Source organism: Papaver somniferum, chromosome 4, assembly GCF_003573695.1.
Source record: "Papaver somniferum cultivar HN1 chromosome 4, ASM357369v1, whole genome shotgun sequence".
NCBI classification, from domain to species: Eukaryota; Viridiplantae; Streptophyta; class Magnoliopsida; order Ranunculales; family Papaveraceae; genus Papaver; species Papaver somniferum.
The window spans coordinates 137327984-137400072 of record NC_039361.1 but is presented as its reverse complement, the minus strand read 5'-3'; the positions used below and the strand labels follow the sequence as shown (position 1 = coordinate 137400072).

At 37.7% G+C, this 72089-nt stretch overlaps 2 protein-coding genes and 1 long non-coding RNA gene across 3 annotated transcripts; 2 read left to right on the top strand and 1 right to left on the bottom strand.

Annotated features, from left to right (window-relative positions):
* Nucleotides 1-28975: 28975 nt before the first annotated feature.
* On the top strand, nucleotides 28976-33058 carry LOC113362784. The gene is made up of 14 exons (XM_026605279.1): nucleotides 28976-29193; nucleotides 29332-29434; nucleotides 30066-30182; nucleotides 30291-30388; nucleotides 30504-30587; nucleotides 30671-30801; nucleotides 30912-30984; nucleotides 31080-31125; nucleotides 31287-31396; nucleotides 31498-31605; nucleotides 31699-31758; nucleotides 32128-32189; nucleotides 32323-32635; nucleotides 32770-33058. Exons 1-14 carry the CDS (start codon nucleotides 29113-29115, stop codon nucleotides 32992-32994), a joined length of 1611 nt encoding a protein of 536 aa, XP_026461064.1. The 5' UTR covers nucleotides 28976-29112; the 3' UTR covers nucleotides 32995-33058.
* Nucleotides 33059-33066: 8 nt separating this feature from the next.
* On the bottom strand, nucleotides 33067-35443 carry LOC113362785. Its single transcript, XM_026605280.1, has 2 exons — nucleotides 34377-35443; nucleotides 33067-34256 (listed from the first exon to the last, which is right to left on the bottom strand). Exons 1-2 carry the CDS (start codon nucleotides 35286-35288, stop codon nucleotides 33261-33263), a joined length of 1908 nt encoding a protein of 635 aa, XP_026461065.1. The 5' UTR covers nucleotides 35289-35443; the 3' UTR covers nucleotides 33067-33260.
* A 21556-nt stretch (nucleotides 35444-56999) lies between these two features.
* Nucleotides 57000-59431, top strand: LOC113362783. The gene is made up of 2 exons (XR_003365830.1): nucleotides 57000-58408; nucleotides 59099-59431. It is a non-coding gene; the product is annotated as an uncharacterized LOC113362783 (long non-coding RNA).
* Nucleotides 59432-72089: the final 12658 nt, after the last annotated feature.

Here is a 72089-nt window from a genome sequence, read left to right as displayed (position 1 = left end):
TCACCACGTTGTCATCCTTATGCATAAACAAAAGAATAACAACAAACCTCAACCTTTACCAGAGAAAGGTTGAAAACCGGTTTTAACAATTGCAAGCAAAAGTTGAAAACCGTCGAAACACATATGCTTTTATGTTAAACCAAAACCGATTCAACATATTGTGACTTTTTCACATACTGTTTCTATTAGAACCCCTCATAATCCTTTGATAAAGCCTACCTACTAGGGATAGAACTTAATCCCGCTAAATCAAAAAGTCACCCAAACCATGAGGGTTCACAATATATGATATCGAGTATTAAGGTAGTAAAACCGAAATCAAACATCCCATAAACATACATAGCAATAAGATAAAAGCAATTAAGCAGAAGCTATGTAAACTGAAAACTATCACAAGAGAAATTACTAATCAAATATTTTTATTCATAAATAAGATAGTTTTATTTATAATATACTTTATTGAAAGAAATCAAATTACTGTCTATTTTTCTAGAAGAGATTTAATCTTCTTTTACTTGCTCATTAGTGTCTTCTTCAGACACAATTACTTGTTCTTCCTTTAGGAACTCATCCTTGATTGCCACAATTCATTCCAGAGTTTCTGGATCATTTCTGTATACAAACATCAATTGTCTCGGAATACTGTCTAATTGTCTTCCAAGACGTAGAATGTGAAACATGAGATCTCCATTACTGTAGATTTGATCATGAGAGATGCTTTATCCCTTTTGAGCTCCATATATTCGGTTAATGACTCCTTGAGAGATAGTTTTAATAATTTTCTCATCTCCAAAGTTGCTTCCCATTGTTTTTTCACACAACTTGGTGATGAGGCAAGGATATCCAAGATTTCTACGGAACCCTGTAACATTGAGAGATTCAATGATTTTGAATATTTGATTGATAATCATTCCACATATATCAATCTGTTTCTTGCCTTCAAGGAGATAAAAAACCATTTCAGCAAAATCTTTATTCCATTGAGAGGAATCTCTTGAGCAAGCATAGAGAGTTGGTATGGCCAGTTTACCGAAAATCCTTAAGTATAAGGGAACGTCTTTGGTTATCATTCTTCCCTTTTTTCCATTCAACATTCTTCCAGTAATGAGTTTTGAAATTTTATCGTGCTCAATTTCAGAACTCGTGATCATATGCCCTTTCACATTATAGTTGATGACTTCTGATATAATTTTTCTGTCAATATGAAGAACCGAACTTCCAACCAAGGTGCTAAAAGTAAGATTTTTATGATTTATATTGTGAATATTACCATAAAAGATTCTTACATCCTCAGGAGAGTATTTTTCAAAACCGAACATATTTCCCCAAATTCAATCTTGAACAAAGTTCACATAGCTGGTTTCTGAAACATCTGAATCGAAACGTTTTTCTTCAGTGAAGCTAGCTCCCTTCAGGGCTTGATATCTTCCAAAACATGTACCATCCACAAAATTTGTAAAGTCATGCTTTCCTTTGATCAAATGTGGATTCTTGATTTTCTCAACTTCTTCAGAAGATAAGAATTGATTTGAGACAAACTTGTCTTCATCAGAGATCTCTTCTCTTGTTTTCCTCTTTCACATACTTGCAATAATATGAGAATCCCTAGTTACGGTTTTGAGCAATCTTCCCCAATATGTTCGAATACATGGCAATAGTTATCTTTTATAGGAAGAATTGTCAACAAAAACAGGAAATAACTAGTTTTAGGAGATACTCCCAAAATCGGAAACCGTGGCTTGTGGGGAAACAATTCCGATTTTATATCTAGGTCTTTCTTTTGGAAAACAGGTTTTCTATGGACTGGATCTTTAGTTCGAGTTGATTCCAAGTTTTTGTCCAATAGTCTGTGTACTCTTTTATTACCAGAATGTGATAATATTATTTGAATTTTAATAGAGTATACAGAGAAAAATTTGAACAGAATATGATATTTGTTGGAAATATCATCAGAATCAAAAAACACATAATATTTCAAAAGATCACTTGCTTCATTAAAACACTTGTGAGGTGCATGAAGCAATCCATTGTTAATAAAATTATTAACCGAAAACTTATTCCTTGAAGAAATACATATTTTCCAAAACCGCATCTTAGAGAGCGAAGCATTGACAGAATCATATCTGAAAATGTATATGTATATACTTTGGTAGGCCGACCAAAATATATTTAAGATTCTAGAATTATCAGGAACACAACATCCATGGTTCATACGAATCGTAAGAGGAATCTTATGCATTTTCAAGATACAACCTGTTTCATAGGCCTTAGTATTATTGTTACTTAACAATATGATATACCATCCTATGTTCACTAAAGGAGTATGTACATCACTTACGACATACATAAGCATGATTCCTAACAGATTTAGGAATAGAAGTATTTCATACTTCATACGTGATCTCCACCACGATCTTGTAAAGTTATCAAATCCTGCAACTACGTTAAATGAATCAGACATAGATTCGAATCTTATAGGTTGGATCGCACCAAACACAGATTGTTATATCTTTTCGTGTTTGCCTGCTCTGATACCAATTGAAAAGGCGAGGGTACCCAAATATACCTCAAGCTAAAACTTTTCCTACCTATAAGTCCTTTCTCCGAAAATGATTGTCTATGGACTGAGTCGAGACAATACAACTAATCGGTTCACACTTCGTGTGATCGTCTATGGATACGAGATCGAGACAATACAACAATGAAGTATGTTTACTTGATATAAAGGTTCGGACTTAACTAAACACAATAGGATTGCTTATCAAGTAAATAGGAATTAACGTTTGTGTAATTTACTTTAATTATAATAAAACAATTATAATGCGGAAAATAAAAGTAAATGACACAGCAAGATTTTGTTAATGAGGAAACCGCAAATGCAGAAAAACCCCAGGACCTAGTCCATAATTGAATAATTTCAGGATTAACCCGCTACACAAAATTACACTTAACTTCGTATAGTTGAGACCAAGTAACTAATCCTATAGTTCACCTAGTTTTGTCTGTATTCCCACGCCTCCGACTTATGAATAAGTCACGTACTTGGAACAATACCTTTGGTTCGTATTCCAAACAGTAAAGGAACAAGAAATTTGTTTGGTATCAACTCTATTCAACCAAGTGATATGAGTCGGACAAAGGCTCTTCCGTTTATCTTAACATAAACTCATTCGTCGGGTCTAGGGGTGGGACTTGGGTTGGGTTAACCCACCCAAACCATGCCCAACCTGATCATTGGGCGAACATGGGCAACGTATTTCAAAACTTTGGGCAAGCTTGGGCATAAATTTTATAAACCCGAGTTAAATTTGGGCAAGCATGGGCACAAATGATTCTAACCCAAGCAACCCTCCCAACCCAAAGAACTATGATATAGCTATATAAAAACTATATTTATAATTGACATTATTATCTTCAAATATATTAATGAAAATATAAATTATATTTATCTCATTAATCATTCAATATGAAAAAAGTTTATATTATTGTAAATAATCTTCAGTTATTTAGAAATTTGAGATAAATGGAGCAATTGAATCTTATTATTACTAAAAAAAATTATTATCATATTAACAAACTCATATGTCCAAAAAAACTTGGGCCAACCCGAGGAACCCGAGGAACATAATTTGGGCGAACTTGGACAGTATCTCCATAGGTTCCATGGGTTCGATGGGCAATCTGGGCAAAGGATTAGATCAGCATCAACTTGGACAGTCGGACAAAGGCTCTTCCATTTATCTTAACATAAACTCCTTCGTCGGGTCTAGATCTATCTTATGTTCAATCACCCAAAGGTAATCGATTAAGATTAATCCAACAATACCTTTAATCCGAAGAACCGTGTTGATGCTGATCTAATCAATCCAATCTACCACAAGGATAAACCGGTTATTAATTGGATCCTCTTTTACCCAAACAAGTATTGTGCACACCAAAGATTATAAAACCCAAGTCAGATCTTCAATATCTTCTTTGTCTTCAAATCTTCTTAAATATTCAATAAAAACCTGCACACAATCACTTGAATCTCTAGTGATCAATCACGCACAGAACAGAGTCTGTTAACAATGGATTATCACAAGATCGTCTTTAGAACTAACAACAGTCTAAAGATCCCTGTCGAAACTCTGAACTAGTTTGAGTGAATTTTATATCAGAAGAGAAGATTCTCAAGAATAAACAAACTAGGTGCAATCAGATTTCAACCACCGTTAGTCAATCAAATCAATCGAAAACAAAGATAAACCGCAATTATCTAGTTTCCCACCATCGTGTCGCGCTAGAGCTTCTCAATCCCAAAGAAGACTTTAAAACGAGCGGTCGTAAGAGATTTCACCTAATTAGATTACTCTCCTTTCTGATAGGCGGCTACACCAGTAACAAAGACAAAAGAGGAAGTCTGTTGTTACGAAGGATTAATTTCCTAGAAAGGCAAACTTCGTGTATTTATAGACAAGGAAGTTTGGACACCAAGGAATTTCCAAAACCGAAAATATTCTCAAGATATTCATTAAAGCATAAATTCGGTTTCCATAATTCCTGGAAATGCTCTGTCCAAAAATAACAATCGAAATCTCTCGGAAAATCTAATCAGTAAATGCACATTACTAATTCTGTAATTTCCTTACCAAGTGAAATTAATAACCTTAATTAAAAAATTCTTAACTTACTTATGTTTCGATCCTGGGATTCTCTTCCGTTAGCCATTAAGGAATATCTTTGAACAATTATAGAAATAAACATTCACAACACGTGTTCAAAGTTTGTCGACATCTTTACTTTGTAAGTTCTCTTTCACACTTACACCCTTGAACCGATTTTCCACACTTCCAAACAAGTTTAGAATTGGTTCATCTGACTTTCAAGAACTATGTGATTGATCAAACCAACATTCACTCACAATCATGGGTTTACGGTTCTACCAAAACAAGTTTCGGTTCTACCTCCATGTGAGTACTACATGTAGTCACACTAGCTTCCCAAATATTCGGTTGACTGGGTACTAGGATCGGTTCCCCACATATATATGGTATCTAACTTATATGTGTTGCAAATGTCCATAGGATCGGTTCCCCTTTCTGCCATAAACCTTGCTGCACCCCAAACAAGGATCGGTTCCCCTTGATGTACTGCGCCCCTTACAAGGACCGGTTCCCTTTCCCTTACAAGGATCGGTTCCCTTTCCCTTACTAGGATCGGTTCCCTTTCCCCAAGGCAGACATAATCCGATCATACCACAGGTGATTACTTAAGATTGGTTTTACTAATAAAAGTTATATCAATACAAAAGTCAGGAATCTGTGAATAGTTCTACCAAGAACACAACAAGTTGTGAGCGGTTATACTCAATCACACATATTGGTTTTTCATAAGATATGCAATGAATAACAAAACCAATAACTCCTGCAATTTCCTTTTCGGTTCACAAACAAGTTTATGAACTTACTTCCTTAGAACATATGTAAACATTGTTCCCTAGGATGAAATTCTCACCTCATACACATACATAATCACAATAGAATTCAAATGATTATGGCGATGTCTTATCTACAAAGTTTAATGGTTAAGAAGTAAACCTCGTATTGTATTCCTTAATACTATGTCTATCTAGAGTTCATATATGCTTCGCAGTTATGTTTTCAATATGCACGACTTGAAAGATACGTTAGGGAATGAAACATTTCAAGTCAAATATCACTAACCTCAAGTGGAAGGATGATTATTGTCGTTGTAGCTCCTTGCTTCTTCACATCTTCAGGACTTCGCAATACTTGTAATGTTTCATATCTTAATGCTTTCAATCTAACCTATACGAAGTTTAACTCTAGTACATAATCAAGCGACTCTTAACATGAGTTTTGATTCACTAATATATGACAACCAAACTTGACATACCAACACTTGGTGGGTTCAACCGAGCAATGCTCTAATAGTATGGACAAACAAGCGACTCATGGAAATAAAATAATAATTAATAAAATAATCCAGAAGCGTGGAACCGGGCCCATTGGCCGGCCATCCGGTCATGCCGTGGCCGGTCCCCTCCATTATTTTATTTCACTAATATTTTATTCCATCATCTCAAATATATTCCCTCATCTCACAGGGTTTCCCTCACTTGAGCAAACTCCCTCGTTTGTGAGAAGCTCTTAGCTTTCCATACTTTCATCAAACAAAAAATAGCGAAAGGTGTCACGGAATCGGGCCACCTAGACGGCCGGTCATGCCCTAGCCGAGGCCGGTCCCACACCTCACAGTTTCTTATTTTCACATATTATTATTTCCATCATCTCATGGAACTCCATCGTTTGACAGAAAACCTTAGTTTTTCAGTATTTTCTCAAATATTGATCAAACCATGGAAAAGCCAAAAAGTCAAATGGTCACACGAATGACCATAAGCTTTTCACGTCAAAACTAAAATATTATTACTTTAATATTTTCAAATTATCTATGGCATGATCAAAGTTCTTCTTGCTCGAGCAAAATCAAGAGTTTCAGTCAAGATCAAACTCTTCTGAAAATCCAAAATATTGCTCGAACGATCGTCAGAAAATACCAAAACTCTCAGGATTGAGACATGACACCGTGGTGACACGGGCATGCCGTCTTGACTGACCATGGCCGGCCCTAAGGATTACAAGGATCCGGTCCCACACATATTCACAATTTTGATCTAATTTGCTAGCAATTTCTCATATTGGGTCCAAACTTTCTCCAACCAACTTGGGACTCGCTCAAATGACTAGCAACTGGTCCCACGACCACCAAGGGACGGTCCCATGCCCTCTTGGTCGGTCCCTCACCTCTCCAAAATTAGGTTTTATTACCTAACGCTCGCTCGAGCACTATTCTAATAAAGGATAACACTAGCATTTGATTATTCTTGCACCAGCCGGTCAGCAAAAGACTCGAACACTTGGACACTACATGGTCGTCCATCATCCCATGTGGACGGTCCCTCCTTTACTCAATATACCATTTTCAGTAATTCATCAATTGCCGAACAAATTGATCGAAAATTAGTGTTTCGAACAAACGCTTGCTGAATCACAATTCGGAGCAGTTCAAACGCTAATAATTTTATGATTGATCCAAAAATCAACATCTAAATTAATTATATAATATTCGGCCCTGCCAATATTTTAATTAATTATTATTTGGTCACACTACCAATAATCCATCGAATGAGCAATACTTGCTCAATTGCTTGAATATTGATCCAACTATCAATATTCAATAATTCACTGAACGAGCAATACTCGCTCAATTGCTCAAACATTGATCCATCTATCAATATTCAGTAACTCATCGAGTGAGCAGTGCTTGCTCAGACGCTCGATTCGTATACTAATATTCAATAATTTATCGATCAATTGCTGGAGCAATTTTGCTCAGACTATCAGCATTCATTCGAGAACTATGTTCTAGCAGATGCTCGATCCATGAGTCATAGAGCATTAGACTATCATACTCCACTAAACAAAACCTAGACCCATCGTCTAATTAAACCAAACGACTGACTAGTCAAATCCACGTTCGTGAGACAATCAATCACGTCACATGGAGGATATCTATTAAGGTTTTGGTATGGAGGCCTATAGCACGTGTGTTCATCCACGATGAGAAATGTGAGTAAGTCGTGCAAGCAGTTGAGGGAGTTATCAAAGTAGTGGGTGGACAATCAACCAAACCTCTCACAGACGAGGAACTGGTGAAACCACGATTTCCCACTTTCCCACTCGAGCAACCGTCACGCTTACTGGAGATCAATGTGTTTACACTTTCGGGCAATATAAATAAGTCTCTAAGTCCATGATTGAACAAGCACGAAAAACACCCAGAAAATCTACGAGATATATTGAACAGACAATCCATCGTCTAACCAAGAAATCATCGTGTGACCAACACTCTATCAATCACTCAAACTTATTCATCATTTGCAGAAACCAACAACACATTCACATATTATCATTGATCTCACACAATTCTCAACTTCCCTCCTACAGATCAACCCTCTTCCCTTTTTATGACCGAATTGACTCTGGAACGACCATTGACTTGGTTTAGGCCGGAGTCCTACAGACTGATCTCTCGAACTTAAAAGCACTCCCGTGTAGTGCATCTGTTTGAGGTTAGGCATTTTGCTCGGTTGGGGAGTCTTCAATTGCTCAATCATCTCTTCGTTCCCTAAAAAACCAGCAAACTGTTTTCCCCATCAACACCAAGATACATAACATAGTTACGATCGGTTCTACCATCTCACACATATTGGTCATCCAAAGATTTGCAATGAATAGCAGCACCAATAAGCCTAATGATTTCCCTTTCGATTCACAAAATAAGTTCATGAGTGTACTTCCTTTAAACAAATGTAAAACATTTTTTCCTAGGATGAAATCTTCACCATAACCCATTCACATAATCATAACAGTATATACAAGATTATGTCGATGTCATATCTACGAAGTTCAAAAGATAAGCGTTCTACTTCGTAGTCTAATTCCCTAATACTATTATCATGTCACATCACTAGAGTGTTATATAATATGTACAATATATACATCTTCGCAGTTATGTTTTAAATATAGCACGACTTGAAAGATAAGTTAGGAATGAAACAATTCAAGTCAATATTACTAACCTTAAGAGAAAGGATGATGCCGTCGTTGTAGTTCGCTACTTCTTCACATTCTTCAGGTCTTCAGAGTAATACTTGTATGTCTCGACATTCCTAGACTTTCTAGTCTAACCTAAAATAAGTTGACTCTAATATTTAATCAAGCGACTTTAGACGAGTTTTGACACACTAAAATATGACAACCAAACTTAACATAACAACGCTTGGTGAGTTCAATCGATCTATGCTCTAACAATCTCCCCCTTTTTCAATTTTAGTGATAAAACTCTTGTTAGAGCATTACTCGGTCGAACTCGCAATCGTTGTTATCTTAAGCTTGTTTGTCAAGTTTAGTTGATCAAAACTATAAGTCTTGATTTCTGGTCTACTTATAGATATGTCTCGGACTAGGATAGAATGTGTAGTTGAGATTTATACTTCACAGCGTTCATTGATTGAAGACGAAGATATATTGAGGAGAGATTGGAGGAACTTCATCAACAAAAGGTATATGAAGACTTAAACTTATATATCACTCATAAGTTTATTCTATTCTCTCTCCTAATGAGACTAAGTCGTATAACTATATAGACTTTTATATTATACACATTTGATATTTCGAGCTGAGTTTAACTCGGTTATCTATTTCTTGAAATATGTGTTGGAAGCTTTTTTCTTAAGCTACGTTCATCATTTTCTTGATGAGTTTAGTTGGAAACAATTTATTTGTTGGAAAATAAATATAAGTCAAAAGATGATCATGTGAAAATTGCCTTGAAACATCTTACATGGTTTGTGTGAGACAATCATTTGATGTCGACTCGGATTGATCATTCGATCACTTGAAAATTACTTATAATCTAATAGTTTGTGTGAGACATCTATTGTTGTCTTCTAAGGATGTTTCAATGATTGAAACAGGAGTTTAGAACAAAAAGCTTTGTCTGGATATAATGCAGTATGCGTACCTAGTATGCAAACTGTTTTGGTATGATTCAGGTTTGGGAACCTTGTTTGCATGCCTAGTATACGAATGGTTTTAACTGTTAAAGTCTGGGAACCATGTTTGCATACCAGTATGTGAACGGTTCTACCTGAGTTAAGGTCCGGTACAGCAGTATGCATATCCGTTTGCAAACTGCTGGATGAGACCAAAGTCCGGAAGTTATAGTTTGCATACATGTTTGCAAACTTAGTGGTTAAAGTTATGAAATTGGTTAAGTATGTTTTTCATACTCATGAAAAAATACATTTATGAATTGAGGAATGCAATATTTACAAACCGTGCTTAGCGTTCATGAATTGATTCTTATGAATCAATCCGATTTTGATTCAATTGGTTCATATATATTTCTGTGACAATTGAACAACTCTATTTGAAACACATTAGATTCATTTGATTATATTTCAGGATTGATTGATCATCATACTAGATCTAGAAGTGTTAGATGAATGTGGTTTAGACAAAAGTGTTCATATGGCTAACTTCAGTTAACTATTATTGAGCCAACTCAATATACACGTTTAGGTACGGTTACCCATATCTAAATGAAGGTATATTTCATTTGTGTGTAACCAACTAAGACCATCTAACGGTGGAGAGATATTTCTTTGGTTTTAAGCAGACTTAGCTTGAATCTTAAATCATGTTTTCATCTAATGGTGAATATTGAATGCTTTGTTACTAAGCTATCTTGGCTTTGGTTGAAAGCAAACCCTAACTTGAAAGACTATATAAGGGAGAACTCTAGCAACTGGAAAACCTAATCCGGGCTCTTTCCTGTGCCCTAGTTGCGACTAGATTCGATTCTCCTTTAACCTAGGTTTTTCCAAAAACCATTATAGGTTAACTAATTGCAGATTTCATTTGGGATTCGTGAAGCCAGACTCAACTATTTTATCTGTAGTTGTGTGTTCTGATCTTACTTGTTTTATCGTATTGAGTTTTATCTTCTCTAAGATTTGCTCGAGATTTATCTCCGATAGGTAAGATATAAAAACTAATCACAAAGCTCTTAGTCTCATTCTTTGTGATTCCACAATAACTTCTTCTACTACCATATAATTAAGTTATTGTGAGGTGATTGATATTTCTAAGCTGCTCTTTGGGTGTATAAGACCGGAATATCAATTGGTTCCTGTTCACCTTGATTTATCAAAAGATGGAACAAAAACTTCATAGGTACTTCCGTGGGAAACAGATTTATCTATCAGAATAGACTTATCTGCAGGAGACAGATTTGTTGCTAAGTCTTCGTCTTTGGGTTGTAGTAAATCTTAGTTTTGGATAAGATCAGCTAAGGGAATCAAGTGCGTAGAATCCGGCGTGGTTCAAGAGGCGTAAGGAACACGAATGTACCTTAATCAATGTGAGACTTGGTTAGGTCTCAACTACATTCCAGTCTGAAGTTAACTTGTAGTAGGCTAGTGTCTGTAGCGACTAAATACAGTGTGGTGTTCAAATCTGGACTAGGTACCGAGGTTTTTCTGCATTTGTGGTTTCCTCGTTAACAAAACTTCTGGTGTCTGTGTTATTTCTTTTCCGCGTTATATTTGTTTATATAATTGAAATGTCACATGTTGTGCGTAGTTCAATCAATTGGTAAATCCGACCTTGATTGTTGGATAGTAATTGATTGGCACTTGGGCATTTCTCTTTGGTACCATCCAAGTTATTTCTCATATAAATCGGTCTCATAGATTTCTATCTGTTCGATTGCAGATTGTATTGAGAAATTGAGATAGAACTCTTTGGTATATTTCTTGATTGAGCTCGGTATATAAGCTCGTGCTCTCAGAATTATATTATAGTTAGTCCATACAAATTACCGAACGAATTATTGGGTGTGGTTGTTATACCTCCGCTTTTTAAACTCTTATTACATATGGATAACACAAATTACAAAAGAATTCATTTTACATACGCTTGATTCCAAGTTTCAACAGCACAATAACCTGCATATATTCAATTAATAAATGTTGTTGTTGACATTTGAATAACAAAAGCTTTTACTCCCCCTAAAGGTAAGCTAGGTAAATATTCAATCCGAACATATTTGTTATTTCCCTTTTTGTAGTTAGAATACTACAACAACAATATGATATGTTTCTCCCTCTTAGTCAATGCTTTACTCTTTCATTAGATATAACGTTTAAGCACAATTGTACTTTCCTTAGTGACTGCAAATCACTTGTTTACTCCATATATTTCTCCCCCTTTTTGTCACAAAATAACAGAGGTTCGAGCAAACAAAGGACAAACCGAAAGGATCTTACAAATCTAAAAGACTTGTAAACAACCTATAAGAGTTAAGCACGAAGGTTTCACATACCACTTTAGATAACCAATGTTAAAACCAAAACTACAAGTAATTTAGTTTTAATATGTTATCAACAAAACAATAGCCCGAAGAAATTGTCCCTAATAGTTTAACAAATCGACTAAGAAAATTAATTCCCTTGTTAAACCGATTGTGTATGTGCAATCGCTTATTTCGATAAGACCAAAATAAAGATCAGAATTAACTTTATTTCTCTCATCAGGTTCTAATTATTCAGACAATAACTTAGACCTTTCCCTTAGATAAGACAAACACTAGGTTAGTTAACTAGTTTTTCTTGTCAAGGCATTAAATTAGACTTGAATAACCGAATCCTCCCATTTGATAAGTCTAACTAAGATCAGAATTAACTTAGTTTCTCTTATCCGGAACCAATTTGGCTAAATAAATGATCCCGTATTTTGTTAAGCCATAAAAAATACATACAAACCAAAATAAATTGACTTGCACAATTATTTTCTTAACCGGAAGCAATTGAAACAAACATAGACATTATAGCACCGCAATTGCACCGAATTTTGTTAAGCAAAAACACTTGATACCCAACAATAAAGAAGATATCAAACAATAAGCCAAATAAAATGACACCGTTTTTCTTAACCGGAAACAATTGAATCATACACACACATCCGTACAACATAATGGTAAATATCGATTATACCGAAACTTTGTTAAGCAAAAGCAAAATATATGCAATATAAATAGGCTTTTCTTAAACAGGAAAACGATTAACTAACAATTTTTTTACCTCAAATTCCGCAGCCTCTTCTCCCTAGAAAGATATATCATTAAGCGCAAGTTCAAATAAGAACTCTCCCCCAGTATGTTGTCATCCTCTCGCTAGAACAAAAGAACAACAACGAAAGCAACCTTACCTGAGAAAGGTTGAATCGGTTTTAACTAATGCGTGTCAATGGCAAAAGTTGAAAACCCGAAACACATATATTATGTTAAACACAACTCATGTAAACACAAATTGATTCCACATATTGTGACTTTTCACATATGAGTTTCGATCAGAACTCCTCATGATCCTTTCTTAAAGCCTACCAACATGGGATAAAATTTAATCCCGCTAAAACAAAAAGCCAACTGAATCATAAGTGTCACATAATATGAGATCGAATATTAAGGTTCATGAAAACCGAAATCAGACATCTCATAAACCGAATACACATAGCAAAAATATAAACATTCATTCACAAGCTATGTAATCGGTAACTATCACAAGAAAAATTATAAAATAACATTTTTATTCATAATAATGATAGTTTTATTCAAAAATAGACCTTATACAATGATTGAAGCAAATCAAAACATCGACGTCTATTTTCCTGGATCAAGTATTACAGCATATAACTTAATCCATAGTGGTGCTCTGATTATTCACTGAGGTTTCTTCAGTGTTCAAGGTCTTGAGTCTTCTTTTTTCTTTCAGATGATTGAGTCTCCTCAAAAGATTCACCTCCACAATCAACTTCAAAAGATTTGACTCGAGCCACTCCTCATTCTTTACAAAAGCTTCCAGTTGTTCAGGAGCAATTTCAAAGTCTCGCTTTAGCAAAAGCATGAGCTCAAAAGATATATGATTCATCTTATGTTCCTTTGAGAAATAGCACTTAATCTCAGTAGGAAGACAAGTTTCAAGCTTATTAATTGGGAATAAATATAAATAGTATTTTCACCCATCTTGAACCGTAGTCGATTGTAGAGGAAATAATCGGTTCTTAAGATGTTTTATATATCGAATAAAACTTGGTTTCCAAGTTTTAAAAACACCTACCAAGGTAATTTATTTGATTAAAATAGTCGTGAAAATATATAGATTCGGAAATAAAATCAAGAAAGATTTTCTGAAATATTATTGTCAAGAGAGTCCAAATATATCTTGTACAATTTTATGACTTTCCTAAGATCGAAAGTATTCCTCTAAATAGAAAAAATATTCCAATATTAGAAAAATACTCAAGTGATTCATGAAACATATATATCAAGTATAGTTTTTATATTTTTTATAAGTTCCCGGTGCTCTTTTAAGAACTTCCCATTTATTTAAAACGAGCACAAGTTTAGGAAGTTCCGATCAACAATCTTAGTTGTTGAACTGAGCACTGAATGGCTCAAGGAAACAACATCTATCTTGATTTTTTCAGACATCTTCTTTTCTGGAACAATTCCAAGAATAGGTTTCACACATCTGAGAGTCACAAACTGAATTATCCGATTCAACAGATAGATCTGTTCGAGTATGAACATGATTGTTAGTGTGACTAGAAACCTTTTGAGTCATAAGTTGAGCAGAAATCTTATACCGACCCAGATATTTCTTGGAATATGACAACATCTCTTGATGAAATTGCTTCCTTGATTCTGATTTGGACAAAGGATTACTAACAAAACAGCATGATCTGAAATCATTTGTTTGTGTGCATTTAAGATGATCTTTGTCACATTCAGAGAGATAATCCTTGTCACAATAAATCACAGTTTTTCTTGACCGGATATTAGTCACATTATTATGTATTGAAACACATCTATTTTGATTCTTACAAGTGGTTAGACTATTAGAATCCAGATGTTGTTTATTAGTTAAGAGATTCTGAAATAAAATCACATATCCTTGTCTTAACTAATAAATCTTTTCTGACATTAAGATCATTGTCATAATTTTCAGATTCAATTTCAAGAGAAAACGGAACAATATTTTCATCTTGACATAGACTAGATGTGGTTATCATCATGTCAGGAGGTTCATGAATTTCAAGATTTTCTTGGGATACAGCTTCTTTATGAGACCCGGTTTTTATCAAAGAATCTTTGATAATCCTTTTGACATATGGATAATATATATTATCTTTTAGATTATATATTTTTTAGCAAGCTTTATGAAAAATTTAATCTCGTCACTGTCATCTGAATCTGACTTGTGAGTCACAGGTGTTTGTTTTCTTATTAACACATCATGGTTAATATTCCCTGATTTGTGTTCAACCAGTGAACTAACAGTGTTGAGTTTTTTATCAGGATCTGGAAACAAATTGAGTTTCTGAAGTATGTCATCTTCTTGCTCCACATTAACTGAATCAGCCATTTGATTCAATTCTTATAGGTTGGATCGCACCAAACACATATTGTTCGATCTTTTCGTGTTTGCCTGCTCTGATACCAATTGAAAAGACGAGGGTACCCAAATACACCACAATATTTTTGTTTCAACCTATAAGTCCTCTAACCAAGTGTGATCGTCTATAGACTAAGTCGAGACAATACAACAACTTCGGTATTCACACTTTGTGTGATTGTCTATGGACACGAGATCGAGACAATACGACAAATAAAGTGTGATACTTGATAATAGGTTCAGACTTAACCAAACTCTATAAAATCACTATCAAGTATATCGGAGTTAACGTAAAGTGCAATTTACTTTAATTATAACAAAACAAATATAATGCGAAAAGATAAACTAAATGGCACAACAATATTTTGTTAACGAGGAAACTGCAAATGCAGGAAAGCCTCAGGACCTAATCCAGAATTGAATACTCTCAGAATTAATCCCCTATACAAAATCTACACCAACATCGTATGTTGAGACCAAGCAAATACCCATAGTGCACTTAGTTTCCTCAGTATCCCTGTACTTCCGACTTTTAAGGTCATGCAATGGTACAATTTCTTTGAATCGTATTCCAAACAGCAAAGGAACACTGAATCTGTTTGGTACAACTTTATTTATTCTTTAAGATAAAGATATCTCAAGTCATACGCAAAGGCTCTTCCATTTAATACAATAAATTCCTTTGCATGGTTAGATCAATCTATCCAATAACTACCAAAGTAGTTAAGTTTAGACTCGCCATCAATCAGTATAGATCTCAAAGAGAAACTATAAAGCGATGCTGATCTCGCGCAACTAATCAATCGAATAAATCCGATTCTAATTGGATCCCAGCTGATCAAGGTTTGTGCACACAATAAGATATGAGAACCAAAAATAAATCTTCTTCGTTTTAAAATCTTCTTTATCTTCAATAACCTGCACAACACCACTTGAATCTCTTGTGATCAATCACGCACACAATGGAGTCTGTTAACAATGGATTATCACAAGATGTCTTTAGATCTATAAATAATTCTAAAGATCCCGTCGATACTTCGATCTAATTTGAGTGAATCTTATATCATAAGAGAAGATTCTCAAGAATAAACAAACTAGGTGCAATCAAAGTTTCGACAACCATTAGTCAATCAAATCAATCGAAAACTAATAACACTGCAATTATCTAATTTTCCACCAACGGTACTCGTAGAAATTCTTGATCCCACAAAAGTCTTTAAACGAGCGGTTGTAAGAGATTTCACTTAATTATGATACTTTCCTCTCTGAATCGACGGCTCCACTAGAAACAGCAAGAAATGAAGTTTTCTTGGCTCTTATGATAGTTTGCTAGTAATGCAAACTTAAGTATTTATAGACCAAGGATGTTTGGACATCAAGGAATTTCCAAAACCGAAAATATTCTCAAGATTTGCAATGAATAGCAAGATTCGGTTTTCATAATTCCAATAAAAGCTTGTCCAATATTTCCGAAATCTCTCCATAGAAAATCTCCAATTAGTAAATGCACATTACTAGTTTTTATTCTCTAGAGATATGCAATTAATTGCTGGTAATCAAAGCATATAAAAACAAAAACCTTAATTAAAAGATTCTCAATTTATTTCGGCACAAGATCTCCTTGAGTACTAAGGAATATCTTTGAGCAATAAATGATAAGAGTTATTGTACGTGTTCAAAGTATGTTGACATCTTTTTCATTGTAAATCCTTATTTCATATTCACATGGATTTACATTCTTGGAATCGGTCACACCATACTTCCAAACAAGTTTAGAATTGTTTTCCCTGTATTCCAAGACAACTATGTGATTGATCAAATACCAAATCACATACATGGGTTCAATCGGTTCTACCACTCATTAGGATCGGTTATACCTCAATATGGAAATATTTGTGATCGGTCACACAAGTTACCAGGACCGGTTACACCAGTTACCAGGATCGATTCCATCTACACATGGTAATTCTTGTGATCGGTCACACCAGTTACCGGGACCGGTTACACCAGTTACCAGGACCGGTTACACCAGTTACAAGGATCGATTACACAACACTCGTGATCGGTCACACCAATGAGCCTAATGATTTGCCTTTTGATTCACAAAATAAGATCATGAGTGTACTTCCTTTAAACAAATGTAAAACATTTTTTCCTACGATGAAATCTTCATCATAACCCATTCACATAATCATAACAGTATATACAAAATTATGTCGATGTCATATCTACGAAGTTCAAAAGATAAGCGTTATACTTTGTATTCTAATTCCCTAATACTATGAGCATACTATTATGATCATGTCATATCACTAGAGTATTATACAATATGAATAGTACATACAGCTTCGCAGTTATGTTTTCAATATAAAACGACTTGAAAGATACATTAGGAATGAAACAGTTCAAGTCAATATTACCAACCTTAAGAAGAACGATGATTTCGTCGTTGTAGTTCGCTACTTCTTCACATTCTTCAGGTCTTCGGAGTAATACTTGTATGTCTCAACAATCCTAGATTTTCTAGTCTAACCTAAACGAAGTTGACTCTAGTATTTAATCAAGCGACTTTAGATGATTTTTAACACACTAAAATATGACAACCAAACTTTACATACCAACGCTTGGTGAGTTCAACCGAGCTATGCTCTAACACATGGGACATCCATTTGTCCCATAAGGCAGTTCCATAAACGCCTATAACTGTGCCTACTGGCCAGTTTCTTTGCTAACTCGAGCCAGCTTTCAACACATGTCCCAAAATAATTACGAACACTTCCACAAATCTATAAACTCCCTTTATGACCTTTCATACTTTCCCCGCATCTCTGGCCTAAGTGTAAAACCAATAATCAACTTATAACTGCCACTTGAGCCATGTTGCGCCACCATTGCGCATCAATATGCCATGGCATTGAGCTGAACTTGCTTGGACGTCTAAGCTAAAACTCATTCCAAAATGAATTCCAATTGATGATAATAATGCACCATGCCTCATATGCGTCATTTGCTTTACCTAGCAAATTGCTAGACAATAGTGATGCATAAACTTGCACCACTAACTTGTACACACTGGCCATGATTTAGCCAATCCTTGGGCTAATACATAGGACAACTCCTGGCCTATTCCATGTTCTTGCATCATCGTTGATCTGGGCTAACTCAATTTCACGAATATGCATCAATGCAGGCATCGCATGCTGCATTCATCATTTGACCGTGTGTTGTATTCCTCAATTGTGTCTACCAATATGCTTCATTGTTTGGCCTCTGACTTTGTACTAAAGCACCATCATTGTGCTTCACTGAACCTGCAGGTTAGCATCATCATTGCGCTTTACGGACTATGTAGTGTAGCACCATCATTTGCGCTTCACTGACTACGTCGGCTATGCTGTGTTGTGCCAGTATGGCGCTTCACTGACCGTACCGGAAATAATCCTCCCCTACCCATTATTTTCAACGTCCTCGATGAATTTAACCAAGCATTGATTTTATACTTTTCGTAATCTTCTTTACATGCATTCTCAGAACCTCTCTTTTTCAGACATTCAATAACCTTGTTGGTTTTTACAAACGTCCTTAGACAACTTCCACGCCTTAGCATCAACATCACTTAACTTTACTACCTTTTTAATGATTCCATACACTTGAGCCTCGTCTCAACATCGTGCACTACACTTCAATTGCTTCTCAAATCATGCATCAATACCCAAATGCAAATTTGAAATTCTTCTTAGCCAATTCCCTTGGATTAGGATTGAATTTATTTTGAATAATTTGCGCTTAATTGTACGCAAGAAATAATTCTTCCCAAACTGATCACCATGGTCATTGCCATAGCCTTTTGCCTTCATACTTTGCCTTTTTCATCTTACTCAACATGATAAGGACTTAAATGCGACTTGGCCTTTAATTATTAATCCATTTTGCTGGCACATGCCTTGGACTGTTGTCCTTCATGCCTTCCATTAAGCACGTCACTAAGTGTATAGTAGTTTTCTGCCTGACTGAGATAACCAAGCATACACTTCATGCGACGCGTATCTGTTTATGCTAAAACCACTCAGAAACTTGTTTCTCTGAATGCGTGAACTAAGTGTAAACTCTCTATATTTATGCTAATTGCATACCCAAACCAAACACTTATGATTTTTCTTTGCTTAACTTGATAAAGAAAACTATTAGTTTGCATAACCCACTCAAACAAATATGACTAACTATCCTTCGGATATAACATAGCTAACCTTTTAGTTGTCCTTACACTTTTCCTTCAAAGCCAATATTTCTCTAACTATTCCTTTGACATGCATCGATACATTTCCTGGAAATAGTGTGCCCTTTCCCAAGGCCATGAGTTATACTCAACTCATGTTTGCTGATGGAATAATTTCCTTTCTTGATGCGCGTTGCTCGCACTGTTGTTCCCTATTCGCTGTTGTGCAATATTGTAATCCCCAAACAACAATATCATTATTCCATCAACTGTGACCCCTATCCTATGCTTCGCTTATTAGCTTTCATATGTCTCAATACTGCAAACACTAGGTTTAGATATGATATGCATTTCTTCCACATGAACCAGATTTACATTGAAAATAAAGAGGTAAGACTTTATAAACGGATACACCTTCATTCATTGCTTCTCTCACATAGCGATACCATGTACCATTACGTGTTTGATCCACTGATCATATCGAAAGCTAAAACTTCATTAATAAGGAAAATTGCTTACACCAAAACAAAGTTTATACAAACTTGAAGAATCAAATAAAAGTTCGTACAACTAAACTCTATCCACAGAGTTTGCAACGTTCATCAACTGAAACTAAATGAAACAAGTTCAGAAAACACTTCTATTTTCTGCACCAAGTGTTTCCAATGGAGACAACAACATTCCCTCTTGTTTTAGCTTAGTTTCTTCCTTTGCCAGAGTGAGATACCAACTCACTGTGAGGTATCTTCCTTGTACCTCCACTTTGGCTTTCACGAGTCTTGCTAGAATGATTCCCATAATCATCCCCAACTGATGAAGTAAGCTGTGCCTTGAGAAAACAGATTTTATCGAAATATAATCCTTGCAAATGAAGCATTCTCTATATTTCTGGACTGAATGGAATAACTCTTCATCCATCGGCTCATGCTTGCTCCCACTGCCAGCAGATTTTTTCTTTCTTTTGGCCTTTCTATCCCAGTTTTGCACATCTTCAATATGAATGCAACCATTAAACGTTCTTACTACTTGAATGGTCATATGAACATCTTAAAATTTTTTCTTCTTGAGTTCAGTAGTGACCCAAGAACCTGCACCAGACAGATGCTGGAACATTTGATCTTCTACACTCATGCCACGTACTTCTTGCACCAATACAAGGAAGTTATCAGCATAGGCATATAGTATACCCGCTATCTTTAGCCTATGTAAAATTTCTCTTGCGTACCAAGCACCATTGCTTAGAACTAACCTCTTAGTCCTTCTTTCATTCCTTCCCAAGACATAGGATTGCTATAAGCAGCAGCTTCATCTTCTTGTAGCATAGTTCTTCACCAGACCTTGGGATCACCACATATGTATTTGCCTACGAGAGTCGCTATTTGTTCTTCCCTAATTCCATGTGGTACAAAGTATGCCTCAACGTCGTACAAGAAATTCTCAATTTCTCAAGCATTTCTGGAACCCGTAAATATTTTCGACTCAGGGACTCGATTAGAGTTTTCCCCATTCACATTTCCCCTCGCAAACGTTTTATATCACTGTTAGTATGAATAGCCCATTCAATTCAGCAACTTCAGCATTTGTTTCACTATTCAACAAGACTGCATCAGACACCTTGGTTTCTACTGGATATACCCTTTCATCGAATTCTTTGAACCAATTTGACGGTCTTCCTTCAAGTAACTTTAGTCTTCCATTTTCTTCACGAATAAGAGGAATATCTAGGTCATCAGCACCCATTTTCATGGTCATTTCACCAAGGTCAGAATACTCCTCTATTTGGTTGAATGTATCCGATAATTATTTGTCGATCAACTGGCCATTAGAACCTGTTTCTAATGCATTACTTGACTGCAATGCACTTATTACTTTCTCATATAAAGATAGCTTAAGAGAAAAATAAGCACATGAGTATTATTCAATAAATACACCCAAATTGTGTACCAAACACAGCTCTGATACCCAAATTGTCATACCAGGCAAATGCACCTTGCAAATTTCCGGCACAAAAGTAACCCGACAATACCGTGGTTCAGTGAATCAAGCTTCGCCCACAATACTTCAGCCTCACACAATTATCAATTTAACAGTGAAAACCCAACAATTTTGCAACAAAAGTTTTTAACCCTTATTTCTTTTATCTGTTCTTCTCAAATGCGTTCCAAAACACATTCAAATATTTCCATACATCACCGGCACAAATCATCCAACCAAGAACACTAAAACATGACACAGTTAACTCATTTACCCACTTAAGGACTTACACAGGCTTGTTCCTCTTGCCTTTATCTCACACAATCTCCTATGTAAGCCTACTGATTTCATAATGCATTTACATTATTTATGTAGCAGATACAATGGCAAAAAAATCGTGCACAAAAGCTACATACTCATGAGACAACCATCTGTCCCATAAGACAGTTCCACAACCGTCTATAACTGTGCCTACTGGCTAGTTTCTTTGTTTACTCGAGCCAGCCTTCAACAATTGTCCCACAACAATTATTAAACAATCCCACAAGGTTATAAACTCCCTTTAAAATCGTTGATGCTTGCCCTTCATGTCTAGTCCGCGTGTAAATCCAGAAACCAAGTTCTAGCCGTCACTTGAGCCATGTATCGCCGCTATTGTGCATCGCTATGCCATAGCCTTAAGCTGAACTTGCTTGGACGTATAAGCTAAGCCAAACTCATGCCAAAATGCCTTTCAACTTATGTCAATAATGCACTATGCCTATGCGCCATTTGCTTTACTTAGCCAATTGCTAGACAATAATGATGCATACACTTGCACTACTAACTTATATGCATTGTCCAAGCTTCGACCAAGCTTTAGACTTATGCATAGGCCAACTCTTGGCCTATTCCATTTTCTTGCATCATCCTTGAGCTGGGCCAACTCAATTCCACGGGTATGCATCAACGCATGCGTCAATTAGCCTTGTCTTGCCTTCCTCAATGAAGCTTCATTGTGTCAGCCAATTGCTTCATTGCTTGGTCACAGACTTTGCAGTGTAGTATCATCATTGCGCTTCACTGACCTTGCAGGGTAACTCTATCATTGCGCTCTACAGACTATGCAGTGCAACGCCATCAGTTGAGTTTCACTGACTCGGACGGCCATGCCGCCGTTTTGCTCCACTATAACACTTCACTGACCATACCAGTAATACTAGGACACCCCCCAAAGCAAGCCCCTTATCACTGAGTATCAGAATAATGAAAACTACGGTCACACCCATTTTTCAATTTTTTTCCACAGAGAAACCCACACACATAAAACTTCACGCGCGCACCCGATTTCTGAGAGAAAATATCTCAGAGACCCATATTTGTTAAAATTATATTTTCGTTTACAATAGGTTTCTTTTCGTTTATTTTTTACTTTTTCGGGTGATTTTATTTAGAGATTGCAACTAAGGGATCGAGATCTTTCAGGGTTTATTTCGTTTTTGTCATCTTGAAATCTGTTCATCATCTTGATTTCACCTGGATATGAAGAATAATATTCTCTCTAGGTTTTATCGATTTCAACTCATGGCATTTTCTTTGAGTGATTTTTGTTTGATTTTGATTAAATTAATGTAAGATTGTTTAATGGTTTTCCATTATTAGGGTCCTGCTGCTCATATCAATCTTCGCGTATATAGTTTAGTTTCACTTTTTTCTAATGGTGCTTAGATTTTACTTTTATCTTTTAGTTTGTTTTGAGCCTTTTTTTTTTTGATGTACCAGAAAATAAGCAAGGGAAAGTGGCTGAACAAATAAGGTTAAGCTCAAGTTTCAAGCTGAAATGGGTTCGATTTGGGCAAAAATTGCATGGAAGAAATAAGGTCTGTTGCAGTCATTGATTCACCTGCTGAACAAAGGTGATTTTAGGGAAAATTGTTTAATGAGAATTTAGCAAGAAAGGGGATCCGCAGATGAATTAAATGGGTTTTGGTCAAATTTTGGCTAGACAAATCAGTGAGCAAGAGGTGGAAAACGAGATGGGATTCATACGAAAGATTTCTGGCTATGGCTTTGCTGGTGGTTTTTAAATCGAATTTGGAGATGATTTTGGTGGATTGTTTTACAATGTTCTTAGGCTGAACTATATGTTGTCGTATCTTAGTTTACAATGGGTACTGACAGTTTCGTTGAACCATTCGAAGTTGGTGAAGAAGAGTAAGAAGCAGTGGACTGTTGCCATGGGGTTAATGATCCAGTTATTGATGGAATTTTGGCTCAGCTGTAGCCGAGAAAACAACAAAGGACCTGATGTTGCTGATTTTTAAGTATGGATGAATGGTGAAATATGTTGAGTGGTGTCAAAATATTTGGAGTTTATCTTGAAGCTTAGAAGGGAGTGAAGATGAGGGGTTTATGGTGTTGTTTCAGAAGTTAACAAGGGAGAGGAAGTATAGTTTGATATGGGTTCAGGTTTGTTGGAAGTCAGTGGAAATAGGCATGTTACTGCCAAGGGTTCGAAGTGGTCTAAATTGAGAGCAAAAAACAAGTGTGTAGCTGCAATTGCACCATTTTCTTTTCCGTTGTAGCCATAGCTCGATGGCTATGTAGGAGATGGAAGTGCAGATGGGTTTGGTGTGCGTGTGACGTGAATTTAGAAGAAAATGGAGGTGTGAATAGTGATGCATAACAGGTTATGCATCTACAAAATTTTTTGCATAACACAATCTGCAGCTTTTTTTTTTTTGCATAACTTGTTATGCAATCCAGAAAACGGTTGCATAACACGTTATGCAACTACTTTTTTCTTAGTATTGAAACCAACAAAAAATAAGGTTGCATAACTTGTCATGAACCTACAATAATATCTACATAACATGTTATGCAGTCGTGAAAATGGATGCATAACCTGTTATGCATCTACAAAATTTGTTGCATAACTTGTTATCCAGTCCAGAAAACCTGCATAACCTGTTATGCGTTCGAAAATATGGCTACATAATGCATTATGCATCGAGAAAATAGATGCATAACCTGATATGCATCCGTAAATATGGATGCATACTGCATTATGCATCAATTTTTTATATGTACGGCTAAAATCAACCAAAACAATGGTTACATAACTTCCTATAGATGCATAACTTTGTTATGCAGATACATAACTTGTTATGCAGTCGAAAAAATGGTTACATAATTCGTTATGCGTCTGCAGAATGTGTTATGCATCGTTTTTGGTGACTGCATAATGGTTAAGTATCAAGTTTTCAAAAAATTTCCCTAAAATGAGGATCACCTCCGATTTTTTCGTTAAAAACAAAAATTTGATATTCTTGTTTGTACTCGTTGCGTATCTCTTTTAAAAAGATTTCTAACGATATAAAATTTGTAAAATTCTAAGGCGCGGATTTTTAGATATGTTATGTCCAAGTTGCGCTGCCAATTATACCCCTGAAAAAGATAGTATGCATAACGAGTTATGCCTGAAAAGATAGTATACATAACCAGTTATGTATCGATTCATATAATAATTTCATATAATTATGGGTGTCAAGGTATACAAAATGTGGAAATTACCAATTGGTACTATTATGGTAGTCTTAGTTAATAGCAGGTCCACCCACTAAAGCCCAGTAACTAGAGGTCCATAGTTTTAGAGAAGAAAAAAATTGGACCCAAAATTTTATTCCCAGGTCCTAGACACGTGCGAGACTATTGGTGTACATATTTATAATACCCAAATTAACCTTTAGTGCAATAAATATATAAACAAGGGATTGATTATTTTTTCCCGATTTATTTTTTCTTTTCTCTTTCCTCTCACTGCTGCTACTGGATTTTGATGAAATCCAATTCATTTTCTTCATCCTCTCTCGTTTGTGTATCAGGAAAAGTTCTGGTGATGAATATTTTTATAAGGTCTTGATCGATTCACGAATCCAAGATCGATTCTGTTTATATGGAGCTTCTAGTAAGTTGATTTAATCATTAATTAGTTGATGTTTGATTATGTTTTCCGGTCTTCGTGCTTAATTAGATCTGATATTTTATTTTCATTTTGTTAGTCTTTGATTTATTTTTAGTTTGATTTTGTATATTAATCATCAGTACGTATATGATGTACTGGTGATTTTTGATGAAAATAGTTCAGATCTAGTTATAAAATCATGTTTTATGTTCATTTCGTTACTAAATCTGATATTTTTAGTTTTGTTTTTGTTGGATTTTGGTTTAGTTTCAGTTTGGTTTTGTGTATTAACCATCAGTACGTGTATGACGTACTATTTTTCCGTGTTTACTATGCATCTATAGGTTTGGTTTCAGTTTTGGTTGTTTATTAACCATCAGTTCGTATATGACGTACTATTTTTATGCATCTTGATCGTAATTATTCGATCTTTTTGGGTTAGATTATGATTATTTTTATCTTATTTGAACTTTGAATTTGATTATCTTGTTATTTTCGTTTCTTTATTTTCTCAAAATCATGTTTGTTTGTTGTTTCACGGGTATTATCCGGCAGTCATATGTTGCATACTAATTTGAACTACTTTTGATTTTGTTTTATTCTTAGTTTTATAACTTGTTGTGGTTTGATCCATAAGTACATATCTTTCATACTAAAATAAGACTCTCGATTATGTTTTTTTGATAGATTCATTACATGCGGTTTGTTTTTTAGTTCATGAATCAGCAGTACATATGTGTCATACTGATACGAACTGCTTTTGTTTATGTTTTATTCTTAGTTATATCATTTGTTGTTGTTTCATCATAGTGTTTTTATTCTTAGTTATATCATTATGTGGAATACTGATACAAACTGTTTTTTTTTTGTTGATCCATTAGTACGTATGTGTAGTACTGAATATGTGCTTTAATTCGTCTATATTCATGGATTCGTCACTTTTTCTTTACATGCAGTTGGTTTTTTAGTTCATTTGATTTTGTTTTATTCAAAGTTTTGCCACTGTTTGTCTGTTGGTAGTTTAGTTCGGGTTAGGCGTAGGAATGGATCGTGGTGGCCGTGGCGTATAATGGGATTTCCTGAATTTATTGATGGTTGCGTCCTTTCTCTGAAGGATCAAACTCCGGTGAAGTTCTTGGGACGATATAATGAAAACATGTAAGTGTTTCGATATTCTTGTTTATGTAATCTTGTTTAGTATGAAGTGTGTTTTAATGGGTGTGCATAATGTATGTACTGCATTCTCATGCATTTTTAGTGTGTTTTGATGAGAGTGTGTAATGCATGTATTGCATTCTCATGCATTTTTAGTGAGTTTGATGGAGTCCATAATGAATGTACTGTATTATTCCCAGATAAGTATTGTAGAAGGTTTTTGCAGCTTCATTTGGTATAATTTGGCAGTGCGTATATGCTGCACTGCTGAAAATTCAGTTTATATACGCTACACTGACGAGAAATCAGTGTATAAATGTTGCACTCTGTAAAAATCACAGTCTACACTTCATAGAACATTACAGTAGCTGCTGGTTTTTTGCTCCATAACTATTATTCTGCACTAAGCATAACCAAGTAATCCGCTTGGAGTTTTTATACATTTTTTGATCATCTCAGTTGGTCACTTAGCAGGGGGCTCAACAAGACGTGCTAGTTGATATGGTTGCATAAAGTCATTTTTACAAGCAGAGCTTGGTACACCTTATCAACACAACTACGTAAGCTCTTGCTTAAGTTTCTTTTTTCGCATAGAGGAATACCAAAAAAAAACAACTAATAAACAGTTTATCTCCTTGCTATACCTTTTTCTCTTAGTATACCAGCACCGTCGTCTATCCGCTGGACAACCCATAACGATTTTAGTTTCAATTTTTAAGTATATTCACTCTATAATTACCCAAGTTGGACTAAGTGAAGTATTGTTCATTATGGGGACATTTATAGGATCATGTACATATTTTTCTTAACATTAAATCCGTGTTATTATGTTTAAAATCCACTGAAAATATGAGTGCATCCAATATGTACTGATAGTTGTGAAACGAAGACTTGCCTTTCTTAGCATTACACATAGGTTTAGATATAATTAGTTGTGTTTTGCAACGCAATGGTGTGAAAGGAAGAATTTTGTTTCTTAGCATTATCCATTGGTTATATGATCTTTTTGGGTTGGTAATGGAATTGGCTTATTAAGCAGTTTATGTGTCGGTTCGAGAACGATTTTTTTTTGGATTATACAGTATGAATTGAGTTTATTTAAGGATGATTTTTGTAGATGTAAAACATGAACTGAGTGTAGGTATACTGTCAATAAATTGGGTGTATAAGTACTGTCAAGAATTAGTTATTTGTTGCCTTCGAAAAAGAAAGGACCGAATAAATTGAGTGCAGATGTACTGTCAAGAAATTGAGTATATCATTTATAGACTGGAAAACATTTTGCAGGATTATTACTCTTCGTTAGTTGGTATGGTTTGCTAAACGCCTACACGTCTTAAGAGTTTTCATTGGTAATGGGTGATAAGTGTCTTAAATACATCTTTTGAATGTCAATTTTTTATGCTTTTCTTAGTTATTTCTCTTGTATTTTTGTATATTACGTTTGTTTTATTTTGCAGTCATTTTGGAGTCATGTTACATGAAAGAAGAGGAGAAGAGGCATAATTCATCATTTTGGCTACGCTAGGTGCTAATGGATTTGAATCCAAGGCAGTCACACTTATTAATCGGGTAGCCACCTGCTGTGATAAGGGCCAGTCTTATACGCAGCAACAACAAAGCTAGGTCCTAATACACTCGACCAGTTCCGCTCATTTCATCTCAGTCTACAACCAAAATACGAAGAGCTGCTGCCAAGAGTTCACCGTTGTCCAACAAAGTCGACCAGCAGCTAGTCACGGTTCTTGTGGTCGTGTTTGAGGAGGAAAGGCGTGATCCAGAAGCTCAGAACAACAAGACAGAGTGAGAGATTAATACCGAGAAACCAGTTGGGAAAGAGTTGTTGTCTGTCATTGATTGGAATGAAGATCAAGGGAGATCAGGACTGGGATCTCGAAGCTGAGAAGGAAATAAAGATTGGGTATTCAATTTTGGAGAGTTTGGTTTGGTTTTGAAGTCGTTTTGCTGCCAAGAGAAGGCAGTGAAGAGAAGACAAGTTAATATAAAGGATTCTTAAATGCTATATACGGGCAACTCCAGATAAAGCTTGATTTAGAACTTGAGATAAACATGGAAACATTGGTCGAATATTCAAAGATTGGGTTTGTAAAACTTGGACGAAAAACCAGTTAAGAGAGTGAAGTTTCTTGCCGTTGATTTTAATAGTTAACAGTGCAGAAGATATGTACTCGAATTTATAAGTATATAAGCTATGTGTACTCAAATTTGTAAGCAGTGCAGCGGATATGTACTCAATATAATAAGGGTGTAGACACGCACACGTTTGGTAGTAGAGGGTATTATGGTCATTTCAATGTTTTCAATTAATTTTGGACCTCCAGAAAAAAAAAAATTCCGGTTGGACCCTACTATAAATAACCTTATGGGCTTAGGACCAAACAAGAAATTTTTCATACAAAATTAATTGTGGGCCTGAGAACGAAATTTTTTTTTTTTGTGTCTCCCCCTAATTTCCCCATCAGAATAAGCCCCTCTACTGATTTGAGAAGCCCCAGAATCTTCATTAATGTGCTTTTAGCCCATTATGAAGCCCATTAAGACGATCATATTTTATCCAACGGAGTCGACAGATAATATTTCCCTCTCACCCATCTTCATGGAAAAACCCATTTTTACACGCTCAAAATTCACTTCATAATTACTGATTCGTAGGGTTTTTTGTTGTCATCAATTACTGTTGATGATTCTCTTGTGATATGGTGCAAACCCTTTACTTCAATGGCGATATCAGGCTTGGGTTTTTGCTGTAGAAGTCATTTCCTTTTTCGTTCTCCTCCTTATATGTACTGCATTCGCAAGGTATTTCACTATTTCTCCTTTTCTACTACCAATTTACACTCTCTTGTCCTTAAATTAAATCGAGGTATCATTATTTGGATTGATTTTCATTTGTTGTGATTTTATTTATTTATTTATTTTATTTTTTGGATGTTTTAGGTTAGAAAATGCTCAGTTATGGCTGTGGAAACAACCCTATCCGAACAACAAGGTTTCTTCAATGATGATGATGGTGATAGTGAACTTACTTCTCATAAAACAGGTGAGTTTTAAAGCTTATTCCTTCTTCTGTTTTTCTTTTCCGGTGTTAATGCACTGGGGGCAAATGCCCTCCCATGACCTTTGCTGGCTTTAGAAGCCTTAGTTGTTGTTGGTATTGGCGGGGGCAGAGTAGGTCATGGTGGAAATCGGCCTCCTACGACCCGTGCTTGCTCCAAAATCGTTTTAATTGTTGTTGGAGGCAGCCTAGACCATGGAACAGTTGTCCTCCCATGACCTATGGTGGCTCCAGAAGCCTTTAAGGTATTGGTGGTACCCTTATGGCTCCCAGGGCCTTTTAGTTGTTGTTGTTGTTGGTTGGTGCCGGTGGTGGCGGAGCCAACAGAAGCCAAGGGCAATTGGGTTCTGGCGCCATAGCCTTTTTGTTGTTGGTGGTGGTGGTGGCTGATTTTAGTGGCAGTTGTTAAGCCAGCATAAGCCGGAAATTGCCATGGCCCCCAAAACGGTTCTGTTGTTGGTGCTGGATATTGACTTACTGCTCCCTTCAGTTTAACTGTTCTTGGTGTTGATGTGTGTATCTGAATACCTGAAGTATTGGTTTTCTTGAGTTTTTTTTTCTTTTCTTTTTTTGGCTATATTCTGATACGGATTTGAATGTTTTGGTATCGGAATAGTTAATGCTGGTGTTGTGGCACTGAAATGGAAGAAATGGAATGCTAAAGAACTTGGAATTACTTCTTCGATGATTTCGCAACCAACAAAAGTTGTTCTCAAGGAGTTGAAAAGAAAAGGTATGTAAATTCCACCTTTTGTGTTACACTGCTACTCCTTTATAATCATCTGAGCTTGTCAAACAAGCGATTGCGGTGGTATAAATAAATTTGCAAATGTAACTGTAGGATACGAGGTTTATCTAGTTGGAGGTTGTGTGAGGGATCTCATTTTGAAGCAAATTCCCAAGGATTTTGATATTATTACTTCGGCCGAGCTTAGACAGGTAGCTTACACTTTTCATGTTTATTATCTTGTTTTGGTACAAACACTTCAAATAATAAATCTGTGGTACTTTAATAGTTGGGATGACTATCTTAAACTTTTACTGCTATCTGTAGGTAGTGAAAACATTTTCACGGTGTGAAATAGTTGGACGAAGATTCCCTATCTGCCATGTGCACGTTGATGATACATTCATCGAGGTATGTCATCTGTTGTACTCAGTGATTGGAATGATGATTCTTCTAAATTGCATTGACAAAATTGTGATTCTTGTGTATAACAGGTATCAAGTTTTAGCACCTCTAGTAGAAAAAAGTCCAGCTCTAGTGATTTTCTCAGAAAACCTCGTGGTTGCAGCGAGCAGGATTACCTTATCTGGAGGAATTGCATGAAACGGGATTTCACAATTAATGGGTAGTTGATTTTTGACATTTTCTATATGAAGTTAGAGATAGCACATTTATTTGCGTGTAGTGTAACTTATGGTCTACATTGGTTCTAATTTTCATGGCGGATATGTGCAGGTTGATGCTTGATCCATATGCAAATGTTGTCTATGACTATATTGGAGGCATGGAAGATTTAAAAAAAGCTAAAGTGTGCATGTATCTTTAGTAGTTTCTTCTGCCTTGAACTAGTACAGATCTAGTTGGTGGTTATGCTTTTCTCATCTTAGCTATTTTGCTCTGTAGGTTCGGACCGTGATACCTGCATATACTTCTTTTCAAGAGGATTGTGGTAAATATTTTATTTCATTTTTCCTTCTTTCACTGTTCATTAACAGTGGGTTTGATGTATTAATAAACACTGTCTCAATTTCACCATATTTTTTATACTCATATATTACATGATATCTGCCAAAAGATTAGCACCTAATGTCAGTATCTTGATTTTCAAAGCTCGCATTCTGCGAGCAATCAGAATTGCAGCTCGCTTAGGGTTCCGTCTTACGAAGGAAACAGCATTTTCTCTGAAAGACTTGTCTTGCTCCATACTGAGACTTGACAAGGTGTTTATAGCACTTATTGTCGTTATTCTTACACTTCATATCTTCTCAAGTTATAATAGTACCCAAGCTCATCCTCAAGTTATTCTTTTTCAATACCACAGACTAGGCACCTCATGGAAATGAATTACATGCTGGCATATGGATCCGCAGAAGCCTCTTTGAGGTTACTCTGGAAGGTTGGGCTCCTGGAGATACTACTGCCGGTTCAAGTATGGTTCTATTTCCTCATTTAAATGCGGGATCCGTTGGTTATGTGTTAACCCAAGAGTATATGAGTAATATTTGACACTTGCTCCACACAGGCAGCATATTTTGTCTCCCAGGGTTTTCGGAGACGTGATAAGAGGTTGAACATGCTTTTGGTAAGTTCAAGTAAAATCCTACTTTTTTGGTCCGGTGTGGATATCTGCTCGGGGAATCATTTACGTTGTGGAACTTGGAAATACAAATTCAAAGCTTAAATAATATCGTATTGTAGTCAAAATTAATTGGCTGAAGTGACAACGACGGCATACAATATTAGAAACACAGAGGCATTCATGCAGACACACACACACACGAACTTGGTGGCTAATACAATATTTTATACAACCATACTCTTCCTTAGTTTGGTTCGATGTTTTTTTTTGTCAATGATGATAGACAACACATGTTTTTGTATATGCATATTGCACGGCTGAAAACTTTGGGCATACAACTGTTATAACTATTTGATTATTTTTTTTCTGCAGTCATTATTTGCTAACCTAGATGCATTTTTGGCGCCTAACAGACCATGCCATCAGAGCTTATGGTAAGTAGTTTGACTGCTTGGCTTGCACTTTCTGTACCCAGATCATAGCTTCTCATGTTATTTAAAGTAGTGGTACGTACATATTTTTGACATTGGTAGGCTGTTAAATCTATTTTTCTGATTATTTGTATAGGATTGCGATGTTAGTTTTCCACAAAGCATTAGCAGATAATCCTAAGGATCCCCTTGTAGTTGCCACATTTGCACTTACAGTCCACAATGGTGGAAATTTACCAGAAGGGATAGACATAGCAAGGTCGATAACCAGACCACATGACAGTAATTTCAGTGAACTAGATACGCAGGATTTGGATTCTGACGAGAAACTAAAGATGGAGGTTATGGATCTTGCCAGTTTAGTGAAAGTTGCATTGAGACAGATGACGGACGAATCGTTTGTCTCTCAAGCAATGGCTCAGTACCCTCAAGCTCCATACTCTGATTTGGTTAGTACTCTTTTCTACTGTTCAAGTTCAAACTTTGTTTTCTGTCTCTATATGTCTCACATCAGTGGGAGAAGGAAGAGACTTATTTGAACAACCAGTTTTTAAATGTAGATGGTTTTGTGTAATGTACGCAGGTAATTATCCCATTAGCATGCTATACGAGGGTGCTACGAATATTTGATTGTGTGAAAGGTAGTCAGAGGAAGGGATTTACACCTAGAAGGGGGAATAAAATTGATTACGAGTATTTAGCCATGGGAAAGCTCGAGGAAGTTCAATATGTATTTGCGAGGGTTGTGTTTGATACCATTTATCCTGCTTACCTAGATCAAAGACCAAAGACAAGGTCTGCAGCTTAATGTTGGTTTCACGAAATGCAAAAAAAAAAAAAAAAAAAAAAAAAAAAAAAAAAAAAAAAAAAAACAGAAGGTTATAACAGTTTTGTTCCGCAGCATCAACTGACAATTCATCCCTTTGTTCAATCTTATGAAATAAAATAGTAAAAATTATTGGAGAAGTAACAAAATTTGCTTTAAAATTGCATAATTTGAAAACTTGCAATTAGAGAACAGATATCCTGCGACAGAACATATTTGCTTTCACACAGATATAACAAGATCAGTTCTCAATCAACTACAACAAGTTTGCTGTATTCCTGACCAGAGATTGCTTTTTCCATCATTCCTACGGGTGTAATTTCATTTAAATCCTTACCATCGAGAAACGGTTTTATCATATTCTTTGAGAACCCGCTAACCAAAGCCACACCTTTTTGTTGACCCAACACAGGAGTTGATGAAGAGTCTCGAAGGTTCCAAAACACCATCTCAGGCACATTCATATATCCATTCTCCCTAAACTTATTCTGTATCACCTCGTAGTCAGTCTCCCAGTCATTAGCAGCTGAATCCAACCTCGACTCGTTGAACTCCATATCGCTAAAAACAAAAAGACGCTTTATCATCTGATCTTCCTTCAATTTCCCATCCACTGCAATTTTCAGTATCAAGTCGAACACCTTTTGGAAGTCAGTTGATTCTCCCCAGGCCATCCGTTTAACGGGTGTCGTCTTTGATCTCAAATCATCACCTTCAATCTTGTGCAGTTGAGGTATTTCACTGAAAGTGATAACATGTCCTTTCCATGGTTCTTGAGTAATTTCTGATACTAACAAACCAAGAGCAACAGAGACATCCGTTGGCGTTCCGTTCATACTACCAGATACATCACAGATTGCAAGACAGTCATTTAACTTTCCAATTTTTGACATATCATCCACCATTCTACGCCACTGCAGCTCCGCAACCTTACAATCCTCAGCATTTTTACGCCTAAGATACTCGTCATCCAACAAAAATTCTTCGTCAATCAAAGAACCTATGATCTCATGAGGTAACAATGCACCAGCAGCAATCTTTGCCTCCCCTTCGTTAACACTCTCTAAATACTCATTAAACCTTTCTTGATCATGTTCTTCAAAGAATCTCTTGTACTTTTTCATAGCAACAGAAGAAACACGATTATACGGCAATGATTCCCACATCTGAGAGCTCATGTAAACTTCAGGCAATTCCAACACTTTACACAGAGGAACCAAGTATTCTTTCCTCAAACGATCACGGTAGAAAAAGCTTCTCATTTTGATGAAATGGAAAGATCTTTCTTCAATTTCCATTTACCAAGTTCGTATCTTTCTTTCGTATGTGAATTCGATAGCGCCAACTAATGCAGGAGTCCATATAATTCGATAAGCATAATGAGCCTCTTCAATATTTTCATAGTCAGGATTCGAACTACGGGGAAAAAATCTTCTAGCAATACTTTCACATAAAAGGGTGGCCTTATCGAAGCAAGAATCTAAAGAAGGACACCATTTTGAAGCTAAACTAATCTTACCGGTCTCACCGGAATTCAAATACTTCAAATCGGAGATTAAAAACTCGGCAAAAAGATCAGATACTTTATCATGCAAGTTCTTATACTCGGTATCTTTTCCATACCTCTCTAGTGCTCTTTTCGACAACTCAGTCTCCTTTTCCTTCCTACTCTTCTGCTTCTTTGGCTTAACCTCATCGGAATCCGGTACCGCCTTCTTCTGAATTGGATACCTCCTATGTACCGCTGTCACATTCTTCTGATTTGGATTCCTACGAACACGTTTCCGAGTCTCTGGATCAACTGGATAATTATACTTCTCAGTCTGCCATTCGGTCTTTCGTTTATTTCGGATATCAATCCCTTCATGCAATCTAAACAGAAGCTCTGGTAAATCCTTGAAATACCCAAAATCTTCCATAGCTTCGAGATTCATAGCTAGGGTTTTGGGATGATTCTTATGAAGCCATAACGCGGCGGCATAAAACCCTTCTTTATCAGATTTACCAGTCCCTCTAACACCTCTCAAATTACATATCAACTTCAATGCTGTTAAGGAATCATGATTCCAAGCTAATTCTAATCTTTGGGTTACACTTTCGGGTGGCGTATCAGGGACGACATGGAAGAAGAAATCAAGTAATGGATTACCACTTGAGACATATGTTGCTGATCCATTCTCTGTCAATCCTCTTAGATGAGATGAAGAATTTGTGTTTGGATTGTTGAAATTTGAAACCATTAGAAGCAGGAGTCGAATCAGGCACTGCTGTATCATCTGGTTTTGAGATTTGATTTTGTTTTGGTGAAGTTTGGCGGTGAGTTGATGGAGGACCAATGAGTTCAAATTGAGAAACAACGGTAGAATCGGTGGAAACAGCCATTGATGGAGAATTTGAAAAAATCTGACGAATTTACTAGGGTTTTGTTTTGTTCTTGTGTGATGTATCTACAACGTGGTGGCAACTGCGGTGTTTTTATATAGTAGGAGGGTCTAATATTACCTGGGATTAGGGCTGCACAACGGGTAGGGTGGGTAGGATATGGTATACCCGCCACCATACCCGTTTACCGGCGGTTAAGAAAATCTTTACCCGCCACCCTACCCGCCAAATAATGGATAGGGTAGGATACGGTTAAAAAACTGGCGGGTAGGGTAGGATTGGCGGGTAGGAGTAGGGTATGTGCACTTCTAGGTAGGGTGGGTAGGATATGGTCTATACCCGCCACCCTACCCGTTTACTGGTGGTTAAAAAAATCTTTACCCGCCACCCTACCCGCCAAATAGTGGATAGGATAGGATACGGTTAAAAAACTGGCGGGTAGGATAGGGTTGGCGGATATGGGTAGGGTATGTGCACCCTTACCTGGGATCCAAGGAAGGCTTAAGTAGTTTAGGAAAAGGGTTTGGGATCCAAGGAAGGCGTACGGCTAAGTCCTATGGTCCTACTAGATTGCAATTCACGTCAGTTAGGGCAACCTCCTAAGTCCTATGGGATAGCTAATCTAGCAGTTAGATTAGAAGACCACGTCATCTGGAACCACTATATAATGTTGTTTGGTTCAGTGCTTTAAATCTCACCCGTTAGATCAGAAAATTAATCTCCCAACGCTGAACCGTTCAGTGTTTGTATCATTTTTTCAGCGCTGAATCATTCAGCGTTTCAATCTCGCTGCTAGTTGAACTGCGAGCAGTTGTTAGGAGACAGAAGTATCCAGAAGTAGTGTTAACTTTTTTCCCACACTTTTTTCTTGATTTGCAACACTTTTTGGACAATCTACCAGTTCAATCTATCCCATAGGGGTTAGCCTAAGTAGTTTAGGAGAAGGGTTTGGGATCACACTTTGATCGTGCTTGGCACCTATTCGCTTATTTGCTTATTTGTCCATAAGTCAATGGACGAAACTGTTGTAAATAAATATTAGGTGCATTTCCACCATATTTGCACCACAATCGTTATGTCTCCTTCGTCACCGATACATTTTTTTTTAACTCAGAAACGGTACTAAAAAAAGGAAATAGAAAAACATAGCAGATAATAAGTTAGTCAATTATAAAAACACTAATCAAAGAAATAATTTCAAAGATCTTTGTACCCATACACCCATTAAAGATTAAAATTTTTACATTATCTATGATGTCTCAAAATCCCTGTATTTTCCATTATACAATTTGCCATTTTTTTCTAGCCATAAAGTCCACAAGATAGCAAAAGGTATAATGTCTTATGTGTTCTGATCTTAGCGCTAGAGCAGTTTTTATCTTCTATTCCCAAAAAATTCTCCTGACAGAACTGTAAGGACCCTCAAGCTCGTCAACGCTATTAGACTAGTCAAGAGGCGTATCGGCCGATAATAACTTGATTAGTTTAACATGAAGGTTAATTAATAACAATTAATCTAACAACGACCTAGATACGAAACTAGTACCGTTGGATAGGTCTCGAAAAGTTATGCAGAATGGACTATGATGCGTGTCGTACCCACAAAAAATTAATTAATGTTTTTCCACCTAATTAACAAGTAATATAGTGTAGTCAAGTTCGTTCCTACGGGGGGCAAGAGATTTTTAGTTGTAAAGTTGTCACGAAAAGGGGATTGGTTTTAGATTTTAAAAACAAAAGAAAGTAAATAAAGTAATTAAAAGTTTAAGTTGAAATCAATAAGAGAGATTAGATCAAGGAATCCTTCTTCATTGCAAAACGATGATTCAAGTTATGTTATTTTCCACTTTTTATTAGTCACAGATTATCACCAACCGTAGGTAAAGCAGCTAGCTGATAGACGCATTTATGTGTCTAATATATCTCAATTGTATATAGTGTTAGTACTCGATTCTATACTTATTTGGTTATTTTATTTATTTGTAGGTGTTTTTAGAAGAATAAGATTTTGTGGCATAATTGGCTGAAAATGCGGCGTTTGGACCTCCGTTGATAGAGTATTGGAAGCACCTCAGAAATACCCCGGAGGAACCCCGAAAAAGTGCGGAAAATATCCCAGAAAACTCACTATACGGACCCTCGATTTTGGATAAGGGGTAACCTAATTACTAAGGGGTGACCCATTTCCAGGCAGCTGCTAAAGGGACACCGGATCTGGATAGGGGGCATCTCTTCTTCACATTTCAAATGAAGTTTTGGCGGGAAAGTGAGTTTGTTAACTGGCAGTTTTTGATCGGAATTTTTGAAGGAGCTATAGTGCGATTAAAGGGCTGGAAATGTTTGGGCTTACTCTATGGACTTATAGGAAGCTAACAGGGGTGATTTTAAGGGCCAGAAGTGGCTGGAATGACCGGGAGAAGCAATCAAAGTCCAAACAGGACACGTATGTTGTTGTTCACGTTCAAATATTTTGTGAGAAATTTTTGGAAGACTTTCACGCTAGATATACATGTATCTAGTTTTGTTCAAGTCAGGAGAGAGTTTTGTGGCAATGGGATAGCTAACAGACGCGTACAGAAGAGAGAAGAAGATAGAAACCCGTAACTGGCAGAGAAGAAAAAAAAAAGATTCTATCGGGATTTCTTTGAGCTGTGAAGTATATAAGAGGTGGAGAGAAGTTAGAGAAGGTTTATCAAGAGTTTGGGGTCGAGCCAGAGCCAGGAGGAGCGAAGAAGAAGGAAAAACAACAATGTTCACCTGCTGCTGCTGCTGCCATTAAAAAGCTTCAAGAACACGAAGAACAGACTCTCCAGGGAAGACTTATTTTCAGCAGCGTCAACAGCATCAGCGAAGTGTCGCAGTTAGCTGCAATTATCTTTTGTCGTTCTTCTCTGGACGCCTTCTGTGAGTCTCAGAAACAATGTTTTATAATTTTTAACTCTTTTAATCATACTTTGAGCATCAAATATATTTTGAGAATATGATTATTATGATTAGCTAAACCCCAACACAGGGATGATGGAAGAAGCCATATTTCACGCATATAATAATTTATTATGACTTCTTGCACTTTTTATAAATAGTTTTATGATTTTTCTTAATTGATTGTCATTTCTTTTGATGGTTTATGCTTGGTCTTAGTACTTTTGATATGCCATGCTTTCGATTTACAGTTAATCTTCTAAAAATCTACCTTGGCAAGAATTAGAGTCCCTATTTTTATGTGAGCTATAATTGTTTTGGGAATAATATATTGATTATGTGAATGATTATGGTGGAATCCTGAGTACTAGTGTCTCTTGATCCTGTGACAAACGTTTGTATATATTTTTATGTTTTTAAATCTTTACAAGTCCGAGCAACGAACTCTTATTTACCGCAGAAAAATACTACAACAAAATGGCGCCACCGACGCGGACTTGTATATAGATTTATTTTTATTTTTTTTAGGTTTATTTTTTTTCTATTATTTGTTCCTTTTTACTTTGTCTTTTTTTCTTTGATTTACAGGTTCGAAGCGGAGCACTAAGGACTTGGAGAGGAAAAAGCTTAAAGCGAAAAGAGAAGAAAAAAGGACAATTTTAGGATTTAATTTTTAATTTTTAAGTTTTAATTTTTAATTTTTTTTAGAGTGTGTGAGGAAAACTGTAATTTTTTTTATTTATTTTGGACTTTGGACTTTAAACAATTGGACTTTTTTTTTTTTTTTTTTACCCTACGGAAGGGTATTATTAAACAAATTTTTTTTTATATAAACTGTGTGCAGGGAAGGACGACGATTTCTATATCGTCTCGGCCCCTCGGGTTCGTACATGACATAGGAGTCGTGGCCTGAGTCGACTTCAACGGTTCATCCCCCGTCTGGTACGGGAGGTAAGTCCATCGAAACACTCGCGAATCTCCTGTCAACGGGTTTACTGTATTCCTTAAGGTGATTCATTGATTGAGGACGAATTTGGACTGTTTTTAAATTCCTAGTAAAGGGCAAGGCCTGGCCAATACAAGATAAGGGTTTGGATTTCATCACCGCTCCCTTCTTTCCCGCCTTAGGAAAACGAAACCTAACGCGAACCCAAGCTTAAAATTTGGAATAGAACGAGACCGAATTATTCTAACACTTCCAAGTTCAATTATGTCGGTCAGAATTCTCTATGTAAATATACCTAGAATTATTCTAGTGACTCTAAAATCTCTAAAAGTTGGAGGTTTTATGCAATTTTTTTTAAAAAAATAAAAGTAAATGCTTAATCACTCCCCCACACTTAAACCTTACGTTGTCCTCAATGTAATTGAATCGTCCAAGTAAAGTCAAGGTGGGAAATCCTAGTATGATATAGAACAAGAAAAAATAAATAAACAAAACAAAAAGAAAATAAAAAATAAAATGTAAGAAATACAAAACCTTTGCGTTGCCTCCCATTAAGCGCTTGTTTTAAATTCGACGACCCGACTTGGCTCTTGTAAGATTCATTCCCCATATACTAACAATCTGAAAATTTGGGGATCCACCCATAGTACCTGTTTTGCAAACAATAGCTTCATACAAATATTAGCACAAGAAAATAATTGTGAAATTATCGCTCGATAGAAACTTCCCCCATACTTATTCTTGTCCACACTCGGAAGTGTATAAAGAACATAGAATTTGGGAACTTCCATAGTTTCCTTTTGGCAAACCTGCATAGTGCTAGCATCAAGTGTTTCCAATGGTGGATATCGAGAAACAAAATCATCCAAAATATTTTCGAAGCACATACATTCAAACCAATAAGAGGTAAAGGAGAGGAATCAATATGCAAAAGGTTAGACAAACTTTGCAAAAACTCTTGTATTACGTAATCCTCTTCATCCTTAGAAAATTCAAGTGAATTACTTACCTCTTGTATATTGTGGTCCTCTATAAAACCTTGCTGTTCGTCGTTTTCTACCTTAACCAAAGTCTTGGCATCATTATAATCATTGGAAAGTTCAATTGGCTCTTCCACAAAATCATTCAATTCGGTTTCATTCTCGAGCATCATCTCTTCAACATCCTCGTCATCAGAATCGGGTCATTCCTCTCTCATAAAATCTTCTTCGGCGTAAATCTCAAGATCTTCTTGTGAGAGTGTTACACCGTTTATAACAATAGATAAGTCACACCCAATCTCCTCCTTTTGGATAGGTGAAGGATCGTTATTATGATCCGGAGTTGGAATAACTTTATCCTTGTTACAATAATTTTCATAAGGTTCAAAATCATCATCGTAACCCATATAATAACGTTTTTCACGCTCCATTCTTAAAGCTCTTTTAGCTTCAAGAATTTCTTCATCCGATGCTAGGCCTTTATCGATCAATTGATAGAACATTCTCTCAAGTTCCCTCAAACTAGGTTTCCTTACACCGAGGAGATCACACATAGATTTAGAAGCATTACTATCCTCCACTCCTAGTGATTGTGCACTTACATACCCGTCATAAGGTTGTTGATATGTATGAGAATATCCATAAAGTCTGTATCCTAAGGATGGTTGGAAGTTGATATTATGTTGAGGTTGAAAACCGTATTGATTGTTGTAATATGCTTTCTCTTGTCCACCGTACATAGAAAACTGGTACCTGAAATAAAAATTCTAGAAAATAAAGTTAAAAACAAAAATAAAGCCAAAATAAAAACAACTAAAGCTGCTCCGCTGCTCCCCGGCAGCGGTGCCAAAGTTTTATGGGTATCGTAACCACAACAAATTAATTAATATTTTTCCACTTAATTAAAAAGTAATATAGTGTAGTCAAGTTCGTTCCCACGAGGAGCAAGAGATTTTTAGTTGTAAAGTTGTCACGAAAAGGGGGAGTTGGTTTTAGATTTTAAAAACAAAATAAAGTAAATAAAGCAATTAAAAGTTTAAGTTGAAATCAATAAGAGAGATTAGATCAAGGAATCTTTCTTCGTTGCAAAACGATGATTCAAGTTATGTTCTTTTCCACTTTTTATTAGTCACAGATTAACACCAACCGTAGGTAAAGCAGCTAGCTCAGTGCTAAACCCCTAAATCCCTAGTATTACCGGATGCGGAAGTTCTCGACTACCGGATTATATTCACCAAACCACCTAGTAGTAGCTCACTCAAGATGTAATTTAGTTAAACACATTAAGATTTATGAATTTATTAGGTTGATATTAGTAGTTAGACTCTTAGCTCAAGGTCTACTTGCTAACATTGTTTTCACACACAATTGCTCCACGGAATCCCTCCGCAAGGTCTCGTGTTTGCCACTTGTGTAAAGATTCAAGAAACGATTACTTATCCCCTAACTGTCACTAGCTTTAGATCAATTAACAAATCAATTTAGTATGCATCCTAAATGACCTATATATCAACCATGAATGTATAAACATTCCTATTAGTAAAAACAAACGATAATCATGTGAAAAACTTCAAAGTAGATTTAAAAACAAAACTCAAAACATATTAAGAACTAGGAATTCATCCTCAATCAATAAAATTAGCTACTCATGCTAAGGATTTCACACAAAGAATAAAGAAAAGAGAAGTCTTTTGTGTGTGTAAAAGGTGTGTAAGTTGTGTAGAGAACTTCTCTATTTATAGGCTTCAATTTCCTAGCAATCCTCTTAGGAATAGAATCCTCATTCCATAATAACACCACTTTCCCAATTTGAGCCTAATTCCAATTTCAAGTCCAATTCTCCTAATCTTCCAAGTTTCCTTTCCAAATCCAAGCCCAATTCTTCAAACCCATGAGTTTAGATGAGTCTAGAAAATTCTTCTTCTTTTCCTCCGTATGACTCAAGAGTACCTAATAACTCAAAAACATGCATAAAATACATAATTTACAAGAAAAATAACAGAGAAAGCATAAACAATAGATAATAAATAGGATGTATTCTACACCCTATCAGAATACTCGAACTTGGCAGTCGGATATCAAACGAGGAAGTAATCATTGGATTAGTGAGAAGGGGAAAATAGTCTTTATGTCATTAGACTGACTGGGGCCTCCCTTAACATTCAGCGAGGTTCCATAAAATTCCTTGTCGGCCTTATCTCTAGACTGGATCGAGAAGATGCATTCATTTCTTTTTTCTCTTATTTTTTTCTTCTTTCTCATTCTTTTCTTTTTCTTCCTTCTACGTTCTTCCTGCTGATAATTTGAGAGTGTTGCTGAGAGAATCGGTTGATAAGAAGGAGTAGATTAAGTAGAAGATGTTACTGATATTGATGAGGACATGCGTGTTGTGTTGATTTGTTGTTCAACAAGTTAGGGTTTCTCAGATAATTGTTTAGAAGTTCGATTTGTGAAGATTAAGATGAAATTAAAGATGGGTTTGTAGATTATAACCATTAGATGAGGTTGGTGAGGTCAGTTTAGAGGATTTGATTTCAAAGAAGTTCTCAATTTGAGAAATCAGTGAACTTAGGTTTTGAGGGAAATACAAATGAAGAACTGGAAGATGAAACTGAGGGTTTAGAAGGTTAACTAGAGGTGGATTTAATCTGAATTAGAATCGAGGTTAAAGAATAGATTGAATTTGGTAGTTAGGGTTTGAGCAGTGATCTGAAGTTCAAGATGAAGTTGATTGAAGCTGAGTTGTGTTGGCTGTGATGAACCGTGGATTAGGGATTTGGATTATTGAGGTTTAAAATCAAGATGGAAAGAACTATTGGGCGTTAGTGGATTGAGTTGATAGGTTATTGAGTATGATATGAGTTTCTGAATCCAGTTAAAGAAGAAGAAGAAGCTAAATTAAATTGCTTGAGTGGAATCTTCTTCAGGTAATTGTTTTCTCAATAACTTAGTAAATCTATGAATTTCAGTTAATGATTTTATGGATTATGGATGTTGTTAAGTATGAATTGAAGCTAAAGATTATAGTTGAAGTATGTTGAAGATTGGTTCTGTGTTTAGTCTCAACTGAAATTGCAAAAATATTGGAGTATGAATGCTACAGATTATAGTGATGATTGTTTTAGAATGCCTAATTGAAACACAGTGTTACTTGAACTCAATTTATGTGTATCTGGATTGGGAAATTGAGTAGTTGATTGAGTTACAGAATCGCAGATACAGTTTGGAAATGTTGGTAGGTCTGTGATGTGATTTGTAGATAGTGGCAATAGTGGTTCGATTCTCAGACTTGTGAAGGATATTAATTAGACTTAAGTTCTAATATTTTAATAGAAAACTCACTAAAAATTATAGCAAACTCAATCAAATATGATATCAATACTAAAAGAAACACTGAGGCTAAGATTCCACTATTTTCCAAGTTCAATGTGATTAAACCAATACTTATATTTATGCAATTTTCTTGTTTAATTTGATTATAAAATATTGTAACAAGTAGATTTTCAAAAGTAATAATTGTAAATACCAAGTATGAAGCATCAAAAGTCTTAAAACTAAGCATACTCCATCAAAATAGATCACAATCACTCAAATAAAAATCATATTCAATAATAGTTCAAGGCAAATAATCATATAATTATTGCAAAAAAAAGATAAAATAGAACATACCACTTTTTGTTGGAAAAATAGCTTCCTCTATCGCCTCAGCAATGGGGTTTAGCTCCTCATATTAATCATGATCTCAAAATATGTGTTTATTTGCTCAAAAGATGATTAAAAGATTGAAAAGTAATAACACAGACTGTTTGCAACAGTGTATTGGTGTTGCAAAACAGTTGTTACAATGGAACTGTTACAGAAAAACTGTTGCTTTGTCGCTGATTTTAAGACCCTAGAATACGACTGCCCTGCACAGCTTAATGTTCTTCAGCTGTTAAACAACGACACTATTCTGCGACTGTTTCCCGTGCGTCAATGTTCTTCGCGTTCTTCTTCTTCAGCAGCAGCAGCAGCAGAAACAGAGTTTGGTCAAGCTCTGATTTCTTCTTCTCTGGCTCTCCTTAGGTTCCCAAACTCTCGACACCTCTTCTATATGACCCAAGACATCTATTTATATCAAAAATACCGATTAAATCTCTCCCAAATCTTCCAAAATCTCTTTCCTTCTCTTCACGGCCAAGTTGCGTCAATTTCTTGTTTTAGAATTTCTACGCGTTTCTGAGCTTTCCTTTTTATTCTAAACTCTTCCTTAGATAGATACAAATATTTGGGAAGGTTTACAGCGCTTTAATCTCTCTAAAATTCCCTAAAACATGTCACACACGTGACTTTCCATATTTTCTCTTGTGAGAAAAATCCGTCGATTGAGCCCAGTCCAATCGATTTAAACACCCATATCAGATTCCTAGACCCATAAGGAGTCTATCCTATGAAAATCAGAGGTTTAATCGACCTCAAACTCCTCCAAATCACGATTGCCAAAACTGTTCTTCACTGCACTATTTTCCCGCCAAAACCTGGTTTTTGAAATGTTGAAGATGGTTGCCCCTTATCCAGAGTAGGGGTGCGATTAGCAACTGCCTGGAAATGGGATTCCCCTTAGTAATTAGGTTACCCTTTATCCAAAGTGAGAGTCCGAATAGCAAATGTCCTCCGGGTGCTTTCCGACAACTTTTCGAGCCAATTTTTTCCAAAAATGTTTGTTGGCCAAAAATACCTACAAATAAATAATACACCATAATAAGTACAAAAATGAGCCCTAACAATATATAGAATCGAGACAAATCGGACACAAAAATGTGTCTATCAAATACCCCCAAACCTATTATTTGCTAGTCCTCGAGCAAAAATAAAATAGAAATAAAATCCTAAGTCACTGTCGCAGGCATCGTCGATTGCATTTAGCGTATGCAATAAGCCTTTAAACCCCTAAGTGTCCCTAGTGGCGGAATGTTGTCTCCGGAGGGCTTACCAGAGGTATACCCACAAAACATTTATACTCCAGACCCTAGCTATCTACACAGAACCTCGGAAGGCACTAAAGAATCTCCTTGGTTGGCATACTTATTGACTACTGGAGGAAGTACCCTGATGCGAAATTCCAATTGTTGTACACGAGTTTGCACTCAAGCATACTAAAATTCATATGAAGTGACAGAGCTCTACTCAGATAGACGCACTATGGACATCAATATCCGGAGTCAAAACTAATCACATGGATAGATCAAGAAGATGAATATAGAAAAACATAGATGGTTTTGATGTTTACTAGGTGAACGGTGTTTCTCATATCTGTCTGAAGGACTCCGCGAAAATGAACCTATACTAATGGACTGAGATATCGGTATGACTAATATCAGCACACTGGCATATACAAGGTACCAGTGGTCGATAATCCTAACTCTAGGTCAACACAACTGGCATATACAAGGGTTCCAGTGGTTGACTTTATTGAATTTATTCCAGTTGGTCTGATGGTCTGGTCTCTTTTTTTTTTTTTTTTTTTTCTGTATCTCAATCACTCTAATTCACCCTAGCATTGGTAACAACTTGAATCGTGAGCCCCACCTAATCACTTAGAGAAACATAGTTTAAAAACAAAACAAAATAAAAACAGAAGTGAAAAGGACTCAACGAGATATGGTGAAACTATCATGTTATTTCTAACACCTGAGCTCTGTGCTTTTATGAATAGACTCTTTAGATGTTGCCATCTAGTCAGATTGGTTCCTCAACTTCTACAACCAAAATGCTTTCATCCACTTAGATTGGTTAATGCCATCCTTAATAGGGATAAATTTCTAGGCTCTAGAGTTTATTTATTGCAACGAAAAGGTAACAAAAAGTTCTACCCCACCCCCAAACTTAAATCTAACATTGTCCTCAATGTTTCTAATCAAAGAACAGTACCAAAAATATAAGTAACAAGAGGAAATAGTAAAGAGAGAAGTCGGAAAGATAGTACCTGGGTGAAGTGTAACCAAAAACCTACAAAAATATTATACAACAAACAAAATCGCCTCGATGGTCAATCAAGGTAAACAGGGTCCTCCAGAGGGACCTCCTCAACATCACCTGTAGGAAAAGGCTCTAAAAAGGGCTTCAATCGCTGACCGTTAACCTTCGAAGAACTACTACCATCTGGTGTCTCAATCTCAACAACGCCATGAGGAAAAACAGTAAGCCTCGACGGTAAGCCCATAAGGCATCAGTAAGCCTCGACGACCAGTCTTTCCTCTTTTGGATTAACTATTTTCTCTAGAATACGTTTAATTTCCCTATTGGAAACCTCTACCTGACCACTAGTCTGAGGGTGATATGGGGTTGCTACTTTATGGGTAATACCGTATTGTTTCATTAAAAGAGAAAACGGTCTATTACAAAAGTGTGAACCTCCATCACTAATTATAGCTCGCGGCGTACCAAAACGTGTAAGTATATTCTCTTTTAAAATCTGGACTACAACCCTGTGGTTATTCGTTTTACACGGAACCGCCTCAACCCACTTAAACACATAGTCTACAGCGACAAGTATGTAAAGATAACCAAACGAAATAGGAAATGGACCCATGAAATCAATGCCCCACACATCAAAGACCTCAATCACTAAAATAGGGTTCAAAGGCATCATATTGCTACGGGAAATGGTTCCCAACTTCTGGCAACGCTCACAAGAAACACAATGACTATGGGAATCTTTAAACAACGAAGGCCAGTAAAATCCACACTGCAAAATCTTAGCAGCAGTCTTCTTAGCACTAAAATGACCCCCACATGCATGTTCATGACAAAAGGAGATAATACTAGACTGGTCACTCTCAGATACACATCTCCTAATAATCTGGTCCGGACAATACTTAAACAGATAAGGATCGTCCCAAAAGAAATGCTTAACCTCGGCTAAAAACCTAGAACGATCTTGCTTACCCCAATGTTGAGGGGTTCGACCAGTAACAGATAATTCACTATATTTGCATACCAAGGTGATTGGGAAACAGAGAACAATTGTTCATCAGGAAAGTATCCCTTATAGGAAGGGAATCACTAGGGGAACTAACAACTAGCCTAGACAAGTGATGCTACTACATTTTGCACCCTTTTTGTCTCTAATGTCTGGGGAAAATTCCTGTAACAATAGGATCCATCTAATCAATCTAGGTTTGGTATCCTTCTTAGATAAAAGGTATTTCAAAGCAGCATGATCTGTATAGATTATGATCTTAGAACCTAATAGGTAGGACCTAAACTTATCCAAGGCAAACACGATGGCTAAAAGTTCCTTCTCGGTAGTTGTGTAGTTCATTTGGGCATCATTCAGAGTTTTGCTAGCATAATAAATCACATGAAGTAATTTGTTTTCTCGTTGTCCTAAAACGACGCCTATAGCATAATCTGAAGAATCACACATAATCTCAAAGGGTAGGTTCCAGTTAGGTGCCTGGACTATCGGGGCAGTAGTGAGTAAAGTTTTAAGCTTCTCAAAAGCCTCTAAACAAGCATCATCAAAGACAAACTTAACATCTTTTGCAAGCAAATTGCAAAGAGGTCTAGAAATCAAGCTAAAATCCTTAATGAATCGACGGTAAAAACCTGCATGCCCTAGGAATGACCTAATATCTTTTACGGTTTTTGGGACCTGTAAAGTCTTAATAAGGTCAACTTTGGCTTTGTCTACCTCTATACCCTTTGAAGAGACGATGTGCCCTAATACAATTCCTGATTTAACCATGAAATGGCATTTTTCCCAATTAAGCACTAAATTTTTTTCCTTACACCTAGTCAACACTAATGTCAAATGATGCAAGCACTCATCGAAAGATGAACCAAACACTGAAAAATCATCCATAAAGACCTCTAAGAACCGTTCTACCATATCAGAAAATATGCTCATCATACAACGCTGAAAAGTTGCAGGGGCATTACATAGCCCGAAAGGCATGCGTCTATACGCAAAGGTACCAAAGGGACAGGTAAAAGTGGTTTTCTCTTGGTCTTCTGGGGCAATAACGATCTGATTATAACCGGAGTAGCCATCTAAGAAGCAATAGTGACTATGTCCAGCTAATCGCTCTAGCATTTGGTCGATAAAAGGAAGGGGAAAGTGATCCTTCCTTGTGACCTTGTTCAATTTCCTATAGTCAATACACACACGCCATCCCGTGGTCACTCGGGTTGGGATTAATTCATTATTATCATTCTGGACTACAGTGATACCTGATTTCTTGGGGACAACCTGAACAGGGCTGACCCACTTACTGTCTGAAATTGGGTAAATAATACCCGCATCTAACAACTTAAGCACCTCTTTTCGAACTACCTCTTTCATGTTAGGGTTCAGTCGACGTTGCATCTCCCTAGAAGGTTTGGAGTCTTCCTCTAAATGAATCTGATGCATACACACAGTAGGACTTATACCCTTAATGTCTGCTATAGTCCACCCTAAAGCTTCCTTATTGTCTTGAAGTACATTTACTAGCCTACTTTCCTGATCACTATCCAAATTGGAAGCTACAATCACAGGTAAAGTCTCAGATGGGCCTAAAAACACATACTTTAGAGTATCGGGTAGTGGTTTAAGGTCCAACTTTGGGGGCTCTTCTAAAGAAGGAATTAGGGTAGTCTCAGAAACTGGTAACGGTTCGAACCTAGCTTTCCATCTATCAGTGTCTAACACAGGGGTAGAATCTAATAGAGCATTCACCTGTTCAATAGTGCTATCGTCGTCAAAATCTAAACCAAAATGGGATAGACAACTTTCTAATGGGTCTTCAGACAAGATGTTTGGTAATGACTCCTGAACTAAGGCTTCTATCATGTTCACCTCCTCAACACATGTGTCATCTAGCTCATGAGGTTGCTTACTGACATTAAAAATGTTCATCTCCATAGTCATATTACCAAAAGATAAACTCATCACACCATTTCGACAGTTAATGATCGCATTAGACGTAGCTAAAAATGGGCGACCTAAAATCACAGGTATCTGGTTCTCTGGGTCAGGGACAGGTTGGGTATCTAGGACCACGAAATCCACTGGATAAATAAACTTGTCGACCTCAATAAGAACATCCTCGATAACACCTCGAGGGATTTTAACAGACCTATCAGCTAACTGCAGTGTCATCTGAGTAGGTTTCATTTCACCAAGTCCTAGCTGTAAGTATACATGGAATGGCAGTAAGTTCACACTGGCTCCTAAGTCAAGTAAAGCTTTTTCTACCCGGAAGTTACCTATTGTGCAAGCAATGGTAGGAGAACCTGGGTCTTTGTACTTTGGAGTTGTGGTGTTCTGAATGATTGAACTTACGTGACTAGCTAAAAAGGCTTTCTTATGGACGCTAAGTTTTCGCTTTCGCGTACACATATCCTTAAGGAACTTGGCATAAGCAGGAATTTGCCTAATTGCATCTAATAAGGGAAGGTTTATGGTAACTTGCTTAAAAACCTCCACTATGTCATTAAAGTTCGATTCCTTCTTTGTTGGTACTAATAGCTGAGGAAATGGGGCTCTAGGCCTAAAATCAGACCTTTCAGGAACCGAATTCACATCATCAGAAACTTTATCAGTCTCTTCAGCTACTGGTCCTGAGAGGTGAGATCCTGAGGGGTGAACTACAGTATGTTCACTATCGGGCATGGTTACCTTATTGTCTACAACTCTACCACTTCTAAGGGTTCTAACAATTCAATTGATTCGATGGTTTTGCACCTAATTCATGAACTCCTCTAGGGTTGGGTTGTGTTTGACTAGGAAACTTACCTTTTTCTCTCAAAGAATCACTTATCAGACCAACCTGGGTTTTTAACTCGGAAATAGCCTGACTATTTTCTTGTCCTATCCTGTTACTAGCTTGTAGACTCTGTTCTACGGATAACTGGAATTTTGCAGTTTGCTGAGTTAACAAGGCGAGAGATTCCTCTAAACTTAGGATTTTCTTATCTGACTGATTCTGAAACTGAGCTAGTCCTGAAGGATTCTTAGTATAGCCAAAACCTGGGGGAGCATTAGAATTACTAAACTGACCTTGACTTTGGCCCTTAGACCACGAAAGGTTCGGATGGTTTCTCCAACCAGGATTATAGGTTTCTGAATATGGGTCAATCTTTTGACGGTTATCAAATCTAGTGTTATTATAAAGAGCATTGGCCTGCTCTTCAATATTCTGGCCTTCCCAAAAAGGCTCCATTCTACCACTAGTCTGGCCCACTTCTAAGGCTTCTAACCTTTTTGCTATAGCAACAATTTTGGCATCTGATTCATAGCCTCCTTCTACCCTATTAACGTTTCCTCTACTTAAAAGAATTGTTTTCTGGGGTGCCCTATTATTTTCCCATTGCTGGGTTTTTTCGGCGATTTCGTTAAAAAATTTCATCGCCGCATCAACAGTTTGGTTTTCAAATCCACTAGTGCATAGAGACTCGACCATGGTCGTTGTGGAATAATCTAAACCCTCATAAAGGATCTGAACTAGCCTAACCTTTTCTAAACCATGATGAGCACACTGGGATAATAAATCATCGAACCTTTCCAAATACCTATATAAAGATTCTCCCTCTTGTTGTGAAAATGTGCATATTTGCGTCCTAATAGACGATGTTTTGTGCCTAGGGAAAAACTTATTGAAAAAGGCAGATGTAAGTTGTTCATATGTCTCAATTGACTCGGAGTCCAAACTATACAACCACGACTTGGCCTTATCTTTCAGGGAAAATGGGAATAACCTAAGTTTCAAAGCATCATCATCTAAGCCTCTAATTCTTAGAGTACTACAAATTTCCTCAAAATCCCTAACATGGTAATAAGGGTTTTCATTTTCTTTCCCTAAAAAGACTGGGAGCATCTGTAAGGTCTCAGGTTTCAGTTCATAGGGTGCCTCCATTTCAGCTAACTTAATACACGAATGACGGGTAGTCCTAGTTGGATTCAACAAAGTTTTCAAAGTTGCCATTTCTGGCGCTATCGGAGCAATATGGATTCTCTCCTCAGTCAAAGAACGTTCAAAAACAGACTCTTCAAAAGCCGTACTTTCTAGATTAAGGTAATCGAGACGCTTAGAACTACTAGGTTTCTCTTTAACAAATCTACTTAGTGCGTCTCTTTTACGTTCAGGCATACAATAGAATTTTCTAAATTGGAAGGGTAAGCAGACACAGATCAAGGCCGACTCAACCAAATCAAACCTATTGATTTCTAGCAAACAAAAAGCATGATGACTCCACTTAGATTGTTTCTAGACCAGCTTCTAATCCTTCGAACGGGAATTCGTTACAATTTAAGCAAACCCTTCTGGAATCAATCCGAGTTAACGTAAGTTGAATAGAGGCGAGGGAAGCTCGGTGGAGCTTTGATACCCAAGGCCTCACCCGTAGTACAAGGCGGCGCAGTCACGCATTCAACTTACAGAAACTGTCAAGAACTTCGAAGTATGCTTGAAAGAGTAACCAATATTTTTCGAATGACTTTCCTGTTAAGTTCATTACCCTATCGGTCTCATTCTAGTCAAACTTTTAGGCTTAGGTTCGCGTAGGTTACGTGTTCCTAAAGCGGGCAAGAAGAGAACGGTGATTAAATCTGAACCCTTATCTTATATGGCCAGGCCTTGAGCTTTACTAGAAAAATAAATGTCCGTATTCAGTCCTCAACATATATGCATACGAAGGAGTCCAGTAACTCGCTAACAGGGGATTCACGAGTGTTTAGAATCTTACCTCCCGTTCCAGACAGGGGATGAATCGGTTGTAATCGACTCGGGCCACTGACTCCGATGTCTATTGTACGAACCCAAGGTGCAGAGACAATATCGTAATTGTCCTCCTTCTCTGCAAACAATTTATATTTAAAGTACCCTTCCGTAGGGTAATAAAAAAAATAATGTCCCAAAGTCCAAAAGTCCAAAAGTCCAAAAAAATAAAGAAAAATTACAAAAATAATAAACCCTAATACAGTTTTTTTTTAAATAAAATAAACAAACCCTGAACTAAAATTGTCTAAAATAAAATTGTCTTCTTTTTTGTTCTTTTTGCTTAAATCTTTAGCTCCAAGTCTTTATGAAATCACCAAACTCCTTGGCTCAATTTTCTTTATGATCCAGAGCCTGTAGACACAAGATAAATACCCAAAAACATAAAAAAAGGACAAAAATAATAATAAAATAAAATAAATCTAAAACCCTAAAAACAAGTCCGCGTCGGCGGCACCAAAAATTGATGTGATTTGTAGATAGTGGTAAAAGTGGTTCGATTCTCAGACTTGTGAAGGATATTAATTAGACTTAAATTCTAATATTAAAATAGAAAACTCACTAAAAATTATAGCAAACTCAATCAAAGATGATATCAATACTAAAGAAACACCGAGGCTAAGATTCCACTATTTTCCAAGTTCAAAGTCATTAAACCAATACTTATATTTATGCAATTTTCTTGTTTAATTTGATTCTAAAATATTGCAACAAGTAGATTTTCAAAAGTAATAATTGTAAATACCAAGTATGAAGCATCAAAAGTCTTAAAACTAAGCATACTACATCAAAATAGATCACAACCACTCAAATGAAAATCATATTCAATAATAGTTCAAGGCAAACAATCATATAATTATTGCAAAAAAAAGATAAAATAGAATATACCACTTTTTGTTAGAAAAATAACTTCCTCTATCGCCTCAGCAATGGGGTTTAGCTCCTCATATTAATCATGATCTCAAAATATGTGTTTGTTGCTCAAAAGATGATTAAAAGATTGAAAAGTAATAACACAGACTGTTTGCAACAGTGTGTTGGTGTTGCAAAACAGCTGTTACAATGGAACTGTTACAGAAAAACTGTTGCTTTGTCGCTGATTTTAAGACCCTAGAATACGACTGCCCTGCACAGCTTAATGTTCTTCAGCTGTTAAACAACGACACTGTTCTGCGACTGTTTCCCGTGCGTCAATGTTCTTCGCGTTCTTCTTCTTCAGCAGAAGCAGCAGCAGAAACAGAGTTTGGTCAAGCTCTGATTTGTTCTTCTCTGGCTCTCCTTAGGTTCCCAAACTCTCGACACCTCTTCTATATGACCCAAGACATCTATTTATATCAAAAATACCGATTAAATCTCTCCCAAATCTTCCAAAATCTCTTTCCTTCTCTTCACGGCCAAGTTGCGGCAATTTCTTGTTTTAGAATTTCTACGCGTTTCTGAGCTTTCCTTTTTATTCTAAACTCTTCCTTAGATAGATACAAATCTTTGGGAAGGTTTACAGCGCTTTAATCTCTCTAAAATTCCCTAAAACATGTCACACACGTGACTTTCCATATTTTCTGTTGTGAGAAAAATCCGTCGATTGAGCCCAGTCTAATCGATTTAAAAACCCATATCAGATTCCTAGACCCATAAGGAGTCTATCCTATGAAAATCAGAGGTTTAATCGACCTCAAACTCCTCCAAATCACGATTTCCAAAACTGTTCTTCACTGCACTATTTTCCCGCCAAAACCTGGTTTTTGAAATGTTGAAGATGGTTGCCCCTTATCCAGAGTAGGGGTGCGATTAACAACTGCCTGGAAATGGGATTCCCCTTAGTAATTAGGTTACCCTTTATCCAAAGTGAGAGTCCGAATAGCAAATGTCCTCCGGGTGCTTTCCGACAACTTTTCGAGCCAATTTTTTCCAAAAATGTTTGTTGGCAAATACCTACAAATAAATAAAACACCATAATAAGTACAAAAATGAGCCCTAAAAATATATAGAATCGAGACAAATCGGACACAAAAATGTGTCTATCAGTCTGTGTAATAGCAACTGCAGATGCCGTGAGTTGATTTGGTGGATTGAATTGATGGATGAACTAGTGCTTGTGATGTTGAGCTGAATTACAACAGATGATGTTCTGTACAATGAATAGAACTGAAGTTCAGATGATGGATTCATGTTTCGGTGATGTTAATTTGGTAATAATTTATTGAGAAGATTGGTGTTAGTTGTTGTTGTAGTGATGATGTTGCTAGTTTGGTGTTGTGGAGTGCAGAGAAGAGGTTGGTGGTTTAGTGTTGAACTGGTAATGCTGATGAAGCTCAGAAGTTAGTTGGTATACAATATAGTTGTGTTGATTGTTGTTGGATTTGCTGTGAAAGCTTGGAAAAGCTGTTATTGCAGGTAGGCGTAGTTTGTAATTGTAATTTAAGTTTGAAGTTTGTTTATATATTTGAATTGAATAGGATTAGATCAATTTTGAGTTGTAAATTGGAATGAATGAATAGATTGATATTGAACTGAGATTAGAGTTGCAGCTGTGTGAAGAAACTTTGTCCTGTGGTATGTCTTAGGATTGAACCTTAGTATGTCTGACTGAGTTTACTCAGTCTGGCTCGGTTTGTTCTAGCTGACTTGGTCAATCTGACTGAGTCAATCCTGTGTTGACTTAGTGATCCCAATTTATTACCTGAGTTGACTCAGTGGACCTTGACCGATTTGATTACCCTGGACTTGACCTTGACTGGACGTGGACTGTTAGTTGGCTCCTTTGACTGTCAATGACCATTAGATTGATCCTGTTAGGTCAGGCCTTGTGTAATGGGCCTGTCTAGTGAATCTTGGGCTTAGAACTAATTATCCTAGTTTGATGTTTGGACATCTTGTGGTCCGAATTAGCCTTTGACTTCTTCTACAAAGTTGTAGATATTCATAAGACTTAGATATTGGCTATAGAACCAACCTAATTGAGTTAGTAAACCTTAGCTATGCTAAAGATAGAGAATGAAAAGGCGTAAAGTCATAAATGGGCTTAGAACCATTAGTTATACTTGTATGATTTCTTATGTGAGCCTTTGGGGTAAATTCTTAGAGTGCTTGTATGTTTAAAAATTAGTCTATTAACAACGATCGAATCAAAGGATGAACCACTGAATCGAGAATCTCGAGGTAGGCGTGGCTTGTCATCAAAAGAGGTAGGAATACTTTTAACTATTTTGAAACCATTGTTGTTTCTTTTACAAAGGTTTATGTTTTACAAACTCATGCATTTTCTGTTTGTGCATTTCATACATTGTTTAGTTTGTATTATGATTGTTCTGTTGATTCTTTGAATCTTCCATGAATTGGAAAGGGCTTGTAATGTTTGTCATCATTATGAATTTTTATGGGAAATGATAATTTCCACGTGTGGTATATAGGATACGCTCCTTCATTTATATCTACATGAATTCAGCTTTTATGCTTATTAGATGTGGAACAACCCGGCATCAATATAGCTATGTAGGTGTGGAAAAACCCGGCATCACTAATATATATTGTTTGAAGAAGGAGTTTGTCCATGTACATGTTTGTACATTTCCAGTGACTTGTCACTCTGATGTTTGGGAAAACGTTAATTGTTTTCCAAATCTTGCTCATGATTTCTTTAAAGTTAAATGTTACTCCTGCGGGGCACCCCTTTTAGGGATGATGTGCTCACCCATTCCCACTTTCAGTTTCAGAGACAGATCAGAGTTGTGCAGCGAAATATTCGAGGAGTTAACTCCGTTAATTAGTTAAATATTGCTATGTTTATTATGTTGTATGTTTTATTTTCAAACCAAATGACTATTGTTTATCATTTGAGAGGAGTTCTTGTATATATATTTCTGAGCGGGGCTAATTTTTGGGTTAAGTTTTGTAGCAGATTTCTTAATTGAATGCTTAAGTAAATTATTTAGATTCTTAGTGCCTCTTTATTAGTTAATCTCTTTGATTAGTCAGCTGCTAGCTTTGGGGGGCGCTACAGTGTTGGTATCAAAGCTCACTATTATATCTTACATGGGAAAAGATAGGAATAGCCAGTGCCAGTTAGTGAAACAGATTAGTTTAGAACTGGGTTGGGTTGTGAGATAAATATTAATCACTAAAAACTATCTATAATTAAAATAATTATTTGATTGATTGATTTGTTTGTTTGTAATGAAGTAAAATTGTAGGATGAAACCAATTACTTTATAGTTTAGAAATTTTAATTGAAGTTTAGAGATTAACTAGTTTTAATTGAATGACACTTAAATAATCCAGCACTGGGGAATAGTGAGGTTTGTAATTCTGATATATTTGTGTTGTCTTTTGGCCGTAGGAAAGCGTTGTCAGGTCTGATCATCCTATACAGGGCAACTACATGCATGGATTACCATTCGTAAAAGGAGAACTTGCTTCTATTAGTGGACTGATAGATCCCAAATTTTACTTAGAAACTTTATTATAGAGTATTTTCTCTCGTAATTAGATCCATTATATTTTATTTTATTTTTGAAATAGGAACTAGTTTGTTGAACCTAGAGCCACAAATTTTAGTTGTAGTAAACCATGTAGGTTTGTTTTATGTTTCATGTTGTTTGCACTTAGACAAGAGATGGGATTATTCTATAAGGTGGAGAGTTTTTGAAGACCAAAAGAATGGTTGATTTTCGAGGACGAAAATGAATAAGGTGGGGAAAATATAAGGACCCTCAAGCTCATCAACGCTATTAGACTAGTCAAGAGACGTATCAGCCGATAATAATTCGATTAGTTTAACACGAAGGTTAATTAATAGGAATTAATATAACAACGACCCAGATACAAAACTAATACCATTGGATAGGTCTCAAAAAGTTATGCAGAATGGACTACTAGAATGTGACAGTCGGATACCAAATGAAGAAGTAATCATCGGATTAGTGAAAAGGGCAAAATAGTCTTAGTCTTTATGTCATTACACTGACTGGGGCCTCCCTTAACATTCAGCGAGGTTCCATAAACATCCTTGTCGGCCTTATCTCTAGACCGAATCGAGAAGATGCATTCATTTCTTTTTTCTCTTATTTTTTTCTTCTTTCTCGGTCTTTTCTTCTTCTTTCTTCTTCTGCGTTCTTCCTGCTGATAATTTGAGAGTGTTGGTGAGAGAATCGGTTGATAAGGAGTAGATTAAGTAGGAGATGTTACTGATGTTGATGAGGACATGCGTGTTGTGTTGATTTGCTGTTGAACAAGTTAGGGTTGCTCAGATAATTGTTTAGAAGTTAGATTTGTGAGGATTAAGATGAAATTAAAGATGGGTTTGAAGATTATAACCAGAAGATGAGGTTGGTGAGGTCAGTTTAGAGGATTTGATTTCAAAGATGTTCTCAATTTGAGAAATCAGTGAACTTAGGTTTTGAGGGAAATACAGATGAAGAACTGGAAGATGAAATTGAGGGTTTAGAAGGTTAATTGGAGGTGGGTTTAATCTGAATTAGAGTTGAGGTTAAAGAATAGCTTGAATTTGGTAGTTAGGGTTTGAGCAGTGATCTGAAGTTCAAGATGAAGTTGATTGAAGCTGAGTTGTGTTGGCTGTGATGAACCGTTGATTAGGGATTTGGATTATTGAGGTTTGAAATCAAGATGGAAAGAACTATTGGGCGTTAGTGGATTGAGTTGATGGGTTATTGAGTATGAGATGAGTTTCTGAATCCAGTTAAAGAAGAAGAAGAACCTAAATTAAATTGCTTGAGTGGAATCTTCTTCAGGTAATTGTTTTCTCAACAACTTAGTAAATCTATGAATTTCAGTTAATGATTTTATGGATGTTGTTAAGTATGAATTGAAGCTAAAGATTATAGTTGAAGTATGTTGAAGATTGGTTCTGTGTTTAGTCTCAACTGAAATTGCAGAAAGATTGGAGTATGAATGCTACAGATTATAGTGATGATTGTTTTAGAATGGCTAATTGAAACGCAGTGTTACTTGAGATCAATTTATGTGCATCTGGATTGGGAAATTGAGTAGTTGATTGAGTTACAGAATCGCAGATACAGTTTGGAGATGGTGGTAGGTCTGTGTAATTGCAAATGCAGATGCCGTGAGTTGATTTATTGGTGAATTGAATTGATGGATGAACTAGTGCTTGTGATGTTGAGCTGAATTACAACAGATGATGTTCTGTACAATGAATAGAACTGAAGTTCAGATGATGGATTCATGTTTCGGTGATGTTAATTTGGTAATAATTTAGTGAGAAGATTGATGTTAGCTGTTGTTATGGTGATGATGTTGTTGTTGTGGTGTTGTGGACTGCAGGGAAGAGGTTGGTGGTTTATTGTTGAACTGGTAATGCTGATGAAGCTCAGAAGTTAGTTGGTATACAATATAGTTGTGTTGATTGTTGTTGGGTTTGCTGTGAAAGCTTGGAAAAGCTGCTATTGCAGGTAAGCCTAGTTTGAAGTTTGTTTATATATTTGAATTGAATAGGATTAGATCAATTTTGAGTTGTAAATTGGAATGAATGAATAGATTGATATTGAACTGAGATTAGAGTTGCAGCTGTGTGAAGAACCTTTGTCATGTGTTATGTCTCATGCTTGAACCTTAGCATGTCTGACTGAGCTTACTCAGTCTGGCTCGGTTTGTTCTAGCTGACTTGGTCAATCTGACTAAGTCAATTCTGTGTTGACTTAGTGATCCCGATTTATTACCTGAGTTGACTCAGTGGACCTTGACCGATTTGATTACCCTGGACTTGACCTTGACTGTGCGTGGACTGTTAGTTGGCCCATTTGACTGTCAATGACCGTTAGATTGACCCTGTTAGGTCAGGCCTTATGTAATGGGCCTGTCTAGTGAATCTTGGGCTTAGGACTTATTATCCTAGTTTGATGTTTGGACCTCTTGGGGTCCGATTTAGCCTTTGACTTCTTCTACAAAGTTGTAGATATTCATAAGACTTAGATATTGGACTATAGAACCAACCTAATTGAGTTAGTAAACCTTCTCTATGCTAAAGATAGAGAATGAAAAGGTGTAAAGTCATAAATGGGCTTAAAACCATTAGTTAGACTTGTATAACTTCTTATGTGAGCCTTTGGGGTAAATTCTTATAGTGCTTGTATGATTAACAGTTAGTCTATTAACAACGATCGAATCAAAGGATGAACCACTGGATCGAGGATCTCGAGGTGGGCGTGGTTTGTCATCAAAAGAGGTGGGAATACTTTTAACTCTTTTGAAACCATTGTAGTTTCTTTTACAAAGGTTTATGTTTCACAAACTCATGCATTGTCTGTTTGTGCATTGCATACATTGTTTAGTTTGTATTATGATTGTTCTGTTGATTTTTTGAATCTTTCCATGAATTGGAAAGGACTTGTAATGTTTGTCGTCATTATGAATTGTTATGGGAAATGATAATTTCCACGTGTGGTATATAGGATATGCTCCTTCATTTATATCTACATGAATTCAGCTTTTATGCTTATTAGGTGTGGAACAACGGCATCAATATAGCTATGTAGGTGAAAAAGCGGGGGTCTAACAACACCACCCAATATTTCGTTTAGAAATATGTATGGACAAACTCCAATATACTTTTTATGAGAATCAACTAGACGGTTAGACTCAATCAATAAAAAGATATATCAAAAAGTTTATATCTCAATGTCTCGATTTAATCTTACTCAAGCAAACTGCGAGTCTCGATTAAAGAGAGATAAACTTGGATGGTACCAAAGACCAATATCCAATATCCAAGGATCAATCAATATCAATCAACAACCGTTAGGTCGGACTATCCAATTGATTGATCTAACGCACAACCTGTATTATTTCTATTATATAAACAAATATAATGCGGAAAAGAAATAACACAGACACCAGAAGTTTTGTTAACGAGGAAACCGCAAATGCAGCGAAACCTCGGGACCTAGTCCAGATTGAATACACACTGTATTAAGCCACTACAGACACTAGCCTACTCCAAGCTAACTTCGGACTGGACTTTAGTTGAACCCCAATCAGTCTCCCACTGATCCAAGGTACAGTTGCACCCCTACGCCTCTGATACCAGCAGGATACTACGCACTTTATTCCCTTAGCTGATCTCACCCACAACTAAGAGTTTCTACGACCCAAAATCGCAGGCTTTAACAATAAAAAAATCTGTCTCACACAGACAAGTCTATCAAAGGATCAATCTGTCTCCCACAGAAAAACTCTAAAGTTTTTGTTTCTTCTTTTAATATAAAATCAAGGTGAACAGAAATCAACTGATAATCCGGTCTTATATTCCCGAAGAACAACCTAGATTAATCAATCACCTCACAACAATCCTAATCGTATGGTAGCGAAACAAGACATCGTGGAATCACAAACGATGAGACGAAGATGTTTGTGATTACTTTTATATCTTGCCTATCGGAGAACTCTCACGATCTCAAGACAATCAATATGATTGTACTCGTACGATAGAAGATGCAAGATCAGATCACACAACTACGATAAAAGTAGTATCGGTCTGGCTTCACAATCCCAATGAAGTCTTTAAGTCGTTAACCTGGTTTTTGAAGAAGAAAACGAAAGGTTAAAGGAGAATCGAATCTAGCTAACAAACTAGTATCACACGGACGTGTGGGGATTAGTTTGTAGAGTTGCTAGATGTCCCCTTATATAGTCTTTCAAATCAGGGTTTCTCCTTGCTCACAAAGCAAACACTATCAACAGTTAGATGAAAACCTGATTTAGATTCAAGCTAATATATCTCAACCGTTAGATCGAAATCTTAGCTTGTTATACACAAATGAAATGCACACTTATAGGTTTGATAACCGTACCCAAACGTGTGCATAGTTGGTTCAATAATAGTCAACCAAAAGGTTAGCCATTTGAGCATTTCATACCAACCACTTTCTTCTACACCATAACTAGTTCAAATGACTCACATGAACTAGTTAGAGAGTTGTTCAATTGCAAGTAAATATCATGAACTATACAAGACACAATTGAAGTAAAGATGATTTGATTCACATGAATCGGTTCATGAACTTTATAGCCACGGTTTTCAAAAGCATTCCTTAGTTTGTATGAGTTAAGTTCAGAAATCATCTTTAGATATATAACTTATACAAGTTCGCATACTAGGTTCGCGGACTTGAAGTACTGGAAAGAGTTTTCAAACGCCAACATAAATTCTCGGGTTCGAGAGCTTCGCTAGTTTGCGGACTGGGTTCGCGGACTTGGCTCACGCAAGACAGTTTGATAACTCAGCAGAAATTCTCGGGTTTGAGAAATTCGGCAGTTCGGGGACTTGTCTACTAGACGATTCCCAGCATGGGACTTATGCACATATGTGTTCCCACAACATACTTATGTCCACTATGGTTATGTAATCTAAACTCTCATTCCAATCATTGAGACATTCTTAGAGGACGTTATACAGTTGTTACACTATTTCTCGTCAAAGCAATTTTCAAGATGATTGAAACATACATGACTTGTCTCACTAGGTAAAGAAAAAAATGGTCAAAGCGAAATGCTTACCAACACATATTTCGAGATATAGATAGGAGAGGTATACTCGGCTCGAAATACCAAATGTGTATAATCTAAGTCTATATATATAGCATACGACTTTTGTCTCAAGAAGTAGGATATAGAATAGATAAACCTTTGAGTGACAGATAAGTTCAAGTCTTCACATACCTTTTTGTCGAGAAGTTCCACCGGTTGCTTGAGTAGTTCTTCCACTTGTATGATGAATTGCCATGAAGTCCTTGAGCTCAACTACACTTACTATCCTAGTCCGAGACTTAGCTATAATAGACTAGAAATCAAGACTTATAGTTTTGATCACTAACATTGACAAACATGCTTCATATAGCAACGCATGCGAGTTTGACCGAGAAGTGCTCTAACGGTAGGTGTGGAAAAACCCGACATCACTAATATATATTGTTTGAAGAAGGAGTTTGTCCATATACATGTTTGTGCATTTCCAGTGACTTAGTCACTTTGATGTTTAGGAAAACATTAATTGTTTTCCAAATTTTGCTCATAATTTCTTTAAAGTTAAATGTTATTCTTGCGGGGCACCCCTTTTAGGGATGATGTGATCACTCATTCCCACTTTCAGTTTCAGAGACAGATCAGAGTTTCCAGCGAAAGCTTCGAGGAGTTGACTCCGTTAATTAGTTAAATATTTCTATGTTTATTATGTTGTATGTTTTATTTGCAAACCAAATGACTATTATATATCATTTGAGTGGAGTTCTTGTATATATATTTCTGAGCGGGGCTAATTTTTGGGTTAAATTTTGTAGCAGATTTCTTAATTGAATGTTTAAGTAAATGATTTAGATTCTTAGTGCCTCTTTATTAGTTAATCTCTTTGATTATTCAGCTGCTAGCTTTGGGGGCGCTACAAGAACCTTGAAAGACTCGCTACAGTTTATAGGGTTTTATAAGAAGAAATGACATATATCCCTTGTGGTTCATAACGCATGAATATATGTTGATTAGTCTCTATCTCCTTCTTACAAAGTAGACGTCCATTGATAATCATTGCATTCTTGTAGGTATCCAAGGTTGCTGCAGCATTATAACAAAAACTCCATACAAAAAATACCACCTTCTGTGGGATTTTTAGGTTCCAGATGCACTCATGAGGAAAGACCAGAAGACCATCATCTTATAACGTCTTACAACAATTAGTGACAAAAAAAAAAAGGTGTTACTAGGCTGGTAAATACTTTGATATGCATCATCACCTGCATTGAAATAAGAAAGTATGTTAAGAAGATGAGCTGCATCTTCTAATCAATCAAAACCCTGCAGAAGCCAAAATCCCAGCTCCCTCCATTGCTAGAGTCATACTTATCCTGAATTATCACATCCTGATATCTGATGATCTTTAATAAAGCAGGGAAGATGGACTTGATGTCTTGATTTTTTCAGCCAAACATCCTTCCAAAATAAGCGTATATCTCGACTATTCACCTGCATTACAGAGTTTTCCTCAATGTGAGATTTGCACAGCAGGAGTCATGTCCAAAGACTCTTTTCCATTGCTTTTTTTTTTTTATTATCAAGAGAAGCGTTTTTATTTCCATTAAATTTACTATGAATTACTTTTCTCCACACTGTCTTTTCTTCTTTTCCATACCTTTGTATCCATTTGGCATGGAGTGCTTGATTCATTAACCTAAGATTTTTGATCCCAATACCACCACCTTCTTTTGAAAGATGCATTCTTCCCCAACCAACTCAACTTTTCTTAGTTTTATTATATACAGTACCCCAAAGAACTCATTATCCTATTCAGTTGTTTAACCAAAGAGATTGGCATCTGAAACAAGGATAGAAAGTATATAGGCGTACTAGAAAGCACATGCTTTATCAACATAAGCCTCCCCCCTTTAGATAACTACTTCCTCTACCACACATTAAGTCGTTTATGAAATTTTTATATAATCACTTCCCATACACCAAATGCTTTTGATTTGCTTCCTAAACGAATTCCCAAATATTGCATTGGGAATGTAGTTATAGGACAACCGAAGATATTTGCATGTTCAACCAAATTATTAGCATTATCAACTTCCACTATGACACTCTTCTTGAAGTTCACTTTCAACCAGAGATTAATTCAAAAACAAGTAATATATTCTTAAGATTACTTAACTGCTCATTGGCTTCATAAAAAAAGATAATAACTGAAGATACATAATTTCCAAAGCTTCGCGTCCAACTTTGAAACTAGAGATCAAATGCAGAAAATCATCTTTCTTGATCATAACGGATAAAACCTTACCCTTGCTTGATACTCTTGCTATTTATGAGTAAGCTTGAAACATTACCATTGAAAGATATAGAAAATATGGTACTAGTGTTGATGGTGGTTTTTAGCTTAGGGTTAAAATCGTAAAACCTTGCATCTGATGTGACGTCACTCTGTAAGGAAATGGTGCCGTGAGTGCTAACCTCTCCACCGACATATTTATTGAGTCGTTCAATATATCTACAGGAAATTTACCCAGACTGGCGAATGTAGCAACCATCCCACATGTCTTGTAAATTTCGGCGCCTTGCCTATACTTAAGTTCCTTTGAATGCCTTTTATGCTATGTTCTCCGGCAGAACCCTTAATGTTGATATGGCATGACAATTTGTGTTCACTCGCAGCAGAGTAGCACGAATCTCCAAATATCAAGGATAAGATCTTTGCATAAGGTATTCAATCAGAAAAGCATGCTGCTCTCTGGCAATGAACTTAAAAGAACTCTGTGTCAACATATAGAATTCAACCAATTGTCCTGACTAACTTGCAAAAGTTAGGGTTTCGCGCCTCGCGCAGTATACCAGACCTTGCCTGTAAAAATTAAGCCTAGGCAAACTTGGTAATTAATCCTCCATGGATTAGAAGGTGCAAAACCTCGCCCAGAATCAGAAAAACAGGGAGCCACAGCAGCAAAGAGAGGCGTGGCCATGCTTTAGGCCAGCTGGTGCCACTTGCCATTGGCCATGCCCCATCCTAATCCAGCCTTATTTCCCTCTACCAATCAGGTCGCTTTAAACTCGCCACGCGCACATAAGTTGTGGCTGGGCCCATGCTTGCCGGCCCTATTTCCCATCAACCAATCGGGTTGCTCTAGAGCCGCCACACTCTCTCCAGAAGTGTAGCCGCGCCTTATGTTTGGCCGACCCCCTTTTTGTGGCCAATCAAGTTGCTCTAAAATTTCCACCATACATTAAAATCCAAACGCACCCTGTCACGCCATCATACTAACTGGCAAGCCAAACGCGCCCTGCCACGACAACATATTGATCGGCATGCCAATATGCCACTCTACCGCGGTAACATGCCAACATGCCACTCTACCGCGGTAACATGCCAACACGACACTCTGCCGCGGTAACATGCCACTTCGTGGCAACCTGCCATAAATAGCCACCACACGGCAATCCCTACTCCTGTGGCCGTTTCCACACTACGGCCTTGCCATAGTTCCTTTGGTATATACATGGCTCCATTCACACAAAAGTATCGCCATGCCGCGGCCGCATGCCACACGCACTAATTAGGGTTTCTACATGCCAAACCCTAATTTGGGAAAGTTGCTACCAAAGCCAAATAACGTTTCCCAGAGCAATGTGATTGATGTGGCAACATGGACAATGTTTCCACACCACATGTGGGTCCAACACCACGGCGCCAAACCCTAGCATTGGCCATGGCGCCAAACCCTAGGCTTGGCCATGCCACCAAGCCCTAACTTTGGCCACAGAGCCAAATCTTAGCTTTGGCCGTGTTACAACACCACAGGCGTGGCCATGCCAAAACGCGTCTGACATGCCGCTATGCCACGACTACTGGCAAACCGCTATGCCACGTCTACTGGCATGCCGTCATGCCACGACTACTAGCATGCTTCCATGCCACGGCTACTACCACGCCGCCATGCCACTGCTACTACCACGCCGCCATGCCACGGGTAACCCACTGGCATACCACTAGCATGCCGTTATGCCAATGGCACCACTCCGCTATACAACAAGATGCGGCCATAATCAATGGCCATCCTTCCTCATGAGATGCAATCTCGTCCATCCAAGATCGCCACCAAACTGACAAACCTGTGGTGAGTTTCTGGCGACCAGCTGCCTAGATATGGTGGCCATGGCTACGCCGGGCGCCACTTTCATCAACGTGCCACTGGCATGCACGAGCCATGCCATTCATGCCATATTTCCACTGGCGTATACCAAAATACCACCGCGCCATTATCAGGCGCCAACACAAGGTAGCCATAATCAACGACTACCCTCCTTCATGAGATGTGATCTCAGCCATCGAAGTTCGCCACCGAACTGACAAAACAGTGGTAAGTTTTAGGCGACCATCCAAAACGGGACTAATAGAATTACATGCTATTTTCCTACCGTAAGTCCCTTGACTTTGACTTTCCACACGTAGCGAAGTGCTACATGTTTTCCACGAAAACACTTGAGACCTCAAACATGTCACAAACTGGGGGATGCTCATCAGGGTACTGGTCTGGCGGTTTACAGCGTGCGGCGTGTAATGCGCCCGTTACAAGAAAGTGTCATGAAGCGGGACAATTAGTGGTGGTGAAAAGTAACGGTGTAAACAAATTCACTTCCTTCATCATGGAAGCATAACGTCTGACGGTTACACGTTATTCTTTTCTTCCACCTCTCAATCGTTTCCACTTCCTACGAGACCAGGGTACATTTCAATATGACTTGTATGAATAGGCTTCACCTATCTTCACCAAAAAACAGGTTTTGGTCAGGAGAAGAATACAACATCCAGAAATCATCTGTTAGCTTTTCATTCATCTAGCCAGTTCAATTTTCTGATACAAGTCACGGAACACCCACACTTCCAGAATCAACTATTCTGGTCTCAATAATTTCTTAGCTTCCGTCTCTAAGACCAACCTTTCTCCTTCACTTTGTGACCGAAGCAAGCCTGGAACGACCATTTCTTGGTTTAGGCCAGGATTGTACAGATTGATCTCTCAAATCAAAATTACTCCCTGCAGTACATTGTTTAGGGTTTAGACTCGTTTCTCATCCACACACGAAATTACCAAAATCAGCAGAAACCGTTTTCACCCACAAAAAATTGGAGACCACAGTGGGAGATTAATCTCTCGGTTACAATATCAATTTCCTATTCCGAGTTTCATTCTTCAAACCAGACATCAAGATGGTAGAAGCAAACGATCCGCGCGGGGATCAATGGCTCAGTTGTCAGTTATTACACGATGATGAATGACTGGGGACTTCTCACAGTCACAACGGTGTCGCCCATAAAACTCAGACTTACGCACGGAAGATCCATTTTTTGGGGAGACCCTAAAAGCGAGAAAATTTCCTAGCAAAGGCTCGTTCTTCTTGGAGAAAACGTCCTTCATGCTTTGAAGAACTGCCTGCTTCAGCTTCAACTCCTGGGATAACTTCTCGGCTTCAGCCTCTTGTTGATTAATCAAATCCGCGGAAGGGTCATCAACTGCTTCAACCTGTAGCCTTTGGATCTCGGAAAATCCATCACAGAACCAGGAGACATTAAACTCAAAGTTTACACACATATCCCGATGGAATTCCCAGCTTTTGACTACATCTCCAGAAACAGTGTGTCCAGTCACGCCACACATGTCATGAATTGAAGATAAAGTCTCCTCCACGCGCTTAACCAATGCAAAGCGACTATAAACCTTCCTGGTCGTGGCGATGTGCCCATACCTCTTCCTTATCTTGGTATATAGCTCCGGATACTTCACGGGCACATTGATTCCTCGAACCAAAAAATGACCTTCGAAAGGAGCCTCGAATGGAGGATCCAAAACGACACCTGCAGCTGAATGTGCGACTAGCAAAGATTCTTTGGGAACAATCACGCCCATCGTCAGGACAACATTTTCCGTCATGGGAGACATAGCAACATCTTTATGATGATCAACCTCCATCTCCATATTGCCAGCAGGTACGGTTTCCATGATTGGAGACACTGTTACATCTTCATTGCCGTGAATCTCCATCTCAGAATTATTTTCAGAAGCGTCCTCCTCTTGTAAATACTACCAATTGAATATTTATTCTGTAGAAGTAAATAGTCGAAGAGGAAAATGTGTGGGACACTCACCGACTCTTCTGTGGGGCCATTGGGATTAGAAGAGGACTCGCTGCCTCGCTCTGAAGAACTTTCCCCATCACCGTCAGACTCTGAGTTTCCTTCTTCTTCTTCTTCCTCTTCACTGCTGAGAGGCTCAGTATCGCCAGACTTTTCTTGAGAAGGCATCACCTTTTGGCCACTTGCAAGTCTGGTAAAGACGTTTATCTTGTTGAGACCCTGAATCAAGAGGAAAAGATGTTCAGTGGAAACAATTCAGAATATTTATGCAAGACGACCAAATCAGGAAGAAAATCATACATACTCGCATATTGGAAGAACTAAAAGTCGGACGATCCGTCGAACCCGACTGAAAACCACCCGCACGGTTTTTAGACCTTCGCTCCTTCTTCTGGGGACTGCCCACATCCGAGCTAGGAGATTTCAACTTAGCAGTAGAAGGCTCCCTCAACAATGGATGTTCCGCTAAAGTCGCAGGGGAAGGCTTGCTACGAGAATTTTCCACCACGTCATTCACAAATCCATGGATGGAAAGAAACTCATCCTGCCAGAACACGTTGTACCTGGAGGTTGTCACTGGACTTCTTTTTGAGAGAAATAAAGGAAGACTTTTACCTGGCGCGAAAACACGGGCATCAAGGACAGCTGGCAACAATTCTTCCAGAGCAACCGGCTGGCGAGTAAACGGGACCCCTTGGTCAAAACCCATATGCCGAGCCGCCCTGTAAATATTATAAGGGACTGCCTTGAAAGACCCCCGGAAGAAAGATGGCACGTGTCCGGGGATACATCTTCACATAAATACAACCTCTTCAACGCTCATATTAACTCCACCAGAAAGCAAATTCAAGTTCGGTGCAACGGCGAAAGTGTTCGACTGAACTATGGACGCGTGGACTGGAGCCCAAGGATGAAAGCTAACTGCATAGGCATTGTCAAGAAAGTCGATGAGCTTTGATCCAGATTTTGGGCACTTATCAACCAGCGCAGTATTCTGGAGCCGCCGCAAGACTCAGGAAGTGAATCCGATGGTTTGGGAGCATATTTTCTAATTTCTCCCACAACCATGTTCGGAGAAAAGCGACGTGAACATACGAGTCCACTTTCATATAACCATTTGAAGCGTACATGTCCGCCACCAGATGATCCAAATGGGTGTACAAAGAACCAAGAAACAAGCTACCGATAGGAAGATGACACCTTTCGCAAATTTGATGGCAAATTTAATGAGCTCCTGCCTTATCTCTTTCTTACTAGAGCCGTCATCGAAAATATCTATGGACAGCCACAGGGATAAAAATGCAGCAACATGGAGTATATCAGCCAGCACTAGATCCGACTCCGACTCATTAGGAAACCATTCAACACCAGGGGAGTCATGCTCTCGGACAAATCATGCCTTGCCGCGGGAGTTTCGCTCATGAACAAAGGAAACCTTAACAACTAGGTTCTATGGAAGGATAGAATATAGTTTCCCGATCTCAAACAATGACCTAACATGTTAATTGGTTTCGTTGTTATTCACGTTATAACTAACCCTAATATAATACTACTGGCGCGAAGAGGAGTTATTCATATCAAAAATATTCTATGGAAGTCACGCCTATGGCTAGGGTTTACACCAAAACAGAAGAACAAAGAAGGAACGCTGGAATACATACCTGAAATAAGCTCGCCCACTGTTGCTACTGCTTTGTCGCTAGCTCCAAGATGTGAGAACAAAATCAATGCTACGAGATTAAGAGGACGGGTAGCACCTTTTATAGGCACAACACTTTTAGGGGTTTGAATGGAGGAAGGTTTCCTATTTGGGTTATACACTGAAAGAGGCATCCGGACCCGCGCTGGCAAAGCTCCATGCCGCCAACATGCCACGGCCAAGCTAGCGCCATCAGTCCGCGTCCCAAACCAACACTTCATGGCTCCATCTTCACCGTTCCATGGCTATTCCAAACAAGCCACGCCATTGGCCCTTCCAAGTGAGCCACGCCATCCACCATGCCACGGACGCAGCCAAGCCAGCAGCACCACGCCAGCGCCAACATTCCGCGTTCAAGCCCCGTGCCAAAGGCCCGCGTCCAAGCCAGCAACCATCTCGGCCATTCCGCGTCCGAGCTAGCTGCGCCCATCCGCTACTCCAGCTAGCAGCGCCATCCTGGCCATTCAAAGCAGCGTCATATCCACTATCCAAAGCGGCGTTATCCTAGCCGTTCAAAGCAACGCCATCTCCACCAGCAAAGGAAACGCCATCCTGGTCGTTCAAAGCAGCGCCATATCCATACGCTCTGTGACCTAGCCAGCTAGTGACATTCACCGATTCGCGGACCAAATTGCAATGTCATCTCTGCCAATCAGTAGCCAAAATTTCAGCGCTAACACCAACACCCTATGGCCAAGTTGGAATTACGTAGAGCCGCCAACACGGATTCCTCATGCCTTCCACCAAAGGTTAGTTTAATTTCCCTGGAAATCTCTTCACGTCTTGCTCTTTAGATTTTACTCTTGTCTGTCACCATCTCATGCTTACCCCGCAACAATGCCACTGTTACGTGCTAAGCAGGGGACTTTATGTTGATGGTGGTTCTTTGTTTAAGCTTAAAATCATAAAACCTTGCATCTGATGTGACGTCACTCTGCAAGGAAACGGTGCCGTGAGTCCTAACCTCTCCTCCGACATATTTATTGAGCCGTTCAATATATCTATATGAAATTTACCCAGACTGGCGATTGTACCAACCATCCCAGATGTCCTGTAAATTTTGGCGCCTTGCCTATACTTAAGTTTCTTTGAATTCCTTCTATGCTATGTTCTCCGGATAAACCTTTAATGTTGATATGGCATGACGATATTGCATAAGATCTTTGCATAAGGTATTCAATCAGAAAAGCATGTTTCTCTCTGGCAATGAACTTAAAAGAACTCTGTGTCAACACATAGAATTCAACCAATTGTCCTGACTAACTTGCAAAAGTTAGGGTTTCGCACCTCGCGCAGGATACCAGACCTTGCTTGTAAAAATTAAGCCTAGGAAAACTAGGTAATTAATCCTCCATGGATTAGAAGGTGCGAAACCTCGCCCAGAATCAGAAAAACAGGGAGCCACAGAAGCAAAGGCAGGTGTGGCCATGCTTTAGGCCAGATGGTGCCACTTGCCATTGGCCACGCCCCATCCTAATCCGGCCTTATTTCCCTCTACCAATCAGGTCACTTTAAACTTGCCACGAGCACATAAGTTGTGGTTGGGCCCATGATTACCGGCCCCACTTCCCATCGACCAATCGAGTCGCTCTAGAGCCTCCATACTCTCGCCAGAAGTGTAACCGCACCTTATATTCTGCCGGCCCCCTATTCGTGGCCAATCAAGTTGCTCCAAATTTTCCACCATACATTAAAGACCAAACGGACCCTGCCGCGCCACCATACTAGCTGGCAAGCCAAACGCGCCCTGCCACGACAACATATTGATCGGCATGCCAACATGCTTCTCTACCGCGGTAATATGCCAACATTTCACTCTACCGCGGTAACATGCCAACACGCCACTCTGTCGCGGTAACATGCCACTTCGTGGCAACCTGCCATAAATAGCCACCACACGGCAATCCCTACTTCTGTGGTCGTTTCCACACTATGGCCTTGCCATAGTTCCTTTGGCATAGCCATGGCGCCATCCGCACAAAAGTATCGCCATGTCGCGACCGCATGCCACATGCACTAATCAGGGTTTCGACATGCCAAACCCTAATTTGGGCAAGTTGCTACCAAAGCCAAATAACGTTTCACAGAGCAATGGGAATGATGTGGCAACATGGCCAATGTTTCCACGCCACATGTGGGTCCAACACCACGGCGCCAAACCGTAACATTGGCCATGGCGCCAAACTCTAGCCTTGGCCATGCCACCAAGCCCTAACTTTGGCCACAGAGCCAAATCTTAGCTTTGGCCGTGCTACAATACCACAGGCGTGGCCATGCCACAACGCCACTGGCACGCCCCTTTGCCACGGCTACTGGCACACCGCTATGCCGCGGCTACTGGCACACCGCTATGCCACGGCTAACTAGCATGTCGCCATGCCACGGCTACGCCACTGGCATACCACTAGCATACCGCTATGCCAATGGCGCAACTCCGCTATACAATAATATGCGGCCATAATCAATGGCCATCCTTCCTCATGAGATGCAATCTCGGCCATCTAAGCTCGCCACCAAACTGACAGACCTGTGGTGAGTTTCAGGCGACCAGCTGCCTAAATCTAGTGTCCATGGCTATGCCAGGCGCCACTTGCATTAACGTGCCACCGGCATGCACGGGCCATGCCATCCATGCCACATTGCCACTGGTGTATACCAAAACACCACCGCGCCATTATCAGGCGCCAACACAAGGTAGCCATAATCAACGGCTATCCTCCTTCATGAGATGCGATCTCAGCCATCGAAGTTCGTCACCGAACTG

Bases quoted from the DNA above. Each gene is read 5' to 3' on its own strand.
- LOC113362784 (XM_026605279.1), top strand. From the start codon at position 29,113: ATGGCGATATCAGGCTTGGGTTTTTGCTGTAGAAGTCATTTCCTTTTT. The intron at 30,183-30,290 runs GTATGTAAATTC...ATGTAACTGTAG, and splicing joins CAAGGAGTTGAAAAGAAAAG to GATACGAGGTTTATCTAGTT. The intron at 30,802-30,911 runs GTAGTTGATTTT...GGATATGTGCAG, and splicing joins CGGGATTTCACAATTAATGG to GTTGATGCTTGATCCATATG.
- LOC113362785 (XM_026605280.1), bottom strand. From the start codon at position 35,288: ATGATACAGCAGTGCCTGATTCGACTCCTGCTTCTAATGGTTTCAAAT. The intron at 34,257-34,376 runs ATATGGACTCCT...AGCTTTTTCTAC, and splicing joins CTCATTATGCTTATCGAATT to CGTGATCGTTTGAGGAAAGA.